The 72,089-nt window shown below is 37.2% G+C and overlaps 6 protein-coding genes across 6 annotated transcripts; 5 read left to right on the forward strand and 1 right to left on the reverse strand.

Moving 5' to 3' along the window:
- Positions 1–10,462: 10,462 nt before the first annotated feature.
- Positions 10,463–17,812, reverse strand: LOC149774711 (uncharacterized). The gene is made up of 3 exons (XM_089944980.1): positions 17,712–17,812; positions 16,669–16,751; positions 10,463–11,954 (listed from the first exon to the last, which is right to left on the reverse strand). Exon 3 carries the CDS (start codon positions 11,546–11,548, stop codon positions 10,463–10,465), a length of 1,086 nt encoding a protein of 361 aa, XP_089801106.1. The 5' UTR covers positions 11,549–11,954; positions 16,669–16,751; positions 17,712–17,812.
- Positions 17,813–18,814: 1,002 nt separating this feature from the next.
- Positions 18,815–23,243, forward strand: LOC149774712 (uncharacterized). Its single transcript, XM_089944981.1, has 4 exons — positions 18,815–19,118; positions 22,042–22,161; positions 22,553–22,657; positions 23,061–23,243. The coding sequence occupies exons 2-4, from the start codon at positions 22,066–22,068 to the stop codon at positions 23,241–23,243; spliced, it is 384 nt and encodes a 127-aa protein (XP_089801107.1). The 5' UTR covers positions 18,815–19,118; positions 22,042–22,065.
- A 53-nt stretch (positions 23,244–23,296) lies between these two features.
- Positions 23,297–26,435, forward strand: LOC149774713 (uncharacterized). Its single transcript, XM_089944792.1, has 3 exons — positions 23,297–24,525; positions 24,922–24,978; positions 26,264–26,435. The coding sequence occupies exons 1-3, from the start codon at positions 24,370–24,372 to the stop codon at positions 26,357–26,359; spliced, it is 309 nt and encodes a 102-aa protein (XP_089800918.1). The 5' UTR covers positions 23,297–24,369; the 3' UTR covers positions 26,360–26,435.
- LOC149774714 (KRAB domain-containing protein 2-like) lies at positions 23,544–23,924 on the forward strand. Its single transcript, XM_089944983.1, has one exon. It carries the CDS (start codon positions 23,544–23,546, stop codon positions 23,922–23,924), a length of 381 nt encoding a protein of 126 aa, XP_089801109.1.
- A 24,480-nt stretch (positions 26,436–50,915) lies between the features above and the next one.
- LOC149774715 (uncharacterized) lies at positions 50,916–53,153 on the forward strand. Its single transcript, XM_089944843.1, has 3 exons — positions 50,916–51,031; positions 51,423–51,527; positions 51,931–53,153. Exons 1-3 carry the CDS (start codon positions 50,936–50,938, stop codon positions 52,147–52,149), a joined length of 420 nt encoding a protein of 139 aa, XP_089800969.1. The 5' UTR covers positions 50,916–50,935; the 3' UTR covers positions 52,150–53,153.
- LOC149774716 (KRAB domain-containing protein 2-like) lies at positions 52,415–52,795 on the forward strand. The gene has a single exon (XM_089944984.1). The coding sequence runs from the start codon at positions 52,415–52,417 to the stop codon at positions 52,793–52,795; it is 381 nt and encodes a 126-aa protein (XP_089801110.1).
- Positions 53,154–72,089: the final 18,936 nt, after the last annotated feature.

A 72,089-nucleotide genomic window follows, 5' to 3' on the forward strand; every position in this document is an offset into this window, starting at 1 on the left:
GTAGTTCACGTCACGGAGATTATATCACTAGGCTTGTTTAATAGGTCAGTGAGGAATTGGGAAGGAAAATAAGCTTATCAAAAGTTTTGCTAGTAACAAATGAACTTAATATTAGTCCGACCCTTACCAAATAAAGTATGGATAAAAGTTGAATAACCCTTGACACTAATGAAAATTGACCGTTAATCTTCAGTCCACCACTTGTGTAATTTAGCCACTTGATTTAGTGTGTTATGAATTAGAAAACAAAAAGAGAGATGTCAAGCTACATGCTTGTTTTTATATTTCCGTGTGTACAAAATCGAAACGAATAAATAACAGTCAGTGGAGTAAGAATTCCAATGACTATGTCTGTCCATTCTGGGAGTTGTTTATTTAATATTTCGATAAGACTTACGGTTGGTGTCCCGTTGTATCTTTGAACACTAATTGATTGGTAGAAGGGTGGATGGCATATTGTTGTGAAAGATATATTTATGTATAATGTTGGTTACAGATCTGCATTTTTATTTTCTTAACTTAAAATTGATGAGCGATAGCCAAGGGGTTTCTAAAAATACGTCAAAGGATAGGAGCATGAGTGGCCTGAGGGTAATAAAGTATAAACTAAAAGACGAAAATATTGAAACATTATTGGACGGTAACAGTGGCAGGGCCTAATTAGGTTTCCTGAACTATTGTCATATTTTCAATTTTAAACTTAACACCCCACCCCCAAACAAAATAAAGCGAAACAACCTCTGTCAAACACTTGTAGTGGTCGATACCGCAACGACATGACGTTCTTAATCTATTTACTTTCTCCCAGAAGCAAATATATTCAAGGTTGTAAATTTATTTTAAAAACCAATATGTTTCGCCTGTCTGACTGAGCCAATAGAAACAGTAAATGTTTTGACAGAAATGGATTTGAACAAAATAACTTTTCATTTAATATAATTCTTCTATCGTCAATATGAAATGCTTTAGAAATTTGACAGGTGGAGAGAGAGAGAGAGAGAGAGAGAGAGAGAGAGAGAGAGAGAGAGAGAATTGAAGCATCGCGAAGCTAACTTTAGCTCACCGGACATGAATTTATATCTAAAAATGTACATAGTAGATAGGTAGGCACGGAGGCAGTGAGACTATATTAAACGATGACATCTGTAACGTATTATTAGTAGCAGTATTAATAGTTTAATTAATTTATCAACGTTTATGCTTTTAGAAATAGCATAGAATATGTTTTATATTACTTTTAATTTTTTTCGCAATAGTTGATATTTCATGTCAAAGGTTAATGCATTATCAACGTAAAACTATTATTTTAATAGTTAAATGCGACAAGTGAAAGTGTTTTATTTTCGTTTAGAATATTTCATCTATTTTTGGTAATGCATGGGAGCAAACAAGCACGGATCCAACTCGGTAGAGCTATGTAATTTCTTATTATACACCATTTATAATAAACTTTTCATGATTCTGGTGCACACCATACAGGGATTAGGGTAAATTACAACGACTCAGACAGTTACCAAAGCATACAGGGATTAGAGTAAATTACAACGACTCTGATAGTTAACTACGGAAGCCGGTTCATGCCACGTTGAAATCAATTTTTTATCTCGTAATTACGACATACTATCTCGTAATTGCGACTTACTATCTGGTAATTACGACTTACTATCTCGCAATTACGAGTTAGCTATCTCGTAATTTCGACTTACTATCTCGTAATTACGACTTACTATCTCGTAATTACGAGTTAGCTATGTCGTAATTACGACTTACTATCTCGTAATTACGACTTAATATCTCGTAATTACGACTAACAGTGTCTTTGACTTGTGGAACCTTTATGTCATTTTGAATGGATCGTACAAGGTTATGCCGCTTTTATTTTCACTTGGGATTGAGTTACTCAGAAACTTTTAGTTTTCTAGCCCAGATACATGGATTATGCATTAGTATGAGAACTCTGAAACGAATACTGCGCACGCCGTGTCTCTTTAGAAGAAGGTTTCATTCTGATGTATTAGAGGTAGCCCAGTTTATCGAAGAGTATATTAGTAATTCCAGTAATGAACAAGGCTACCGTTGGATGCATTTACGATGTCTTCAACACGAAAGAATAGTATCAAGGGATACCGTGGGGATACTTATGCAATTACTCGACCCTGTTGGTATATACTTGCGAATAAGGAGACGTCTTAGGAAACGACAATACTTTGGACAAGGACCGGATTACATTTGGCATGTCGATTCTTACGATAAACTCAAACAATATGGGCTCTGTATAAACGAATGCATTGATGGTTTTTCAAGGCAGGTTATTTGGCTTAATGTTTACATAACAAGCAGCAATCCAAAAGTAATCGCCGGCTATTATGTGGAAGCAGTGCAGATGCATCACGGATGTCCGGCCTTAATGAGAGGTGATCGTGGCACAGAAAACGGCCATGTTGCTCAGATGCAAGATTTTATGACGGGAAAGGAAAGTTTCATTTATGGAAGAAGCACAGCCAATCAACGAATAGAAATGTTTCGGAATTTTCTGCGGAGGCAATGTTGCCAGTTCTGGATTGACACCTTGGGAATGTTGAAGGAAATCGGCCAGTTCACAGGGGATTTCATAGATATCAGCTTGATTCAGTTTTGTTTTATGGGCCTGCTTCAGGTACATTTAAATATAAATTTGTTTTGCCTCAATATTCCTCTGAAAAGTGATTGGAATCTGTCATAAAATAATTTCGTGAGTAGCGGTGTACCGTAATATTTATAATTAATTTATAATTTGTGTTATCATTATTTTCACACAACCATAATTTTGACACTTTTCGAAAAAGCATTATTACTCCTTTTTTGTAAACAGCAGAAAGTGTGCAAGCTACAAGTTGAATCAATTTAGTCCCATCCTTTAGAAAAAAAAGCATATTCTTTTTTAAACAACTGCAGTTTTGTCCCTTTGATGTAATCTTAAAGAAAATGATCTAAAACTTCATTCTTTCTGTCTCGTTAAAACTAATTTTAAAAGAAAAGGAAGTAAAATAATTTTCTTCATGTCTCTTTTCTCCGAGTGGAGGTTTGGAAGGATTATAGATGTCAAATTACAATTTGAAGATCTTGGAGTGTATCACGTTGACAATTCATCATATCATCGTCATCAGTCTCATGACCTAGTGTGGTCGTTGAGGCACTGTGCTGCTGAACATCTGACCAGTTCCCTCCACTTGTCTCGATCATGTGCCAATACCTGTGTCTCCGTAAAACTTTTCCTGGTCCATTCTGTGATGTTGTAGTCCACTTTTTTCTCTGTCTACATCTCCTTCTGCCACCCTGGACGCTGCCCTGCAGGACTGTTGTGGATAGACTGTTGGCTCTAGTGACATGGCCATACCATTTCACTTTCTCTTTTTGACGGTGGTGAGGAGGTCCTCATATTGGCCCACTTCGCGCCTGATGGTGTTACGCACTTCTTCATTTGTGATGTGGTCCATGTAAGAGATGCCAAGGATGGTTCTGTAGCATCTCATTTCAAGTGACTGGATTCTTCGTTGTAATTCTGCTGTCAGGGTCCATGCCTCACATGAGTACAAAAAGACTGAGATGACTAGAGCTCGCAATAGTCTGATTTTATTTTTCAGACAGATATTCTTGTCTCTCCAGATGGATCTTAGCTTTGACATAGCTGCCATTGTTTGTGCTGCTCTTGACAAAATTTCTGCTCTTGATCCCTCTTCAGTGATTATGGAACCAAGATATTTGAACTGGCTCACTGTTTCCAATTTATGTCCTCTGACTTCATTCTTGGCTGAGATTTGTTTGCCACTATTTGTCATCAGTTTTGTCTTCTAAGCGCTTATCTCCATGTCAAATCTGGAAGATGTTTCATCCAGGTTCCTCACTAAGGTGGCTAGCTCGTCTTCACTGCTTGCCAGTCCATCAATGTCGTCTGCAAAGCGGAGGTTGGTGATGTTACGCCCTCCAGTGCTGACTGTCCCACAGTGGTTTTCCAGGGCTTCGCTCATGATGCGCTCCAAGTAGATGTTGAAAAGTGTGGGTGACAGGAGACAGCCTTGACGCACTCCCACTGTTGTCTGGAACCAGTCCCCCACAGCACCTTGGGCAATTACTGCACTGGTAGCCTTGGCGTACAGCTGCTTGATGGTATTGATTAACTTTTGACCCATGTTATACTTCTTCATTGTTGCCCACAATGCCTCATGCCACACTCTGTCAAAAGCCTTTTTGAAATCGACGAACACATGATAGATGTCTTGTTGGTGTTGCGAGTACTTTTCGCACGTTGACAATTAAACAACAAATATTACAATCACAGTGACGCACAAACGGATGAACGGGTTAAAGAGGGAGATGGAGTTGTCCCTTTTATATTGTTTTTTATGTGTGACAATAAATGGTGATGGTTTTATGAATGCACGTATTGGCAGTTGTGAAGAATTTGATTCATATTTATAGGAACGGGTATTGCAAATATGAAGTAAATTAATTACAACGGCTCCTGAAAAATTAATCTAAGCAAATAAATACAATGAATAATTAAAGGTTAAATATGGAGGAAATCTTAAAAATGTAAACATTGTAGAAAGTTATGTAAAACTAAAAATCCGTTTCTCCTGTCAACATTCCTGCGCCCAAAATTCACAAAATTCGCCATAAAATTAATAACAAGGTACAGTTCACAACTACCGAATGCATCCCCCCCCCCCGGTTATTCAGAACCACCGCTAATATCTCTACAAAACAAATTATGCCTTGGGTGTACGTAGCCGAATTTACAAAAAAAATCGCCTGAAATTTCTTCGCAAAAGAAGAAATCCAATCTATTCAGATCGTCTCGGATCTTTTTACTATTGGATTGACTGTATAAGGTTTTACAAATGATACATTTGAAGTGGTAAGTGTGCAAGAGGAGACAGTGTTTATGTACAAATTGAATAACGCATCTTCCTGCCTAATATAAAAAAATATTTAAAAATATGTATGCAAGAGACGTCAAAAAGGTCCATATTTTTGGATAGCCATATTAAAAACAAAGCATACGAATATTACTCACTTGACCTGAGAAGTCAATGGCAGTTCATAGCAAAAGAAGTTTATGCACTCCAACAGCAAATTTATACCTGCATTTTTCGTGTCTTCAAGTCATTTTTGACACCATGTATTTCTCACGGTGCAAAGTAGTTGCCACCCATGCCGATTTTTAGATATTCTCCATGCCTTGAACCCATATTTCTACTCCTGTGGATGGCTAGCTCTTCTTCCTGGCCGACTCTTGGTACTTCACTATCTACATGCTGCAGAGTAACTATGGAAGGTGTACATGCTTCAAATCAATTTCAAGAACAACACCAGCCCCAAATGACTAATTCACAAATATATCCATGTCTTTCATTATTAAACAGTGATAGCTGAAAAAGTCACACCATAGCCTTAAGTTAAGAAATGTCACTGGAGCCATTTTACAAAACTATCCACTGCCACTTAAGCAAGGTAGCTATCGACCTACATTCATGGTGTGATCGGTATGACAGTCCTACAACGTAAGACACATCACCCGAAATTTTTGTTCTTGGGGATGATGGATCTTACGGCCTAACTAACGGCGCTGTGTAGCGTGTTTTTATGTCGACTAACAGTGTTAACGAAAGTCAAATTTTCAGGAGTTTCGCACACAATCAATAACGACGCTTTTCTACAAAATAAAGTTATGTTTTTGCCAGACTTCACTGACCCAGACGTCTTTTCTCTAATAAATTCAAATTCTCACAAAAGAAAGGGACCTGTTTCCAAGTTTCGTTGGCCTACATTTCAGTTGACTGGAAAGCGATGAAAGCCGGGAATGCCGAAATCGGGTTAAGTAGAAATGCTGTTCTTTAGCGAAACGAATAAACATAAATTATGCCTATTGGAACTGTAAGCAACGTTTCGTTTCGTTCAAGAAACATAATCACCACATTAACCTACTTAAACATGCTTCGGCATACCTCGACTACCGTCTCATTGCAACAAATTCAAATATATGTCTGCGGAACATGAAAATGCGTCCATTTGCTAGTGTCACATTCTCATTCCGCTGGGATAAAGACAGCACAGTAAGTATATTAATTACACATAAATTAGTGGAAGTGGCTATATAGGCGGCCAAGTGTATGAGATATTCCTGAAACTTTGACTACTCATTCCGATGTCAACCGACATCGGAACAGGCTATACAAGGCCGTTATTTGGATAGTAAGACATAGCACAAAAACAAACTGTAGGACTAATCCGTAAGATTTACCTCGAACATGCGAACTACCGTCTGTTGCGTATGACGTTATAGTCGAACATTCCGACAAGCCTCTAATATTCCAGTATATAGCTTGCACGGTAATTTTAAAGTAAAAATGATGATGTTTGTTTAGTATACGGTCAGAAAATGGTGACCAGAAACAGAAAAAGCGTATCGTCCTTCTCTTTTGTTTTAATTTATAAAAGAAGAAAGATGTTTTAATTGATGATTATCTATCAGAATGTCAGAAACCAGGAAATATTATAAAGAACATTTTGAATAGGCCCTACTGTTTTCCTTCCGATATAGTCCTGATACAAGCGATCAAATCAATCTAAACGCTGAAAAGGTTTTCGACGAATAATTCAGGCAACCATCCAGGGAAATTGAAAGGCAAGGAGAGAGAGAGAGAGAGAGAGAGAGAGAGAGAGAGAGAGAGAGAGAGAGAGAGAGAGTCCAGACAAGCGGGAAAGTTTAAAATAAATATCAAGCCAGAGAAATTATGATGTTTGAAATAGTCGTTTTTCTTCTTAAAATGGGAATGGGTATTTTCCACTAAAGAAATGCCATTTAACAACCAATTTCTTTGCAGAATGACATCGATAGCATGGTCCAAGTCTGGAATGTGCATCGTATAAGACCAACCAAAAACCAAAATTGCCCAAATGGCCGACCTGTTGTGATGTACAAATTACCAATGATGTATGGAACCCGGAGCTACCTCCAGTCAGTGGACGAAGACAAAATAGAAATCTGTCGAGAAGAATGTGTATTTCGAGATGAATATCCATGTGACAGAGATGTATTTAATATCAGTAATCTCTACATGGAAGAAAAGGGATGGACATCGCCTACAAATATCGACGATGCTTTGCAATTGTATTTTAATGTTACTAAACATGTTACCTGTGGATTTGTGACGATAAAGGCTTTAATACTACTGTGATTCTATGATGAGAAATATTATTTTCCTTCAGCTGAATAACACTGAATGATCTTCAAACGAGACTTCGCTTTATCTCTACTTATCCAAGTGTACTTTGCTCATATACTTCTTTATTCTAATAAAAAAAAATGTCTAAGTTTTCGTTTCTTGTTTCCCTTTTATACAAACAGAGAGAAAAATGACAAAGTGTGTTTAGGACGACAGCTACAAACATTTTAATAGAACGTGAAGTAAAATTTGGTAACGAACGTGATAAATAATATTTTGAAGCTTTCGCAGCAAAAACGTTTTGGAAATTACGTCGAAAACCGCAGCAATTTTTTTCGTTATATAATGGGACACAAAATTCGACTGAGTCGGTGACCCTGTGACTTTAAAAGTTTCCAATTGCAAGATAAATTTCGTTTTCGCACTTTAAGTTTAGAAGAACAGCATTAAACTGAAATATTTTATTGGTATATATATATATATATATATATATAATATATATATATATATATATATATATATATATATATATATATATATATATATATATATATAACCTAAATACGAGTTTTCTGTTTGACATAAAAATAAATAAAAATAAAATATGAAGGTTGACAAAGATGGGTCAATAAAACTTGACCTGCTCCTTTACATCCTTTATTCAAACCTTGACTTTCGACCTAGCATTCATCAAATCAATGGGCTCCTGTCCCTATCCATGGGTAAAAGAAGTTTACGGCTTAAACAAAACACAGCAACAAGAAAAACAACAGTAAACTCAAGCATTGTTGTGGATACACACTGTCTATGAATGGACAGACAGACATGATAATCTATATATGCTCTACACACATTTTGGAAAAGTGGAATTTTTGTATCTTTAACGAACAACCGAGAGGTCTGTGTGCGTGTATTCTCATTTTTCTTTTACATCAAGTGTTTGATAGCACAGCTTTAAGCAATTTTCACATTGTTTAAAACTATCACTTTGAGCATTAGTTTGTCCCGGATTTTGACATGTGCTCAAAAGTGGCTTAACCATGATTTCTGATTCACATTTTCCTGTTAACTTGACAAAGTAGAACACTTTATGCCTCAAGACTTGACAACAGTAGTTTAAAACCATGTCATTTAAACTTATGTTACTGTGAAGTGTCGAAGTTTGAATTGTATTGAACCTTAAAGTTGAATGCATTGAGCATTAAAATGTTATCGCATTTAAGCCAGAAAAATGTTTGTGAGTGGTTTCTTCTTTTCTCCTGCCCCTGTGAAGAGAGGGTAATGTTTTACCGTACTAAGAATTTACGCAGTGTGTGGATAGCTAGTATGCTTCTGAGTAACGAAGTGAGGAAACTTTACGGGTAATTGTTTCCTTTAAGGAGCAGCTTTCTGGGAGAGATACAGGACAATACAACAAGGTCAGAATAAAGGACTAGGAAGTCCAGGATAGGATGAAGCGTAAAGAATAGGAAGTCCAGGAAATAGGAATACGTTGATACACGCACGGTCAAGGGAGGAAGGTTATGAAAATCGGTCGTGGACATTGAGCTGTTTTCACCACTCGTTATTATGATGGAATAAATCCAAATTGGACACTGCTATTAAATTCTGTTGACATCATTTAGATTGAATTGGAATTGCCACATTTAATTTGTTTTGATTAAATTTGTTATTTTTATTTTCTAAGGGGCTCGTACTGCTTTATTTCCTCCCAGTATTCTTGCTCAGTTCTCTGTTGAAATTCTATTCTTTTTTTCACTCCTACCGGGCTATAACATCGAGGGACGTCATCCTCTAGATAACGCCAGCCAAATCCAATTAAACACCCCTCTTACTAAGAGGGCGACGTTACAGTTACAATCACCATCAAAATACACTTTGAACAAAATAACATGTACCCAAGGTATGTCCATGGATACGAATTAAAATAAAATGACAATATGATTTAAATATCTTTTATTCCCTTATTCGTCCTCTCAAAGAAATATTCTCAGTGCATCATCATTGCAACAACTATCACAACTACATGTTATCAAAACTTTTATACTTTCAACCAACATCTCATGTTCTAGATCACTGACAGAATCCATGATTATTGCAGAATCATTTCTTAAACTAGTTCTCAACAGTACATGTGTGAATGATACAAATGCACTGCCAATGTATTTCTTCATGCTCTTGCACATAAATGTCATAATGTCCACGACATGTTGTGTGTACACAAGAGGCTTGAGGGATATAAAGAACTGAGATGAAAATGAACTAGAAACACAAAATTTCAAAACAATCACTAACGCATAAAATATTTGTTACAGAAGACCTGTTTGCAACAAGTATGTATTATTTTTTAACAAAATACATCCAGTCAACAACTGTACTGAATTTGGATAGAACACTATGTATGTAGCATGAGAAAAAAAACCAACACATTAATGAGCTCGACATAAAAACTTCAATTTTAGACCAGTTAAATGGGAAAACTGAACCAAAGTCTGCGAAGCATTCAATATGGATTACAGTGACCTACCTTATGTTATGAGGGTATAATAATCATCAAGATGCATCATCTCAGAATGTTTCATTTTTAAAGGCGTGACAGTATGAATATAGAAGATATAAAGCTATGTGGTCACGAATTGACCTTAAATGCAAAATTCTTAAACTATGCAAGTAACATGTGAAATAAATGACACATTGACCTTCTTTAGTAGTTTGGGTTTGGTATTATCACAAATGCATACTATCATATTGTTGCATGATTCTAACATTAGCTGAATTTTAGAAATAAACTTCCAACAATACCTTTGACCAAAATCTATGAAATGTTACATGTGACACACAGTGTCCTAATTTTGAAAGGTGGATGTAGTGCTTGTCAAGATGGATCCACCCTTACACTCTTCAAGTTACATGACTCAATAAACAATATGGAAAAATGTTGAACTGAATGCAAAATCTTTACAAACAATGTCCATCTATTATTATACATATGTGTAGAAAGTAGCTTCCATAACACCACCCGATGGGGGCATAGGCTATGAAACCTACTCCTAGTGTGTGATAAGACTAGTCAGAATGACAAACATAATATCCTGATCATTGATTGTGACAAAACTTAAACTATGTCCATGATCCAGATGTTGCTTTCTAGGACACTGTCAAATTCAGATCTAAATTCCATAAAAGTATCATAACAATCACCATTTTGAAGGACACAACCGCAAGTATGCCCTATTGGCCTTTTTGAGTATGCCCTATTGGCCTTTTTGAGTATGCCCTATTGGCCTTCTTGATAAGCCAGTCATACTGACAAATTCTACAGCTATACTGGGCACTGTAATGAGGTCAGACCCTGTGCAGAAACGAAGGAAAAGACACAAAGCCTTCAAATCAAGTTCTCTGACGTACCTCTTCAGATATTTTGAAACGTCATTAGTTTGGGCATTCAGAGATTCTGGAATCTGAAGCATCTGTACAACTTTTCTGTTACTCGGAATCAGGGTCGAGTAAAGATCATTGAGATTTTCAGTGCTGATGCAGAGTCCGTTCAGGATATCTCGCCAGCAGTCACATACATACATAGGTATTTGAATCATCTCCTTATGTGCTATTTTCAAAAGGACAGCCTTAAAATTTTCCCCACTGACCTTAGTACGGCATTCATGGGCATCCAGAGCATCCAACAAGTCTTCGAGACCAACTGATGAGAAGTCAGCGAATCCCTTCTCGAAAACATCTCTATCTGGCAGTGAGATAAACTGATAAAAATCCTCTAAAAACTCATTATTGGTAACATCAGTATCTTGAAAGAGACAGTGTTTCATGAATGTCTTTGCAAGTTTTATTGGCCAGTATCCAACATTTTGCCGTCCATATGCAAGCAAACGCCCAATTACCTTCCATTGTTCCATTCCAAAATCATGCCGCAGACTTGGAACCTTCACATCTCTGCCAACGGTGCACTTAAAATAAAACTCCGTCCAAAATTCAGTAAACAAATCCTTCAAAACACCCCCTGTATCTTTTGCTCTTTCTTTCTCTCCATTTGCCAAAATGCGGGTGACGATAAGATGTCTATTTAAAATACTGGGATCTTTAAAGTAATTACACAGTTCTTGAAATTCAAAGGCACCTCTGTGAATGTCTATTTGCAAGGGTTCAGCAGGAATGAGTGGAGGAATATATGGCAGAGTATCATCGATATCACGAGCAATATTTGGTGAACTGGTATTCTTAAAGAAAATCTCAGTTTCTGAATCATCTAGAAAAGAAGATACAGAATGGACAAAATGATCATCTTGAACACTTGTCAAGGGTTCAGTCTCATTCTTTTCTTGCATTCTGAGTCCTTGTGTTTTGTTAAATAAACTCTATGAGTGGTTTATCTACAGGTTCAGCCAGAGTAGGTATTTGCCTCATCTCTTTGATGCTTTTATACTGTGGTGGAGGATTCTTTTGCTTTGATGCAAGATAAAGCCTAAAGATATTCATCCCTTTCCTGTCATACATCTCGCCGAGTTTCTTTGCATTCTGTCTTTTCCTCAGAAAAATCTCTGACTTCAAAATCCAAGTCCTCTATCGATCCATTTGGGAAAGTTCCATTAGGGAAAAATAAGGACTTTGATACCTCAACTTCTTTAATAGTGGACTCTTTACATATGTCTACTCAGCAACCGTGTCACCTATATGGGGCAGATATTTGGTCAGTGTCATGTCATCTGCAACCTCAATAACGTACCTGTCAAGCTGAAAGACAAAATCTCTGTAAGTGAAGATGCAACTCTATGGTTGCAAACTAACAGAAAGAAGCAACAAATAAAAATCAAAGAAACAAATTTATTTCCATAAGTTACCAACAGATAAATCTATTTCAATAAGTTACTAAGTGTAAATTCAAGAGGAACTGATAGTATTGTGAATTAAATATCAAATAATTCTAAAAGTTCTAACACAAGTCCAAAAGTATATAGTGTTCCGAATGAAATCCAATACAGAATATGATGATGTACCAGAATTTCTGAATGGGTTTATGAACTAAGTCTTAATGATATAATCCAGAATGGCTTTCAATGAATTGTTATGTATATTTAATTTATATTGTGTGCTAACATTTCTCCATGATTACATGCTATATATATCATTTGTGTGATTGACCTTGGTCAGGTATTGAGCTTTAGCGTCTTGATATTCTGGATACCACATATTACATAGCTAATATTTATCTATGATTTTAGATTATACATTAGGATCATTATTAATTGGAGGTAAACATTGTTGCATACATTGAGTTTAAGGTTTATTTTCTAAATAGTTTAAATAGAAATGAAGAATGTTCTGGAAGCAAGACATTTATGAATTTGTTGCGAAGTTCATCATGTCATAGCTTTTGCTAATGCTGTTGTTTTCTTCAAAATTGCTTATTCATACCGTGACATCCAAAATGGAATCAGTCTTACTGTTGTGTTCAGTTTTTAATCTGAGAGGATTTATTCATTTAAATTATTCACTGAAATTACAATGTGCTTTTTGATTTTTGGACTAAATCACTGTTTTGGAATTACTGTCAATTCATTCAAGGACAATTTGGATTATATTGTTATGATACATCAGAACTGTTAGCACATTCGATAATGGCATATCAGCACTTTAAAAACGAGTTCATTCAGAACACCACTGGAATTTGTTTGGAATACTCAATACTTTTGGACTTATGGTAAACAATTTCAGGACTATTTGGGAATTAATTCACAAAACTAAGTTCTTTTTAAAAATTTTACTTTTTATTTAATGGAAATAAACTATTTGTTTAATTTTTTAAAAACGTTGATTTTCACTCTTTTCTGTTCTTTAAATTAAGACCAGAGTTGTAACAGAATTTACAATAATCACAATATAGTGTTTTAGCCCAAAGTCAGCGAGCACTTTGTAATTCCAATGAATAATTTAAATAAATGATTCTTCCAAAATTATACTGAACACAAAATGTAATGATTCCACAATGGGAACTTAGAACATGAATGAATAATTTAGTTTACCACAAACTTATATAATTTCACTTGACCTAAGACACAATAACATGACCTGGATGCAGCTCATACGTTCTCTTCCAGAATATTCTAAGTTTGTAAAAAAAGATTAGGCCTTAAATTCAATTTTAAGTAAAAATCGTTTAAAAAATATGACGATAATCAGGTAAGCAAAACCTACTCTTCCCTCAATCAAGGCTGATAATTACTTCTGATTAAAATTACACTGCAAGTTATTCCCTATAATTCCTTAATATATTTTAAAATTTATGAATTCAAAATAATGTAACATAATCAAATTTAAGTGTACAAGTTCCAGTCCAAGAACCCAAGTTATCATCTTATTCACACCAGAAAATGGAACATTTACATACAGACTATTTTTATAATAACTACACATGTATAAGCTACTTGTAAAACAAGAAAAGAAAGAAGTCCTCCATATCATAATACAAAATAAATCAATTTTAATAAACACAGTGTGCATCATAACAGCAGTGTAAAATATACTTGTCTATATGATGATATCAATCCTTTACAAGAGCTGATTTCTCAATTTAGAACCAAAACACAAAAACTTTGAAACACTTGTAATAAGGACTTATCTTCTGACTAGACATTAGATTTGTAAATTTATCCACTGAAGGATTCATCAAAAACATTTCATTATGATATTTCCAGCTTAAAGTAGTATTAGAAAATGAACAGTATATATGAATTTGAAAGATTTTGTAAAAGATATCTCCGTGAATAATGTTGGTGAATGCAGTCAACACCCACTGAGTACACTTTATATGTTCAAATATGTAAAGTACTGGACTAAAATTATAAATACGTATACAAGTAGATATCCTTTCCAACGTTACATTATGTTAAATAATTTAAATGATGTCAGCAAAATCACAGGAGTCAATAAGGTTAAAAATGTCTTATTTTCTCATGGCATGGCTATGCATGGATAGATATTATAAACAGGACAAGTCATTACTGGAAATTCAAAACTGTTTCAAATCAAAAGTGCATTTTTCAGAAGAAATACTTGCATTGTTTTCAATGTTCTAAGCACAGCTTAAGCATTGAAAGAGGAAGACATACTAAAACAGAGTTTGCAAACTATGTCTTTAAAATAAGTAGCAAGTGTGTAGAAGATGAATACCATTTTCGGTGTATATGGACTTCTTAAATTGTTTAATATATTGTTCTGATTTTCATATAGATCTGTTTGGCTTTGATAATATGTTACCAAACTTATCAACCATTTTAATTTGATATTTTGACTCTGAACCTCAGTAAGGTCCATATTCCCACCAAACCTTGACAAGCTCCATGTTCCCATTCAAGCCTAATCCCCATGGTAAAGTTATGCCCCAAACCATGATAAATGCTGAACAGAAACAGGATATATAGCCAACTACAAACCTTTGAAAAGAATGCACAATAAAGTAAATAAATTTAAAAATCCAAAATCATTAAAACTGTTCTATATTGGTTTTGTTCTGTAATATATTTGTACATTGTATATATATACTTTGGAGTGTAAAGCCTGACACTAACCTAGCTTCTCAAAACCCAAAATATAACTTAGGTATGTAAACATAATACTCCTCAAACCTCATAAATGTAACCAATGAATGGAAATGCAAGATAACATAACTTATCACATGTCTAAAAATAACTTATGTATGGAAATGCAAGACTGCATAACTTCTCAAAACTCGTAAATACAACTATAATACAAATATAATCTGAGGAAATGCAAAATAGCTTCACTTCCAGAAACTCATAAGTTAGTATAACCAATGTGTGGAAACAGAAAATAATCTCACTTGTACCAACTTGTAAGTATAGGTCCTTTCCACACTGGTCATTTGCCTACAGCCTATTTGTGTTTGTTCTGTCTTCCATGGAAACTTTTGCTTCAAGTCAGACAACTTTGTGTTGACAACAACAGCATATTTATGTGCAAACATTTCATGCCTGTTACCTTAACATCTAACCTCTTTATTAGTTGAAAATGTTCTCAGTGCGCTGCATGTTTGGATTGTTCCAAGACAATCCATAAAAAGAAAAGATTTTGCTGCACATAAGAAAGCGTTTACTCTTCATCTTAAAAGATTTCTGAAAGAAAGTAAATTGTCCCAAGCAATTTAAAACAGAAAGGACACATTTTGAAGTATAATCAAATTACAATAAAGGTGAAAAAGACACCTACCACCATCAACTGCAAGTTTATTACAGTCTTTTTCTAAGTACTTAAAATCACTGACACTTGATAAAACGTTCATCTTTAGCCCAAAAATGTGTCTCTGATATTACTGTCTCCTTCAGTTTAGCTCCATGAAATATTAAATATACCGTATTAAACTGAATGCTAATCCAACATTTATCCATGTGGGCAAACCCTGAGGTTGCTGAATGTTATCATTATGATCTTTGTTAAATACATATATACATATTTTTTCCAGTAGTGCATTTAAATTAGAAACTGGGACTGATGAACAGATGAAAATATGGGTCAATGCAAAGATGGAAGGACAGACAGGTATAATTTAATGACTTATATTCTGAAAAACACTGGGAATTACATTGCAAAATCCAGTCATAGCCAGCAAAATAATCAGCTCATCTACATATAAGTCAATGACAAATAATCCAACCAAAATTAGTTTGCTGATCGCAAATGGCTTTGCCTGACCTTTGCTTAATCTTCCTCATGAAGTTTTTGACAATGCAAAAAATTATAATTCCTTAAAAGTTGAAAGTTTTGCAAAAAAAGAAGAGAAAATAATTCACATATTGGTAACAGTCCCAAAATCGTATCACATCATTAAATATGCTAGCTGGATTTAATTTGATATAGCCTAAGATTTTCACACAACCTTGCTAAACTTTTAGCTTCTTCGGAAGACAAATGAAAGCACGAACAGACTGGACAAATGAAGATGCCACCATTGCAAGTAGTGATGACAGAACAAAATAAAGAGTAAAGCCTGAAAATCTAAAGAGCTCATCTACATATGGATACAAATTATCAAACTATGTTTTGGGTTTTGGACAATCTTACTGACAAACTCCTCGGGATGGACAGACAGAACTGCAGACAGATATTCAGATGCACAGTCGGATAATCAAATGGACATGACAAAATTAACATGCTCTTGCTGTCATCAGTGGGACATAAAGAAAGAAAATGATTTGTACAAACCTCACTAAATTTGCAAACCCTGGTAAAAATCTATGTGAACACATGGCACCTTGTGAATACAACTGTGTGTATATTGTGACATCTGCGAACATATACACAATCTGCAAAATTGTGTGCATGAGAATGGGGTACATTAGTAGAATCTCTGCATCAAATGTGTTGCTGCTGTGAATTCTTCATATTATTTTTCTTCCCCATCATGTACTATAGGATATTTTAAATGACAAACCTTATCCTCTCCCATTTTCTTCACAGTTTCTTCACTGATGCCCCTGTTGCAAAGAAACTGCCACAGTTCTTCATCCATAATGTCTGGAAGGAATGGCAATATATGTATATGTATTTCTCAAAGCAGATATTTAAAAAGAAATATGCACATTATTGCATAAGCTATTGGGTCATCTAAGATACACAGCTTATATGCAGGGACGTCATTTAAATTTTTCGGGGTGGGGGGAACTTGATGGGTTTGTATATAGGCTACAGCAATTTTACAGCACATGCAAATTTTTTGATGGAATGCCCCCCCCCCCCCCACCTTGATGTCCCTGCTTATATGTGGTCTGACAATTAAGATGATGCATTTACAAAAGTCTGGAGTCAAGACTTAGTAGTTTTACTATACATGAATACTGATATATTCCTACTGATATAGTTCTCGCTAGACACAGTAAAAGCATAACTCTTGCCATGGTTGATGCTGCCTTCTACGCATGTGTCAACAGTTTGAAAAAAGGGCGAACTGTCAATGGATATACAGGTGTTTTGTTTGAACAGGGATTAATATATAAAATGTGAGTGTTCTGAAGGATTTAATGGTACAAGTGCAAAGAATAGGGATTTTACTTACCATCCGCACAAGGGCTCATATCGTTGTTTACAATTGACCTGTCATACATGTACTATATAATAGTTATTAAGAATTGATCTGTCATACATATATTATATAATAGTTATTATATAGTACATGTATGACAGGTCATTTGTAAGCAACAATATGAGCCCCTGTGGTGTAAGCAATGTGTCAAATCAAACTTAGCTGTAGTAACCTCTTGCTAGAACGCAATTTTAAAATTTGACCTTTCCCATTTTTAATTTTTAAATGAAGATCTGATATTGTGTTAATATCACAAGGAAAATCAAGATCACTTTCCCACTATATTATTGTACATAATCTAAAACACGTGTGTGTGTGTGTGTGTGTGTGTGTGTGTCTGTGATAGATGGTGTAAAGGTAATGTCAGTAATAGGACCAGTATGCGGAGAACTCACCCCATGGAGAACTCACCCTGGGAGAACTCACTCTATCGTATCTGGAGAACTCGCCCCAGAGTGGTTGGAAAAGTCACCCCAAAACTTGTCACCCAGATAACCTTTTAATAACAGAATTAAATAATCTTTTATTTGATTCATATTTAGAATTTTATATATACACAATCACAAAAGAGATATTAACTGGTAATTATAGGAAGCAATATCATAGTAATATTTCTAAGAACGAAAGTAAGTCTTAATATAATCTAATGAATGACGACAGTATAGTGATTAAAAAGGATGATAAGTCAAACACTATTATTATTATGAATCAAGATGATTATGTTAAAGAAGTTGAACGTGAATTAAATGATTACAAATACTACAAACATATTATCGAAGACCCATCAATAAAAATTAAATAAAAAATTTCAACATGCATTAATGAGATTGCTAAAAATAATAATTCTGTATATATGAGGAATTTATACTTTCCCTCTTAACATACGTACACCTCAGTTCTACATATTACCCAACACTCATAAAATAAAGTCATCTCAGGATGACTTAGGTTATTAGGTTGGAACCCTTTCATATATAAAACTGCAGGCATCACCTCATGCTTACACCCTCTCTATTTTTCCAAATGAAATGCAATCTAATGGTTTGACGAGCAGAGCAAAAGGGACAGATAACACTTATGTTTCGTTAAGTACAGAAGAGGAGTTGATCAAATGGAAAATGTTCACATTTTATAGATTTTATAAGTTATTAAGTTGAAGAAAAACAACGATACATAAAGCCTTAACAACCATGTGGCGGTATCTCAGAATTACTATACATGATCCATGGGGCGTCGCCTCCAGGCGAAGTGGGGCGACTTGTCCGACCACCATGGGGTGAGTTCTCCCAGGGCGAGTTCTCCGCTATTCATTGGACCGAGTTAGGAATGGGTGGATGACATTTGTTTTCATGTTGACAAATTAAACAATGATGATAATTATTAAAATAAAAACAACATTTTGTATAAGAAAATAAGATGCCTGATTCACAATACTGTAAACAAAACATATACCATACAAACTTACAGCTGTATCTGTTGGGCTCCAACTTGGAATAACGCAACAATTCGGAATCCCGAGTTGTTGCGCTTTTTCTCGAGAAATTGCGTGACCTTGCTAACCGATATAAACAGACACGAGCTGCTGGCTGAGCATCAGTTCCATTAGAGTGTTAAGAATGGAGGATGTTGACAGAGACATTTTTGAATCGTTCTGCACGGAAAAATATGTAAACAACAAGACCACAAATAAATCTGTGACGAAGGTGTTTGTCAATAACGTATTCAGTCTTCTGGATGGGAAAGTTCAAGATGTAGGTTTCTGCAACAATTCGTCAGCGAAATTGGCTAAGTTATAGCATAAAGTAAGTATATTTTCCCATCGCTTTCATCGGTTTAAAGTTAAATTTAAGACAGGTTGTGACATTCACTTGTGCAAATAGATTATATACTGTATTAATGACTATTAAAATGAAGTTTCCTTATTTCCTAAACTCAACAGCTATTGCTGAGCAATGATTTAAAACTTTGAAACTTGTTGTCTTGTTTATATTTGGAATCAACATTTATAAGCCTAACAAATTCATTTTATCTTATGCAAATAAATATTAATAAATATGTTTACATAACATCAATCAATTTATCTAATAATGCATTGTACTTGGCTTGCAGTAAACATACCGTATGAATTATGTTTCTTTTTAAAAAGTAAATTTTTAAGTTAGAAATCAAGTGCAGAGGAATTCTGCGGCAAATCTAACTATTTTTGTAACACAGTTGAAGAGAATAGTAAAGACCCAGCGAAACTGTGGCAAATGTTGAATTGTAATAGTGTATTGACTACTGAAGGTAGCTGTAGCATCCACCGAAGACACGGTCATGATGCAAATAATTTTTTTTATATTTTAATTTCATATTCCCTGTACATTGGTAGCCATCCCAACGACTACCTTACAATTCTTTTTCTACATAAGTCTTGTCTTCTGTAATTTTGATTGAACAAATGACATTTTTTAAAGTCAATCATTGCAAGCCCCCCTTCTTCATAACTTTTATTTATTTTTCATTTTATCTTGTCAACTGATTCTTTCCACAAGTTCTTGTAGATTAAACTATTTAATTTTTATAATGAACCAATCTGGAGGAATTGGTAAATTTATTAATATCTGATTTAATTTGAAAAAAAGAATGTGATTTTATCACAATCTTTTTCCCATAAGGGATAAGAACTATCAACAACCACAGAGTCATTAGTCTATTGATGTCATCTAATTAGTGATCATAATTAATATTTTTTATGTGACTTAAATCTGTAGAGAAGATAATGCTTCATATTGTGAAACTATAAACTACCCAGCATAAATGTTTCTCTATACACAAATGGATGTAGCTGTTTTTCATGCTTCCTATAATAGTCTTGTTTTCTCTCTGTTTACATTAAGGCCTGATATCTTTGCGTGCATTGTATTTGTAAGAGCTTTTTCCGATCCATTCAAAATTAATATTTTTTATGTGACTTAAATCTGTAGAGAAGATAATGCTTCATATTGTGAAACTATAAACTACCCAGCATAAATGTTTCTCTATACACAAATGGATGTAGCTGTTTTTCATGCTTCCTATAATAGTCTTGTTTTCTCTCTGTTTACATTAAGGCCTGATATCTTTGCGTGCATTGTATTTGTAAGAGCTTTTTCCGATCCATTCAAAATTAATGTTTTATCATCTTCATAATGATGCATTAGAAATTCATTTTTATCTGTAATAGTACCATTTATATCTTTATTCTTTTTAATTAAATCAATTTAATATGTTGTCTAATATACAATCTGCTCTCATGAGTAAATTAATCACAGCCTTCAAGTTCATTTAGCACAGATGGAACCATGTTTTAAAGAGTTTTACAGTGTAAGAAATATTGAACATAATCACTTGGCAACTGGAACCTGTAAATGAACACAGAGTAACAAAGTATATGACTAAATTATGCTAATTCAAGTGTCATGAGATTTATCCATCCTACAAGTCACCTCAGCAGTTTCACAGTTTGATACACTGACCTGTATACAGAACAATTACTTGAACAAACCTACAGAATATTTGTATTAATAGAGATTAAGTTTGGTCATGGCTTGATAACCTTCCTTGTCCATTTATTTCACACTATGGATGGAATTGTTTTCACAGTAATACAGAAATTTCCTTGTTACCTGGGCAAGGTGTGCTATAAAACCACACAGACACCCTATTGTGTGTGAACTGCAATTAAATCATACACTCTATGACAATTACGGTGTGGTATAGAAGAGGTACATGAAACCAGCACTATATTGTCAATGTATGTTTAACATCATATAACAATAAATGAAGGAAAACATATATTTTACATAGACTATAAATACACATATGGTCTGAATTGATAAAGCCAGAGTTATATTAGAATAATGCATAATTTAAAGCAGTAGAAATAACCAACAGCTATAAAGATGTATGAGGAATTGTATCATGATTTATGGATAGTGAAGGAAATATGATCAAATACAGAAGTTCACGAAATGTATAAAATATTTATGTATGTATAGGTGTATGTGCATATATATATATATATATATATATATATATATATATATATATATATATATATATATATATATATATATATATATATATATATATATATACATATATATATATATATATATATATATATATATATATATATATATGCCTAATGTATTCACACAGGAGTTGCTAATGGAAATAGTAAAGTTAATTAAAACGAATTTCATTTATATCAGTATAATTAAACTGCCATAATATTTTTGTATACAACAGAAAGTTTAGTTCTGGAAAATCAAGTAAACTTATATGAAAATGGGAGAAAAGAATCGAAGTCATATATAATTATAAGACTGGATCAGTAGAGATGACTTCCTTTTATACCTACACAATCTCATAGAATAATCTATGGGAAGCTGAAAGACCCAAATGCTAAAATTACCGATGCAAATCAGAGATAATTCTAACAACCTTGATAATTGGTAAGGTATGCAGATATGAAAATAGTATACAATATACTGCATTGTAGGTGGCAAAAAATGACAATGATAATAATACACCATTTTTAAAAGTATTTAAAAATAGCAAACAAAACTGTCTCTTTAAGTAGTCTTATTTGTTGATCTATTAATTAAAAAAGAAGACAAAGAAGGTTGAGAACAATAGAATACCAACATAAAAAGATGACAAAACTTGGCAGTCATTACTTGTATTTGCTTATACTAACAGGTTCAGCAGAAGGGTTATGGATCAATGTCCATACCAGGAGAAGATGGGGTCCATACCAGAGTCTTGACTGTACCCAAGCAAATCCGAGACCAAAAGTTCTCGGGAGCAACTTCAGCTCATGTAAGTTAAGGAGAAAAATTTATAACTTTCATTCACTATAATGAGACTCAAAGTAATCAAGTCAGAAATCATTATGACAAGATCTATAGTAATCGAGTTATTATTAACTATGGCAAGAGTGGAAATAATCGGTAATCACTGTAACAAGGCATGTGGTAATTAGGTCAGTAAACATTGTAAAAAGGCCTGTAGTTATCAAGTCAGCAATCACTGTGACTAGGCCCTAAAAGATCTTGTCAATAATCATAATCACCTGGAATATTGTAACAAGGCCTGTAATCAGTGTAATGAGACCTGCTGTAATCAAGTGAGTAATGGCTGTAACAAGGCCTGGAATTTTTATTCCATTTGATGCCTAATTCTTATCAAATATTGCAATTCATATTTTCAGACAAGTGGCCGACTGATTGTAGTACCCATCGAGGACTTTCATCCAACATTAAAGGCACTCCATCAGGCCACTGGCCATGGGAAGGAACGCGTAATGCTACACAAGGTATAATGCAATAAAATGTATTATGTTTTCATCCATCCAACATTAAACGCACTCCATCAGACCATTCTACATGGGAAGGAATGAGTCAAAATACACAAGGTATCAGAAATCCGTGCCTTGACCAGTTGGTTTATCTCGTACGGGCCGGTGACACCAATATGCATTATATATTCAGCCAAATTGAAGACTGGCATAATTATTAATAGTATTATTATTATTATCAATTTAGTTTCTTTATATTTGTTAAATATGATGTCATATTTAAAAAATAAACTGTCTTATAAATATGATGTCATATTTAAAAAATAAACTGTCTTATAATATTTCTATTTCTATACATAACTTTGTTACATATTTTGGAGCTACATTTTCTTGATAAGCTATGTATTTTTTTTATACCCAGGTTGCTGACCAATATGAAGGCCTGCCCAAAAGTGCTGTTCAAAAGTACATCAACATGTGCAGGACATCCAGTAGGAATAAGGCACAAGTTATACAAGCCCCACCCAGAGTTATAATCAGCCAGGGCTTGTTCTCTCGTTGTCAGGTGTGTTCAAAATGGTTAATAACCTTGCTGCATTTGTGAATCTATATATGTGTAACAGTAATATCACTAATTGATAAATGCATTTATCTGTATATATCATGTACAAAGATAGTTCTTTTATCTCCTGTTCCATACCAAAATTATAGGAAATTCATACTTGTCAACATTCTTCCTAATCACTATGGATCATTATTTTTTATTTCATATTGTTGTAAAAAAAAATACAAACAAATGAAATATACATTTGCAATTTGGCAATTTATGAAAACAGCAGAAAAACATAGTTGATAAAAATCATTAATAATTTTACATTAATATTTGCAAGTTGACCTTGTCGACATGACGAGGAAGCCATCAGGTGGTTATAAGTATATACTCCACCTGATGGATCACTTCAGTACGTTCCACTTACTGGCACCACTGGTCCAGAAGACTCAAGCAGAGGTTTATCTCGCTTTGTCCCATATGTTTAGCATCATTGGAATATCAGCCATTCTGCATACAGACAATGGATCAGAGTTTGGAGCTCTTGATAGACTCCTGCAGAAGTGGCCAGGGTCAAGTGATATTGTTCATGGACGTCCCCGTCATCCTCAGTCTCAAGGATTGGTGGAGAGAGGGAATCGGGTACTGGAGGAGAAAATTGCAGCAATGGAGGCCACCCATCATGGTGATGGCCCAGCTCCCTGGCATATGTGGCTTCTTCTCATACAATGTTAGTTTCTGTTTAGGTTAAGTGATTCAGTTGACAGTTTGATTGCATGACATCAATGTCTAATATGTGCTGTATTTATCCACTGATAAGTTTATGCTTCATTTAACTACATCCTCCACATGTTATCAAAGAGCTCATGTTATAGGTACAATGTTGATTGACCATCAACAGCTTCAATTAGTAAAATGGTCATACCGAATAAAGCACATATCATATCCATTTCTGGCACTGATGTAACCAACCAAGTTAAATGTTAACAAGACACCATGAAGCAATGATGTGCACTTAAAACTGGTGTTCAAGACTGTAGCCTTTCTCTGCACATAATGTTGCCAGGTTGTACTTTTTTAAAGCCCATTTCAAAGAAAGTGTTCATATATGGTATTATCTTTCAAATGTCGGTAAACACTTTCAGATCAACCCAACACCATAGTGAGCAGGGTGATACAGATGACACCATATGAGGGTGTATTTGGGAAAAAACCACCATCCCCACCACCACTTGGACAGCCTGACAGAGTGATTGCCCAAGAAGAGGTGGATGTGGAAGAGTCACAAGAGGATAGCCAAGAATGTGACCCATTGCTTGACCACAGCTATGCTGGAGTAACAAAAACTTTATTATTAATATTATTATTATTCCCTTACTTAAAGAGTAATCATTTTTCTTTGTAAAGCCATTCTATCCAACTACTAAGTATTTGCTTGAAATGCTTGGTACAGCATTAATGATTTGGCACCAAAGTTTCACTTTAATTAGGGCGGGCCCAAGGAACTTTTTTCACTCTAGGCAAACTATGCAGAAAAAATATAACTTCCATCACATATATTTTTGGGAAGAAATATTTTTTAAACAAAAAGTATTCATAACATTCATTACTTACTTAAAACCATGAGCAGTATATCATATTCTTAAGCTGTTGGCAACTATAAAATGGCATCCATTAACTCATCTTGGCTGTTGTCAATGAGACATTTATGCTCTGTGTACTTTTTTGACAGACTACAAATGGACCAGAAGCAGAAGAAGAGAATGTCAGCCATGAAGCCCAAGTAGAGGTTAGATGCACGTTGTTGATCGTTAGTAATAGCGTTAACATTCACTGTTTTCAGCTTCTTTCTATCGAATGATATTGGAAAGGAATGTGGATATCATTCACATCTCCCCTGGTGTAATGATAGGTACAGCTAGAGAGTCTTAAGATTCCTGATTATTTAAAAAAACAAACACTGATGTACATGTTATCCTGCTCCTTTTTGAGACCAGTTTCTTATTATAAAGACATCAGATTTCATGAATGATATTAGATATTAATTATTTACGTACTTTTTGACAGACTGCCAGTGCACCAGAAGATGAGAATGAGAATGCCAGCCATGAAGCCCAAGTTGAGGTAAGATGCAGGTTGATCGTTGGTAAAAGCATTAAAAGTCAAACTGCTTACAGCATCTTTCTATCGAACTGTGTTGGAAAGGAATGGAGATATCATTCACACCTCCCCTGGTGTAATAATAGGTACAGCTAGAGAGTCATAAGATTCCTGATTATTTAAGAAACAAACACTGATGTACATGTTATCCTGCTCCTTTTTGAGACCAATTCCTTAGTATAAAGACACCAGATTTCATGAATGATATTAGATATTAATTATTTACGTAATTTTTGACAGCAGTTATTCAAAATTAAATAATCCCAGTTGTCCTGACTTTCTCCTTGTTTATATCACATCAGGAGAAAAATATTCAATTTTGAAATTTGGGCGAGAAGTGTTTTTCATAGAAACTATTTGAAACCTTAGTGGTTTGTATGTGTGTGGTGAAACACTTTCGCAGATAGGAAGAGATAGACCTTTTGGGCATTGTCAATTGATAAGATAACCCAAGTCCTCCGGACCTCACTAAAGGTCAAATGTGAAATGGGCATTGTCAATATTTGTTGTATATCTCCCATCTAGAGCATGTCCACCCATTTTAAAATATGCCAAAAGGTCGAAAAAAAATTCTTAATAGTCTTCCCTTTCGGGGTATTGGCGCAGCATTGCAGCTGCATTATGTTAGTATGTGTAAAGGAAGAAGAAATAAAGGGAGGGGTACAGGTAATCTGATGAAGGTATATCTATAAAATATGTTGTCCATTTGAGTTTTTTTTCCAGACTCTTTTATGGGCCTGTTCACTTCGCGTAGCGCCATGTGACATAGCCCCATAACGTCCTTGTCTGTATTTTCCTAATGGAGGACTCCTATGCTACTTATCCGTTATCATTACCTGACCACACGCTTTCATTGTGGTAACTATAAACTCTGTGATCTTGTATAATGTGTTTTTATTAAAATTTTCTTCAAGGTACTGATACACCTGATGGCAGCTGTTGAAGGAATCTCCTATCTTGAGGCCGAAGTTCTCATCCAAGACAGTTGTCAGCAGAAAATTTGTTCTTGATATGTGTATATCTTGCTTTTTTTTAAAGTTTATACAGCTGTAAATAATATCACAAATAAAATAATTAAAACAATAACCTAGTTGTTGTTTGAGAAAATGAATCCTACCTATTTTGATGTCAGTGATCCTCCGGTACCTCACACATAATACAACTAAATCAATAAAATTTAACCAACCATATATAAAATGGGAAACCCAATGCTTGCTAATAAACTAATAAACATAATGCTCCTCTTTCTTCCCTTCCCTTTTTTCGTTCTTTCTTTTCTTGATAAAATTTAGACGAACACAGGTCATTTCTGATTATTTTTAGAATTTAAAAGTATTATATACACAAGACACTCATAGCATACTGGCCATCCATCCATCTTTCCAGGACAAAATTCCAAAATGTTGCATGCAAGGTATCTCCTACCTTGAAATTAGTCTTTTCAGAACTAAAATTTAAAAAAAAAGTATGGTGGCATGATGCAACAACTTAGAATATACATCCAAGGCTGTGAAATATAAGCCTATGGGGCAACAGTAATAGTCTCTTGAGATGTTTAATATGTTCCAGATTTTAATTTTGTGCTACATCTCCACTTGATACATTTTCTACATTTAAATCCATTTTTCCAGTACTTAATTCGAAAATGTTGCATGCAAGCATCATGCAACAACTTGGAATAACTCCAATAAGTTCAATGGGACAACAATAGCAAGATCCTTAGACCTTTAATATGTTCCAAATATTCAGTTTCTGCAACAGTTCCGTTTAAGACTTTTCCTATATTTACCCTTTCCTATATTTACAATATAATTTTAAAAGATTATTTTTTTAAAAAATGGCATGTATGCATCACACAACATTCACTGAAGTAACCCCCATAACTGTGAAATACAAGCCTATGGGTCAATAGTAATAGATACTTTGGACATTTAATATCTTCCTACTATTAATGTTATGCAACTTCTCCCATCTAGGTATCTCCTACCTTGAAATTAGTCTTTTCAGAACTAAAATTTTAAAAAAAAAGTATGGTGGCATGATGCAACAACTTAGAAAAAATACTCTAGGCTGTGAAATATAACCCTATGGGGAACAGTAATAGTCTCTTGAGATGTTTAATATGTTCCAGATTTTAATTTTGTGCAACGTCTCCACTTGAGACGTGGGGCCCCGAGTGGCCGAGTGGTCTAAAGCGCTCTTCGTTACGGATCACTGCCATCTCACCTCTGTCTGCGTAAGTTCGAGTCTCGGATTCGGCTAATGTGGGTATGTGAGAGAGCTTGCCAGTAGCTTCTCCTGGGTCGGTGGTTCTTTCTGGGGTTTTCCCGAGTTCTTCCTCCACCATTAATACTGGCCGCCATGCATAGCCTATCGTGTGCTGAAAAATTGCGTTAAACCCTACAAAAACAACAACAACATTTGAGACATTTTCTACATTTAAATCCATCTTTCCAGGACAAAATTCCAAAATGTTGCATGCAAGCATCATGCAACAACTTGGAATAACTCCAATAAGTTCAGTGGGAAAATAATAAAAGTCCTTTGAGATGTTTAATATGTTTCAAGACCTTTCCTAGAGTTGCAATAGTATTTAAAAGGATTAATTTGTAAAAAATGGCAGAATACAGAAAGAAACAAAGAATACAAAATACATCTAAATTTAAATATATTATTATTTTATTAAAATATTTTTTCAGACATATATTTTAAGCACAAATATTTTTTGGAAACATATTTAACATATAAAAAAATGCCATGGAAACAAAAATCAGATTAAATAAATATAAAGATTTTAAACAGATATATAAATCATTGAAAACTAATATGAAATAATTAAATAGCAGACTAATGCTTAGAATTTGCGAAAGTAAAGACGCCGATTAATGTGGAATTCCAAGTTGTTGCACGCAATTTCTCGAGAAATGGCTATTACACGTTGAAGCCATCTACCGCGCAATTTCTCGAGAAAGAGCGCAACAATTAGAAATTCCAAGTTGTTGCGCGCAATTTCTCGAGAAATGGCGCATTCCAAGTTTGAGCCCAATTTATCCGCATTAAGTAGAAGGTACAAGAAAATGCAATTTTCAACTATTTGCAAATGGTGCAGTAGCTATCTGTTATAATTTACAGATGGCATAGGCGGTTCTACGTATCCTTTTTAAACTCTGAAAATGGTATTGGGATATAAGATATGTTTAGGTTCGAAAATTGAACTGATGAAGTATTACAGAATTTCAATATTATTTTAAAGCACTTTTGGTACGGTTGTCCTAGTGATTAAAACTATATCAATTATCATGATTTAATCGATAAAGAAATGGATCAGTCATTAAATAAAATTAATTTACTTGCTATGTACATTCCCATGAACTAACAAAAAATTAAAAAATTCTCTTTCTAAAAGTTGACTGTCTCGCTCACACTGACACACACACACACACACACACACACACACACACACACACACACACACACACACACACACACACACACAAACGTATTAGATTATGCATATAAAAGTTAGTCATGACTACTTAGGTGATATTTTTTTAAATTATTGCTCACACATGTTTCCGATATTTTATAACATCATTTAAAAGTGGTGGGAGATAAATTTCAATCGATCGTATATATCCAAAGAAAAACGAATAAGAAATTAGCAAAATACATATATCTGTAAGTAATTCCCAATAAAAATATATTTTGTTCAATGCCCCTGTCTCTTATACCTAATCTGTTTATACATGAGTATAATCAGATTGGCATTTGTAAATATGTGCAAGTGACATTCGTGCATCTATAGTTCCGTGTAAAAAGTTGTATACTGAAATAAACGTTCAAGAGAACCTCTTTCTATCTCTCACGTACCTTATCGGCTAAGGAATTTATGTTGATAATTTTCTCTAAGATATTTACATTTAAAAACTGACGATGTACACAAGACCTTTCCAAATAGATAATTATGATTCATGTTTAACAACAATTTGTACATAGTATGCCAGGACAAATAATACACAAAAATACATTTCGTCAATATAAAATGTAATCACACTGTGATATTTCTGTTTTAATTAAATGACCAATATATGGTTTCATCTGTACGTTTAATTGCATCATAACCAGCCATGCATCTTTTTGTAAAGTTGTATGACGTATATTTATGCAAACAGATATGGAGGCAGATAGATAGTTAAAGAGTTCATTTGATAGACATATACATGGCTTCGTTGATAGACAGACAAAGATGTACCGTGTCACCTACCGCATTTCCTTCCACAGCCCATCTAATTTAAACTCATTCTCGCTCCCAGAATCAAGAGACAAAACTAAGACGTTGAATACCCTATTCCTAGTTGGTGACTGATGCTGTGAATTCCACACGAAAATAAAACCTGCATATTCTCGTACGGTCCACCCTAAATCGCAAGAAATGATGCACATGTTTGGATTAAATTAATACCACTTGGTTTGGGATAAAACGCTTTTGTCTACATGAGTATGACTTACTTGTGACTTTCGATCACGTGAATTATTATCTTTCCAGTCGACGTTAAGTCGTAATTACAAGATAGCTAAGGCGTAATTACGAGATGCTAAGTCGTAATTACAATATAGTAAGTCGTAATTACGAGATCGCTAACTCATAATTACGAGAGAGTAAGTCGTAATTACGAGATAGTAAGGTGTAATTACGAGATAGCTTACTCGTAATTACGAGATAGCAAGTCGTAATTACGAGATAGCTAACTCGTAATTACGAGATAGTATGTCGTAATTACGAGATAAAAAATTGATTTCAACGTGGCACTAACCGGTTTCCGTAGTTAACACATACACGGATTAGAGTAAATTACAACGACATGGACAGTTAACACATCATACAGGGATTAGGGTAAATTACAAGGACTCTGACAGTTAACACATCATACAGGGATTAGGGTAAATTACAACGACAGGGACAGTTAACATATCATAAAGGTATAAGGATAAATTACAACGACTCTGAAAGATACCACATCATACAGAGATTAGATTAAATTACAACGACTCTGACAGTCAACACATCATACAGAGATTAGGGTAAATTACAACGACATGGACAGTTAACATCACAAAAGGATTAGGGTAAATTACAAAGACACGGACAGTTAACACATCATACAGGGATTTGGGTAAATTACAACGACACGGAGAGTTAACATAGAGGGAATATGGTAAATTACAACGAGTCTGACATTTAACACATCATACACGAATTAGGGTAAATTACAACGACTCTGACAGTCAACACATCATACTCGGATTAGGGTAAATTAAAACGACTCTGACAGTTGACACATCATACACGGATTAGGATAAATTACAATGACTCTGACAGTTAGCACATTATACAGGGATTTGGGTAAATTACAACGCCTCGGACAATTAAAACATCATACAGGGATTTGGATAAATTACAACGACTCTGACAGTTAACACGTCACACAGGGATTATGGTAAATTACAATGACTGTGACAGTTAACACATCATACAGGGATTAGGGTAAATTACAACGACAGGGACAGTTAACATATCATAAAGGTATAAGGATAAATTACAACGACTCTGAAAGATACCACATCATACAGAGATTAGATTAAATTACAACGACTCTGACAGTCAACACATCATACAGAGATTAGGGTAAATTACAACGACATGGACAGTTAACATCATAAAAGGATTAGGGTAAATTACAAAGACACGGACAGTTAACACATCATACACGGATTAGGGTAAATTACAACGACACGGACAGTTAACATCATACAGGGATTAATGTAAATTGCAATGACTGACAGTTGACACGTCATACTAGGTTTAGCGTAAATTACAACGACTCTGACAGTCAACACATCATACAAGGATTAGGGTAAATTACAACGACTCTGACATTTGACACATCATACAGGGATTAGGGTAAGTTACAACGACTCTGACAGATAACAGATCATATAAAAAAACGTTTAAAAGACCTATGTTTCATATATAGGTGTCGCTATAAAATCCTTCTATTTATATAAAGCATAGTGGTTACCTTGTGCCCGGCAATATGTCTATTCCTAATACTAGTTGATTTCAAAATAGACATTCATGAGTTTCCTAGAAAGGATCAGTTTGGTTTAAAGCTTGAGTGATGTTGTTAACAATGATAACCACAATCAATCAGCATAATATAAACCTAATTTGCAATTCGAAAACACCACACAACCTACAGTTAATTCTTGATTGCTGATAAAAATGTAGGACTGTGTTCCTATCAGAAAATAATTGTACGCATAAGAAATAAATTTCAAAATACAATAAAACTCATATAATCTGTGTTATGTGATTAATACGTACTGCGATTAGGGCAACGTATGGTACAAATGTGATCTCAAATGAGTAATGATTTAATAGTGAATTTATGAAACTAGTTCAATAATTACGAGATTTTGCGAGCCTTGGCGAACAAAAGCTGGACATTATTCAACGAGTTTCATAAACTTTATACTAAATCATTACCCATTTCAAATTCTTTTATGACAGTTTATATTTCAGTAGAAATTATTTAGATAGAACGAAGAACGAAACATTTTTCATTCATTCTGACAGACGTTGCACCTTTCATTTGTTGTACTTAAAAATAGTCCCAAACAAAGTTGAACTAGTATTAGCGTTTTAAAATATAATATACTTATCTTACAATCTATTCGTCATAGAGCAAGCGTGCTTCCGGCTAGAAAGAACATTTTACACAGACGAAATCATTTTTCACCACAGAATGTCAAATGCGCGTGATGTCACATTGTTTGATAAAGTACCGGTTAGAATGCAGTAGACGGTCCAAGTTTACGCAGCCTAACATATCACCCGTATTTGTACTTGTTTTGTTATTGTTTTTGTCTCGTGGTTTTAGCCATTTATAATGTTGTCACAAGATAACCGGGTGGAATTTCGGATTTACAACAGAACACTTTTGCTGGTGATACAAATACAATGAATAATAACGACCGACTTGAATGAGCAATTAAGTATAAATAATATGTGCGTGTATATGATTAAAATATTGGATCAATTAACATACAACGCACGGACTTAATAATGAAAGTACATATAAATGACCTTGCACAGTACAATGACAATGGGTGAACCATTCACAGTGATTGCACAACAGCATGTAATGAAATGTAGTATTTTACTCATATAGTATAATGTATTCTCTCAAATAGTGAAATTATGTAAACAAAAGGGACTGATGTACAAGCTATCGGTAGAGCCCCAAAAACACACTGAGTTTTACAAACCCGAAACATTAACCCACGGCTAAAAGATTACATGTATCCGTCACCAGCACATTCGGCTAACAGTCACACTGGCCTATCAAGCCGTCAATATTGCAGGTTGGTCAGTCAAGCAGTCAGCACCCACCAATCTCGGTCAGCAACGCCCGATCACCTGCTACTCGACCAGCAGCATGTACATGTATTTAATAAATAAAAGGATTTATACAATTTCGTGACAAATGTCATAATATATTATACATGGCATAACATACCCCTGTATGGGGAAATTAGCCATATTGAAGCAGACGAGAACGTTTTTACACAATTCCTTTTCGCGAGTAGCCTCGAAACATGGCGGTCAAATATGTTCATTGAAAACAAAATATTCTATTAGGCAGGTTTATACAAGTTAGCTCACGATTGCAGCCAATTAATAAAGAGAATACTCTGCAAAATATCATGGGCTTATTTGGACCAATCAAAATCACATAAAGTGATATTTTAACGTTTGGTAATATCAAAAATATAAAACTGCAAATGCTAGAGGAAAAATATACTTACAATAATTCCAAAAAGAAATGAAGTCAGTAAAAATTGTTTGCAACGGTTCTGATTCAAGACACTTAACTATTTACATTTGGATGTGTATTTGTTAGTGCTAGCAGTATAGTTGATGGTTGATGTATTCGGTTTAAATTCTAGTAGATTTAGCTTCTGTCTGCATAATTAGGGCACAATAAACGATGTCACTAGACTAACTACACAGACAATAAGTATCACTTGCATGATATGCTAAAAATTAATGTACAGATCTTACACTTTATAATAACGGGGTGAACCTCTTTCTGTTATTCTACTAGTCCTATTTATAATTGTAATGATACGTGTATTAGCAATATTAATAAAATATTATACATTGTTGCAATATTATATTAATGAAAATAACTTTTTTGTTCTCTCATAAATTAATAGATTCTTGTCAATTATATCACGCATCGTGATAATAACAAGTTAGTAGTACCCATGATTTCGTTAGTGAAAGCTTAAGCGTGTAGTATTATTATTCATATTTAACAATGTTTTCAACTTTTACCTCATATTTGTGACAATCTGTTAGCATCGTTCACCATTCCATCTAACGATGTCAACAGTCAGTAGAAAGTGATTCAGTAATGAAGTCCTTAGCGTGACGACCAAAGGTTAAGGTTAGCATTCTTTATTTTGTTTGTGTATGTGGTTGAAAAGTTCAAAACATTGTCAAATATGTATTCATGATTTCTTGTTGTCCTTATATATTCTAATTTGTTTCCTTTGTTTCACAACCGAAATTTAATTTTCCAATGCAAGGATCTAAATGATATTATCGATATTTAAACTTTTTCAACTCCCTTTCTTAATTCTTATTTTAGATATGAGATATATAGCAATATACCAGCCACCTGGTATTGTATAACAATGCCAGATTACCATGCATAAGTGGTTTATATAAATCCTCTCTCTCTCTCTCTCTCTACACACACACACACGCACACACACACACACACACACACACATACGTGTATACATATACTTCTGAGGACCTTGACATATGACTACTTTTCGAGGACCATAAGAAGGAATGAAAGTATATGTGAGAAATTTGAAAGTAAGCTTAACTGTAAGCCGGGCAGTATCTGTGTCACTTCATTTTTGCCGTATGCTTCTTGAAACATTATGGGGACTACTCTTACTTTGCTATCATTCTGAGGACGTCATTGTGAGAACTAATTGCACACAATCAAAGTCTACCGTCAACCTGAGAACTTGATTTTTTTTATTGCGCCTGTCCTGCAAAAACATAGGAAGATATTTATTTCAAAGCTTAGGATCTAATTTATCTGCAATTAAAATTATATACAGACAGATTCACGAGCTTAAATGTTCAAATCTTATTAAAATATAAGTTTAAGTTATTTTGCCAAAAACAAATCCCCAGGCACTGTTTAGCAACTTTGTAACCTTTCTTATTGACACACTAAAAAATTACCATCCAGTTGGTAAATGTGAAATAGCATTATAGCGAAAAAAATGCATCAAGTCTAGATAGGGCAAAATAAAGACTTAAGAATATAAAACATATATAAATTGTCAATTCATCTATTAAAATAAAATATGTTAGTAGTGAAAGGGGTGAGATTAGCGACAATGGGAATTAGCATTTAAAACACCCCCTGGGTAAGATTAGCGACAATGGAAATTTAACATTAACCACCCTGGGTAAGATTAGCGACAATGAAAATTTAACATGGGCAAAAAACCCTGGGTAAGATTAGCGACAATGGAATTTAACATTGGAGAAAGGAAAAAAAAGGAAATATTGATTTTAGCGACAAAGGCATTCGAACAATGGAAAAAAATATCGATTCTAGGGACAAAGGCAATTGAACATGGGGAATAGAGTTTGGGTCTGTCTAGGGACAAGGGGAATTGAACATGGGAATAGAGTTTGGGTTTGTCTAGGGACAAAGGGGAATTGAACATGATAGAAAAAAAAACTACTTTAGGGACAAGGGGAATTGAACATGGGATTTTAAAAAAAAAAAAAATAAAAAAAGGGGTAGGCAATCGAAAGGCTATCTCTTTTCGAGAAATGTGGGTGGCCCTGAAAAGGGCCTTTGGGTTTATGTTAATATTAATATTAACATAGATGGCATCTGTCACATCTTCTTCTTCTTCTTCTTAAACTCCTTCTAACTGCCGGTCCATACACAAGTACCCTCTTGAGACAAAATTCAGTCAGTCCGCATCCAATCCGAAGAGAGCAGTCTGTGACGTCATGTGGTCTATATAGATTCGCTAGCGCCTGTGTGCTGTCAATCTATGCGACAGTGATTCAACATGACGGAAACTCAGAAAACGATCCATTGGGGTGCACCAGCAGTGGAGACCGCCCAAGGGAACCCGGACTTACTTTCAGAAGAGGTACATTGGGATTTTGTGGATTTTCCTACCTCGCAAGAATTTGTTCCGGAACCTTCGTCTCATTCTTCATTACCGCAAGTGGAGAATTTTAGACAGAGACAGAAAGAAGAATTGGAGAAATTTATGCAACGACAAAAGGAAGCGGAACAAGCTTTTCTCCTACAGCAACAGCAACAGCAAGAAGAAGAGGTAAGAAAAAAACAACAGCAAGAAGAAGTAGCAGCAAAGAAACAAGAGGGTGAAAATCAAACGGCTACTGTACTGTTGGACATTTTAGCGGAGTTAAGAAGTCTGAAACAAATGTATCAGACTTCTTTATCACGACCGAAGAGAATACGACCTTCCCGAGCTAAACACGCCAACCCTGTGATTAAGCCTATCGTACCACCCTTAGTGATTTCAACCCAATCATCATCATCACAAGTAGGCCTCGGCCGTGGCAAAGGCTTAAGGCAGTTAAAGTTGATTGCTTAAACTCACCCCTACACCAAAAAAGGCCCTTTTCAGGGCCACCCACTTCTCTCGAAAAGAGATAGCCTTTCAATTTGCCAATAACTCAAAAATCAACAAAAAAACCCATTTTACCCTTATAGTACATGTCTGTGTATGAGTGCGTGAGTGTACCTTCTTATTTTAAAATCAAAACTCAAAGACACTTACCTTATATAATTAATGTATTCTTTACTCCATAGTTACAATCCAATTCACAATTCACAACAGAACACTTTATAAATTACATTCACTTCTTCTGTTTCTTTTTTTACTCTCTCTTTTGTTTCAATTTCTTCACCGTCACAGTCTTTTCCTCCTCTTCCTCCTCACTTTCTTCCCTTCTTCTTTTCTTCTCCTGTTTCTTTTTCTTCACCTGGCTGCTTTCTTCCTCTGAAGAATCTCTCTCTTCTTCTGAAGAATCCTTCTTTTCTTCCGACTCCTCTTGTTTCTTTTTTGGGCAATCTGGAGACCAATATCCTTTTTCTTGACAATAATAACAGGTATCTTGACTTTTGTCTTTTCTAGCCCCTGTTTTTGTTCTTTTTTGACGGTCTGGACACTCTGAAGACCAATGCCCTTTCTTCTGACAGATATAGCAAGTATCTTGACTTTTATCTCGAAAGGAAGGAGAGTAGTCCGTCGGCTGGTCTGAAGAGAATTTTCTAATGACCCCTCGCAAAGCTCTGATGAAACGTTCCGTCTGGGTAGTCTCTTCCATCGTTGTGCTCGGTTTGAGAGTGAAATGAATAGTGAAAGGACAAGACAAGCACCCTTTTTATATACGCTGGTTTGCCATGACTATAAATTAGTCTATGGTGTTTAAACTTGAGTCATTTGACGTTTTGCACTCAAGATGAAACGATCCTATTCATTCGAGAAGAAAGAAGAAGAAGAAAATAAGAGGCACAAACGTGATCTATCGCCTCGTACCAGAGCTGAAGTCTTGGCACAAATTCATGCCAGTGATTTTGAAGAGGACATGAGTGAACCAGAATCCGAACCCTCTAAACAAACTTCACCACCCTTAATCAACCTTGAAAAGTACTATTCCATTCGAGAGACGGAAAAGCGCTCCTCTAGAAAATTTAGAACCACGGCTTACACCTACACAGTGAAGTTTAAAGATTTCAAGTCCGACGTACCATTGGAGAAAGCAGAAGGGTTTATCACCGAGATGTGGGATTCTTTGCTCACCGCACTCAAGCGACAATGTCAACCCAAAGAAGACGATCGCTTGACACTATCCATAGATCACGACAGCTTGAAATCCCCTGTTTGGATCGAGTTTAGCAGACCCGCAGAACTAACCCCTTCCAAAGTCATCTACAAGATTCAACACGTACAACAATCTAATGACCAGTTTGACATCACCGATGGTAAAGCCACACTGAAAATGGCCCACGTCTCTCCTCCGCAAGGGACCGGACAACGCAATAAGGTGGAAAGACCAATGCCACCTGTTTTCTGTACCAAGCCGACGAAGAGAAATGAGAAGAAATTAAATACTTGGACGTGTGTTCGCTGTATCCTTACGTGTGCAAATATTGTCACTTTCCTGCAGGGCACCCACAATTGTTCACGGAACACATCGACCTGAAAAACATTCGACAATACGAAGGCTTGATCAAGTGTAAAGTTTTGCATCCCACGAACCTATACCATCCCGTCTTACCTCACCATTGTCAAGGCAAACTGATGTTTCCATTGTGCCGTACTTGTGCCGAAACGTGCAACCAAGACCAACCTTGTGAGCACACCTAGGAAGAACGGGCCTTGACGGGAACCTGGGTCAGCGTAGAATTGTTCAAAGCTCTGGACATGGGATACCAACTGTTAGAAGTATACGAAATTTGCCACTTTCCCAAGACACAACAATACCACAAGGGTGACCCCAGTCAGAAAGGCATTTTCGCCGACTACGTGGATGCCTTTTTGAAACTGAAGCAAGAAGCCAGCGGCTATCCTTCCTGGTGTCACACTTCCGAAGACGAAAAGATATTCAAAGAGAAATACTATGAACAAGAAGACATCTCTTTAGACCACATCGAGAAAAACGAAGGCAGGCGGTCGTTTGCCAAAGTGATGTTAAATTGCTTGTGGGGTAAAATGGCTCAACGACCGTGTTTACCCAAGACGGAATATTTGACAGAACCTTCCCGCTACTTTCAGATGATTCACGATAAAACCAAATACATGAAACACGTAGACGTCGTTCGCGAGGATTTGATCTTGGTCAATTACGAAGAAGTTCTGGACTTTGTACAAGACGACCCCTTTGGAAATGTCATCATTGCGGCTTACGTGACAGCTCCTGCTCGCTTAAAATTGTACGAAGCTTTAGAACTGTTAGGGGAACGTGTCCTGTACTTTGACACGGACAGTTGTATTTACATCCATCACCCGAGTCACCAGCACCCTGACATCGAAGGAGACCGTTTAGGAGCCTGGACAGACGAACATACCGACGACAAGATTCTAAGTTTCGTCAGTGGTGGTCCCAAAAATTACGGCTACGAATACCGGGACCCACAAGGAGAATTGCACACAACGTGTAAAGTGAAAGGATTGACTCTGAATTATCGTACCAGTCGTGTGGTCAACTTTGGGGTATTGAAAGAAGCCTTGCAATCGGGAGAGGATGCAAACTTTAAAGTGACCAGCTATCAACCGAACAAAATTGTACGTTTACCCACTCACCACATCGTTAGTCGACCCTTGGAAAAAGTCTATCAAATCGTGTACCAGAAGCGAGTGCGACTTCCCAATCATTTCACCTTACCGTATGGACACGTCGGTATTGGTCTGTATATAAAAAGGAACCCTAGGCAAGATCGATAGTTCATTGTGACTACCAAGACCGAGCGAACAAGATGAATACTTTCAGAGAAACACAAAACAAGTTTAGACAGGCACAATTCAAGTGTGGGGCTTCTGAAGTGGAATGCGATTGTGAGCCTTGCGACTTTTCAACCTGTGTTAGTTACAGTGCCAGAAGAACCCGTCACCCAGGACGGGACTGTCGTGGACAGGCCTGAAACACCCTTTCGGGAGGACACTTGTGTGACCTTATCCCCTACTATAGAACTGGTTAGAACATTGCCCAAAACATGTTGTACAGACACTTGTGTTTATTCCACGTTAATGGTTATGATGTGCCTTTTATACTTATACTTAAGCCTTTGGCTTTTATGTATTTTTGTCTTTCGTATTCATGTTTGAAACATTCAATAAACGTGTTCTGAAAAAAAGTATATAAACTCTTGTCTTGTTTGTTTTCGTGTCACAAGTGACATTTCTCACACTATGGCTACCTCTGCTGTCTCTGCTCCCTCTTCCTCTAGTGTCAAAGTCATCGACGAACACTTAGATCGTGCCAGTTGGGAGGCTTTGTATCTTCGCCATCCCTTTAACATGCTCATTGCTGGACCTAGCGGTTCAGGCAAAACCGAATTCGTCAAACGTTTGATCGAACATAAACATCATTTGATCGATCGGCCGCCTCAACGGATCGTGTGGTGTTACAAAGAGTGGCAATCGGCGTACAGCCTCTTGCGAGAAAGTCAAGGCGATTCCATCGTGTTTGTGGAAGGCATTCCTAAAGAAGACGACGGCATCGTCTCTGACTCCCGTCTAACCCATTTGGTCATTTTTGACGACATGTTAGGAGAAGACGAAGAAGAAATTAAACTGTGGTTCACGCGCAAAGGGCATCACCGTAATGCCAGTGTCGTTTACATCACCCAAAATTTGTTTCAACAAAGTAAAGCCCATCGCACCATCAGTCTCAATGCGCATTACGTGGTCTTGTTTAAAAGCCCTCGAGATAAATCGCAAGTGCAAGTCTTAGCCAAACAGTTAGGAACGCCTTGGCTGACTCAGGCGTACGACGATGCCACTCAAACGCCACACGCCTATTTACTCGTCGATTTGAAACCTACGACCCCCGAGGATTTGCGATTTCGTACCCACTTGTTTCACCACTGGTGCCAAGACGGAGGGCCTGTCCTGTACACGTCTCCGTCCTCGACTTAATTTCATTCCACAAAAAATCTATAAAAACCTCAGACCCTTTTTCGTCTGTCTCAGACAACGTCAACATGACGTCCCTTCAGTCGCATCTTCCCATCAAATTGATTCGTGCCTTGTATGGCATCAGTCGAGAAATAAATCCACAAATACGAGCTCGTGTCTTAGAAGCTAGTCTCAAAGAAGTCTTACGATGGTTCACGGTGACGGCACGTCAATTACTCCAAGGAATCATTCAGATTCCTCATCAAACCAAACGCTTTTTCGATCGAAACAAAGTCGCTTTGGTCCAACTGGCCGATCCCCGCATCGACACTCAAACCAAAAAACAAATCATTTTGAAACCTGGAGGGAGCGGTACTCTAGGAGGGGTCATCATTCGCTCACTCTTAGGATGGGATCCTAATGCCCCCAAACTTCTCCCCAAGAAAAAAATCCAACGAAGCCCCAAGAAGAAAAAGACCAGGTCCCCAAGAAGAACTTCTCCAGTGGCGGGACCCTCCTCTTACAAGACACCACCCCAGAAAAAGAAAAGAAGCCCCTAGAAAAAGAAACAGAGAAAAAGTCCCCAGAAAAAGAAAAGTCCACAGAAGAAAACTAGTCGCAAGAGAGGCACTTCGGCCAGGACGCAACCTTACACTCGCAAACCACGACCTGCCACGGCAGTGACTGCGTCTCCGGCATCCTCACGTTCATCCACTTCTCCGTTGATGACACCAAGAACTGAAGAATACTTGGAGACGTTGATCACACCAAGAACTTCTCCGTTGATGACCCCAAAAATTACTTCCCCAGTGGCAGGACCATCCAATTTAGTGGCAGTGGCTGCTGCTCACAAAGTACCTTCTCCCAAAATCAAAGTTCAAGAGAGATCGGGCATGTTACAAAGTTTACTGGATTTGTCCAAGCAAGAACTGGCTCGATTTAGTCCGTTACGTACCCCTGCACGACGTGTCATGCCTGTCCTCAAATTGATACGACGTAAAGACAATCAGTGGCGACGCGTTCCAGTATAAAAAAGGTGTGTGACCAAGTAGGGTATCAGTGTTTTTTTGGTGCTCCTGAAGACTCAAAGATGTCACCCTCCAGAAAACCCCAAGGAAAGAAAAGGAAAGGACTACCACCACGTTTAGTCAAACATGGGGACATGTTATCTGTCCTGTCCAAAGCTTCTCCACCTCTACGAAAAAAACTCATTCAATCGGCCTCCAAAGAGGTCATCGATACCGTGTGCGAATGTTGTTTGAACGTCTTGAAAAGCACGATCCCTTTGTCCAAACACCAGAAACAATGCTTAAGCAAACATCGTCACGTTCGTCGCCAAATGGTTCAAAAGAAAATTCCGATTCGTCAAAAAAAGAAGATGTTGGTCCAACGTGGAGGCATTTTACCTTTCTTATTAGGCCCCTTACTGAAAGGAGTCTTGGGAACCATGTTGGGAGGACTGGTGGGAGCAAGATAAAAAGGCCCTCGGAAGTCCCAAGATTTCAGAATCGACCCCTGACAACCCCATAGAAGGACGAAAACTAGCTTTAGTGCCTTACAAACGATGGATGGAATACCATCGGTGGCAAGAACAACGCACCCCGCATTTAGCTCCCAATCCCCATTTGAGCGAGATGTCCCAGTTACAACACGAATTGCAGTCCTTGATGGATCGCCAAGATTTGTCCGAAACAGAAAAATCGCAAAAGTACGGTCAACTCTTGCAACGACTGCAACTCTTTCACCAGAAAGCTTTAGACGAAACAGCTCTACCAACTCTGAAAGATTTTAAGACCTTGATGAAAAGTCCAGCACCATCACCAGTACCAGTACCAGTACCAGTACCACCACTACCAGTGACCAAGACAGAAAAAGTAGAAGAAGAAGAAGAAGAAGGGTTTCAAACTCCACCAGAAAAAGTACGCAAGTTAACAACACCACCTACCTCCAGAATTGGATGGATTAAAAAGATGATGGCCACCCCTTCTTCATCACAAGAGAAAAAGAAAGTGAAGACAGAAGTGAAGACAGAAGTGAAACAAGAACCGATATCCCCCGCTCAGACATCCTCCTCCTCAACACCTATTGCCGGTCGCACACGCAAAGCATTGCAATCCAAGAAAATACCCCAAGAGAAAAAGAGTAGCATCCTCCAAGAGTGGGTGTCTTATTAACACACCAACCAACACAAAAAATGGAAAAAGTCTTAGCTAGCATTTACTACGATCCCTCGCATCCTGCAGGTTACGCAGGAGTTCAAAAATTGTATCGTGCTGCCAAAACGCGACTGAAAAGTCTCCGTTTACCTCAAGTGCAACGATGGTTACAAGAACAAGCTACCTACACTTTACACAAACCCATTCGACGCAAGTTTGCCAGAAGTCGCACCCGAGTGGAAGGCATCGATCATCAATGGCAAGCCGACTTAGCCGATGTCTCTCATTTGGCCAGCTATAATCGTGGGTACAAATATTTGTTTGGTGTCATCGACGTCTTTTCCAAATTTGCCTGGGTCGTGCCCTTGACTTCCAAATCGAGCAGCGAGTTAGTGCGAGCCCTGCAACGAGTGTTGAAACAAAGTGGCCGTCACCCTCTTCGATGGCAAACGGACAAAAGCACCGAATTTCTGAACCAAGCTTTCCAAAAAGAATTAAAGAAACGTGACATTCATTTTTTTACCACCGAGAATCCCGAAACCAAAGCATCGAAGCATTGGACGTGCCCCGCAAGACGTGACTCCCGAGAACGAAGTGTTGGTGTTTGAGCGCCTGTTTGGTACGTCCCCGACGAGGGCTGTCCCCAAGAAAAGTGGAGAGTTGGCCGTAGGAGATTGGGTGCGCATTGGCAAAACCAAACGCACTTTCGACAAAGGTTACTTACCTAACTGGACCACCGAATTGTTTCGTGTCATTGGACGAGTGCATGGCCGTCATCCTGCCGTCTATAAATTGGAAGACATGAACGGAGAAGTGCTCAAAGGAACGTTTTGTTTGCCCGACTTACAACGTGTCACCAAAAAAGAAGACGACGTGTACGACATCGAAAGCATTCTCGAACGCAGAACCCGTAAAGTGGGCAAACGACGTGTCAAAGAAGTCAAAGTACGTTGGAAAGGATATCCACCCAGTTTTGATTCTTGGATCGACGCTTCGCAAGTCATCGACTATAAAAAGAAGTGACCATCATGCCCTTTCACACAGACGCAGCTACGTCGACCACTCCTTCACCTAGTTCTTCTGTGCAAGATTTATAAAAACAACCCTTGTGGGTGTGGTGCGGAGAACGTGTGTCTAAAACGCAAATCGTCTTTTTCTGCCAAATCTTCGTGGTGTATTGTGTCATCGGGGCAGCCATTGCCAATTTGAGTTTGCAACAAGGAGATAAACAATTGTGGACCATTTTATTGAGCAGTTGCATCGGTTACCTGCTTCCCAATCCCTCCCTGAAATTCTCTTCCAACGGGAACCACGGGAACCTTGTGTCCAGTACCAGTGCCAGTCACCAACCCAACCACAACCAGAACCCCATTTTGAGTGGAGACACGCCTCTGACGTCCAGTAACCCCTTGGACAGCCACAGAACTCTGGAATTATGAGTCACCAAAACCAATTTTACTTAACCTTACCCAGTGACAGTTCCATGGAGGTGTTTCCCGACAACACGTTGTGCTGTTTCACGGCCAAATTACCTCAGGCCATCCCCTTAGATCACGAAGCCCATTGGGAAGTGGCTTTGGTAGAAATGATTCACCCAACACAAATCAAAAACATCACTGAAACTCAAAACACTTTTGACGTCGAAATTCTGGACCCAACAGTGCAGCAAACCATGACGACCACTTCTCAACATAAATCACTTCCCAAGACCCCAATACTCAACAGTGACACTTCTCCTCCTTTTTACGTTTATCACTTTAAAATTAACTCAGCCCATTATTTTAGTGGTCAAGATATGGTGGAGGCCATCGCTGACAAATTCTATACAGCATTTGACAAAGTTCTGAGCAAACTAAATAAACGTGTCACCATGGAGTACCACAAGCTGTCTCACCGTCTACTCATCAGATTTGAAAGTGAGGAAAAAAGTATACGTATTAAATTTTGCCCTGAACTGTATGACATTTTCGGTGGAATCCTCAATATGGTCACGGATAAGCAGACCAAAAAGATTCACATAGCAGACATTGACAACAACGGGCATTTTGTGAGGTATTTTCGTTTCCCGGTAGAACTGAACCAGGGACTGAATTTGATCTTCGTGTACTCCGATGTGGTGGAGTACAACGTGGTGGGACACACCTCCGTGCCGTTACTGCGTGTCATTCCTTTCAAAGTAAATTCTGCCACGGCCACTGACGAGGAAGGTGGAAACACTTATCACGTCCACCGCGAATTTGTTCATCCTCACTATTTGCCTGTCAGCAAGTCGTATTTGGACACGGTCAACATTGCTATAAAAGGAGATTTGGGACAAAATATTCCATTCACCAAAGGAAAAGTCACGGTGAAACTCCATTTTCGAAAACGGTTCTCTCACGACTCGTAAGTCATGTATCCAGTGTACCGAGGGGTTGCTCGACAGCGAGGACACGGTTTAGGAGACATGTTAAAATCGGCCTTTCGTTCGGTGGCCCCAGTGTTGAAACCGATGGTGACACGCGGATTGCACGCCTTGAAAGATGCGACACTGACGCAAGGCAAAGAATTTCTCCAAAATGTCATCATCGACAAACAAAACCCTAGAGAAGCCTTCATGAGGGCAGGCAAAAATGTCTTGCTGCAAACGGGCAAAGACATTTTAGGCCAACGAGAAACACCTATAAATGCCCTGCACGCTACCGAGTCAGGCATTCAGCAAGGACAAGGCAGAAAGAGACGACGAAGAAAACACCCTTTCACTAGACTTCAAGCGAGAAAGGCCAAGAAAAGAAGAACCGTTCGAGACTTAGACGTTTTCGATTATTGAGAAAAGAGACAAAAAAAATGATGCACCGAGAATCTTGCGCTTGTTCCAAGACGGAACTGGATCTGTTTGCCATGCCCCCCACGATGATGACCATGCAAGAATCCCAGTGGGTGGAATTTCACCCCGTCTCCTCACTGACCGATTCCGCTCCCATCGAGTTTGAAATCAAAGGACAGCCCGAAGATTACATCGATCTGAATAGCAGTTACTTGTACCTGAAAGTCAAAATTCTAGATAAGACTGGAGGTGCTATAGACGATGAAGCAGTAGCTCCCGTCAACAATTTCATGCATTCCTTGTTCAGTGGAGTGGACTTGTACTTGAATAACAAACTGGTCAGTAGCAGCATGGATATTTACCCTTATCGTGCCTACCTGGAAAATCTCTTGACGTAGATGCCAAGAACACTCATCTCAATGCCTGTGTGGTATGGGAAGCTGACGAACCTACCAAGTTTGAAATATTGGAAACTGATGAAAAGAAAGACAACAATGATGGATTTGTAGAACGAAGAAAGAGAATCACGGGAGCCGACACAAGTTTAGAACTGATGGATCGTTTGCATTTGGACATGTGGTTGCAAGAAAAGTATTTGCTGAACGGGGTGGATGTCCGCCTGAGACTGAATCGTAGCAGTACCGCTTTCCATTTGATGGCTGATAGTGACGGTTACAAAACCAAAATCCTAGAAGCCAGACTCTACGTACGCCGTGTGGAAGTGTTACCTAAAGTGGGAAACGACATCAGTCAGACGTTCTGACTGCCAAGTATCCCATACGACGCGTGGAAGTGAAAACCTTCACCATTCCCAAGGGACAGCGATCCATGATCGAAGATCATCTGTTCCAAGGACAGTTACCCCAACGTTTGATCGTTGGTATCGTCATGAATACAGCCTTCAACGGAGCTGCCGAAAAAAATCCTTTCTACTTTCAACACTTTGGCGTGTCCAAAATCGAAGTCCGTCGCGATGGCAAGACCTTGTGTACCCGACCTTTCGAACCTGACTTTAAAAAGAAGAATTACTTGAGATCGTACTTGTCCCTGTACGAAGCCACCGGACAGTTAGGAACCAATACCAGTCACGGTATTACGTACGAGGATTATGCAGGAGGCTACGCTTTGTGGGCTTTCGATTTCACTCCAGACCAAGGCAGCGACGAGGGACATTTCCACCCTATAAAATCCGGCCAGATTCGTGTGGAAATTCAGTTTAAAGACCGAGACCCTGATGAAACGGTGAACGTCATCCTGTATGCAGAATTCGATAATACCATAGAAATCAACAGTTTGAGAGAAGTCATCCTAGATTACTAGAAACCATGGAAGACTGTTATCCCTCTTTACCTAGTGGAGAAACTTTTAGTGTTGCATTGTTGTTAAAAAATGTTAGAGTTGTTGTTTAGTGTTAAGTGATTTTTGAATAAAAAATGTTGTGTTTTGAAAAAATTGTTTGATTTTATATTGTTGGATTATTGTTAAAAAATGTTAGAGTTGTTGTTTAGTGTTAAGTGATTTTTGAATAAAAAATGTTGTGTTTTGAAAAAAATGCCTTTGTCTTTTGTTTAGCTATAAGAATGTTGGATTGATGCTCTTTCATTTCTTACTATCCCTCTCATGACACTCACTAAACGTTGCGACTCAAAAACCGTGTGGGGGATGTTTTCCTTCACGTCCGCGCTTTGACTTTAAGAACCGGGTTATTTCCAGTCTAACCATCCATTGTCGACTCATCCTCCTAAGAAGATGTGCTCCAAACTAGCTAAACTCAACGAAGCCTACGTGAATTTGCATAGGGTCAGACACAGTCTGATACCGAAGCCAGAAGAAATAGAGAATGTGAGAATGTTAAAAATCACTGAAGACCTGATAGAAGAGCTCTTCAGAGAAGAAATGAACAGGGAAAAATAAGAATGGACAGAGAAGTACAGACTTCAGAGACAGCAGCAACAACAACAACAAGAGCAGCAGCAGCAATCTGAAGCTGACAGAGGCTTTGTCGATTGTCGTATCGACACCAAAGAGTTCTTCTTCTCTTTCCGAAGAAGCAGACCTATCGCCAGAAAGTCTATCCTCAGAGGACATCGCATTCTTAGAAACTAAAAAGAATGCCATAGCAAAACAAAAAAAAAAAAAAACAGCCCTTTTCAGGGCTACCCAATACTCTAGAAAAGAAATAACAATCGATTTGCCAATGTGTGTAGGTAGAGTAGTGTGAAAATAAACACTAACTCTTTTTTAAAAAAATGTGAGGGTATGTGTTTGTGTGCTTGTGTTTGTAAGTGGTTAAGTAAGTTGGTATGGATAGCAGATTAAAATGATGTCTTTTCTTTTTGGTGTTTGAGGTGTAAATTTGGGGTTAGATTGGATTGCTTTGCGTATGTGGATAGTCTATTGAAGTGATTTATAAAAAATTTTAAAACAGTGATGGGTAGCATAAAAAAGTGAGTGAGTGTTTCTTTTAGGTCCGCGCGTTGTTGATTTTTTTTTGGTTATGATCTAGGTAAGATGAATTTTATGTTTTTAGGGGGATGTTTTCCTTCACGTCCGCGCTTTCAGTATAAATTGAAACTCGTTCGGCAGTCCAGCTACCCTTGTTGATTGATCAACACCAAAAATGAACACGAGACTGGAGAAACTGTTGGAACTTCATGTGCATCTGGAATATGCCAGGCGCATATTAAATGAACTGGCCGCGGAAGCGATTGTGGAGGAGGGAAGGATAAGAGAGGAGGAGGAAAGAAGAAACAAAGAAGAGGAGGAGAGAAGATATAAAGAAGAAGAGGAAAGAAGATACAAAGAGGAGGAGAGAAGATACAAAGAAGAGGAGGAGGAGGAAAAGGAGAGAAGAAGAAGAAATTTCAGAATCCCAGAGAGCGAAAATTGGGATTCTGAAGCGACATATCCTGCCTCTGCTCTCTCCCCCAAAAAGGTAAAAAGTAATTGGGGGACAAGATGTGTATGCGGCGCCAGGCCTGGAAGGTGCCACCATTAACCAGGTGTCCATGAAGTTCCAAACAAAAAAAAACAGCCCTTTTCACGGCTACCCAATACTCTAGAAAAGAAATAACCATCAATTTGCCAATGTGTAGGTAGAGTAATGTGAATATAAACACTAACTCTTTTTTAAGATAGTGTGAGGGTATCTGTTTGTGTGTTGGTGCTTGTAAGAGCTAAGGTATGTTTGTGGGAATAGTAGATTATGGGTTTCTTTATTGTTTCTTAGCGTAGGTGAAGAGTATAGTTAGGGTTCTGTAAGCGCTCACGTACGATTGTGTGGATAGTAGATTATGGATTTTGTTTATTGTTTCTTAGCGTATGTGTTTGTGTGTTTGTGTTTGTGTGTTTGTGTTTGTACCCGCTCACGTACGATTGTGTGAATAGTAGATTATGGATTTTGTTTTACTGTTTCTTAGCGTATGTGGAGAGTATAGTTTGGGTTTTTATTATATGAAATGAGAAAGTATAGTTTGGGTTTTATTATATGAAATGAAAAAGTAGGGGATGTTTTCCTTCACGTCCGCGCGTTGTTTGGTCATGATCTAGGTAAGATCAATTTTACGTTTTAGGGGGATGTTTTCCTTCACGTACGCGCTTTAAGTATAAGAACCCACAGTATTCGTCGTTCAAACCATTCTGCAAAGAATAAAAAAAGAAGATGGCTTCTAACCAAATGGACAAAATACAAACATTACAAGACGTTTTAGACAACTTAGGAATGATGGAGCAGATGTTGATAAGACTGGTTGAAGACCATTATTCCTATAGTCCTCATCGTGTAAAGATGGAAATGAATAACTTAAAAAAGGTAAAGGACAAGATTAGTGGTGTCATGAAAGAGATAAAGGAGGAGAAGGAGGATGAAGAGGAAAGAATAAGAATAAGCAAATGGAACGAAAAGATTGAAAAAGAAGAAGAAAATGAGAAGAGGAAGAAAGAAGAGGAGGAAGAGAAGAAGAAAGAAGAGCAGGAGAAAAAGAAAGAGAAGAAGAGAAAGAGTGTTGGAGATAAAATAAGAACTTGGTGGAGAAAAAGAAGAAATTAGAAGCAGAAGAAGAAGAAAACCCAAAGGCCCTTTTCAAGGCCAGCCATATTTCTCGAAAAGAGATAGCCTTTCCATTGCCTACCCCTTTTTAAAAAAATTTAAAAAAAAAAAAATCCCATATTCAATTCCCCTTGTCCCTAAACAAGCCCAAACTCTATTCCCCATGTTAAATTCCCCTTGTACGTAGAGTGACCCACGATTTTTCGCCATGTTAAATTTCCCTTGTACGTAAAGTAACCCACGATTTATTCCCATGTTAATTCCCATTGTACGTAATCTGACCCACGATTTTTCGATATGTTAAATTCCCATTGTACGTAGAGTGTCCCAGGGTGGTTTGTAATGCTAATTCCCATTGTACGTAGGGTATCCCCATTTACTACTGTTGTCTAATATACAATCTGCTCTCATGAGTAAATTAATCACAGCCTTCAAGTTCATTTAGCACAGATGGAACCATGTTTAAAAGAGTTTTACAGTGTAAGAAATATTGAACATAATCACTTGGCAACTGGAACCTGTAAATGAACACAGAGTAACAAAGTATATGACTAAATTATGCTAATTCAAGTGTCATGAGATTTATCCATCCTACAAGTCACCTCAGCAGTTTCACAGTTTGATACACTGACCTGTATACAGAACAATTACTTGAACAAACCTACAGAATATTTGTATTAATAGAGATTAAGTTTGGTCATGGCTTGATAACCTTCCTTGTCCATTTATTTCACACTATGGATGGAATTGTTTTCACAGTAATACAGAAATTTCCTTGTTACCTGGGCAAGGTGTGCTATAAAACCACACAGACACCCTATTGTGTGTGAATTGCAATTAAATCATACACTCTATGACAATTACGGTGTGGTATAGAAGAGGTACATGAAACCAGCAATATATTGTCAATGTATGTTTAACATCATATAACAATAAATGAAGGAAAACATATATTTTACATAGACTATAAATACACATATGGCCTGAATTGATAAAGCCAGAGTTATATTAGAATAATGCATAATTTAAAGCAGCTATAAAGATGTATGAGGAATTGTATCATGATTTATGGATAGTGAAGGAAATAGGATCAAATACAGAAGTTCAAGAAATGTATAAAATATTTATGTATGTATAGGTGTATGTGCATATATATATATATATATATATATATATATATATATATATATATATATATATATATATATATATATGCCTAATGTATTCACACAGGAGTTGCTAATGGAAATAGTAAAGTTAATTAAAACGAATTTCATTTATATCAGTATAATTAAACTGCCATAATATTTTTGTATACAACAGAAAGTTTAGTTCTGGAAAATCAAGTAAACTTATATGAAAATGGGAGAAAAGAATCGAAGTCATATAGAATTATAAGACTGGATCAGTAGAGATGACTTCCTTTTATACCTACACAATCTCATAGACAGAATAATCTATGGGAAGCTGAAAGACCCAAATGCTAAAATTACCGATGCAAATCAGAGATAATTCTAACAACCTTGATAATTGGTAAGGTATGCAGATATGAAAATAGTATACAATATACTGCATTGTAGGTGGCAAAAAATGACAATGATAATAATACACCATTTTTAAAAGTATTTAAAAATAGCAAACAAAACTGTCTCTTTAAGTAGTCTTATTTGTTGATCTATTAATTAAAGAAGAAGACAAAGAAGGTTGAGAACAATAGAATACCAACATAAAAAGATGACAAAACTTGGCAGTCATTACTTGTATTTGCTTATACTAACAGGTTCAGCAGAAGGGTTATGGATCAATGTCCATACCAGGAGAAGATGGGGTCCATACCAGAGTCTTGACTGTACCCAAGCAAATCCGAGACCAAAAGTTCTCGGGAGCAACTTCAGCTCATGTAAGTTAAGGAGAAAAATTTATAACTTTCATTCACTATAATGAGACTCAAAGTAATCAAGTCAGAAATCATTATGACAAGATCTATAGTAATCGAGTTATTATTAACTATGGCAAGAGTGGAAATAATCAGTAATCACTGTAACAAGGCATGTGGTAATTAGGTCAGTAAACATTGTAAAAAGGCCTGTAGTTATCAAGTCAGCAATCACAGTGACTAGGCCCTAAAAGATCTTGTCAATAATCATAATCACCTGGAATATTGTAACAAGGCCTGTAATCAGTGTAATGAGACCTGCTGTAATCAAGTGAGTAATGGCTGTAACAAGGCCTGGAATTTTTATTCCATTTGATGCCTAATTCTTATCAAATATTGCAATTCATATTTTCAGACAAGTGGCCGACTGATTGTAGTACCCATCGAGGACTTTCATCCAACATTAAAGGCACTCCATCAGGCCACTGGCCATGGGAAGGAACGCGTAATGCTACACAAGGTATAATGCAATAAAATGTATTATGTTTTCATCCATCCAACATTAAACGCACTCCATCAGACCATTCTACATGGGAAGGAATGAGTAAAAATACACAAGGTATCAGAAATCCGTGCCTTGACCAGTTGGTTTATCTCGTACGGGCCGGTGACACCAATATGCATTACATATTCAGCCAAATTGAAGACTGGCATAATTATTAATAGTATTATTATTATTATCAATTTAGTTTCTTTATATTTGTTAAATATGATGTCATATTTAAAAAATAAACTGTCTTATAAATATGATGTCATATTTAAAAAATAAACTGTCTTATAATATTTCTATTTCTATACATAACTTTGTTACATATTTTGGAGCTACATTTTCTTGATAAGCTATGTATTTTTTTTATACCCAGGTTGCTGATCAATATGAAGGCCTGCCCAAAAGTGCTGTTCAAAAGTACATCAACATGTGCAGGACATCCAGTAGGAATAAGGCACAAGTTATACAAGCCCCACCCAGAGTTATAATCAGCCAGGGCTTGTTCTCTCGTTGTCAGGTGTGTTCAACAATGGTTAATAACCTTGCTGCATTTGTGAATCTATATATGTGTAACAGTAATATCACTAATTGATAAATGCATTTATCTGTATATATCATGTACAAAGATAGTTCTTTTATCTCCTGTTCCATACCAAAATTATAGGAAATTCATACTTGTCAACATTCTTCCTAATCACTATGGATCATTATTTTTTATTTCATATTGTTGTAAAAAAAAATACAAACAAATGAAATATACATTTGCAATTTGGCAATTTATGAAAACAGCAGAAAAACATAGTTGATAAAAATCATTAATAATTTTACATTAATATTTGCAAGTTGACCTTGTCGACATGACGAGGAAGCCATCAGGTGGTTATAAGTATATACTCCACCTGATGGATCACTTCAGTACGTTCCACTTACTGGCACCACTGGTCCAGAAGACTCAAGCAGAGGTTTATCTCGCTTTGTCCCATATGTTTAGCATCATTGGAATATCAGCCATTCTGCATACAGACAATGGATCAGAGTTTGGAGCTCTTGATAGACTCCTGCAGAAGTGGCCAGGGTCAAGTGATATTGTTCATGGACGTCCCCGTCATCCTCAGTCTCAAGGATTGGTGGAGAGAGGGAATCGGGTACTGGAGGAGAAAATTGCAGCAATGGAGGCCACCCATCATGGTGATGGCCCAGCTCCCTGGCATATGTGGCTTCTTCTCATACAATGTTAGTTTCTGTTTAGGTTAAGTGATTCAGTTGACAGTTTGATTGCATGACATCAATGTCTAATATGTGCTGTATTTATCCACTGATAAGTTTATGCTTCATTTAACTACATCCTCCACATGTTATCAAAGAGCTCATGTTATAGGTACAATGTTGATTGACCATCAACAGCTTCAATTAGTAAAATGGTCATACCGAATAAAGCACATATCATATCCATTTCTGGCACTGATGTAACCAACCAAGTTAAATGTTAACAAGACACCATGAAGCAATGATGTGCACTTAAAACTGGTGTTCAAGACTGTAGCCTTTCTCTGCACATAATGTTGCCAGGTTGTACTTTTTTAAAGCCCATTTCAAAGAAAAGTGTTCATATATGATACTATCTTTCAAATGTCGGTAAACACTTTCAGATCAACCCAACACCATAGTGAGCAGGTTGATACAGATGACACCATATGAGTGTGTATTTGGGAAAAAACCACCATCCCCACCACCACTTGGACAGCCTGCCAGAGTGATTGCCCAAGAAGAGGTGGATGTGGAAGAGTCACAAGAAGATAGCCAAGAGTGTGACCCATTGCTTGACCACAGCTATGCTGGAGTAAGGAAAACGTTATTATTATTATTATTATTATTATTATTATTCCCTGACTTAAAGATTAATCATTTTTCTTTGTAAATCCATTTTCTCCAACTACTAAGTATTTGCTTGAAATGCTTGGTACAGCATTAATGATTTGGCACCAAAGTTTCACTTTAATTAGGGCGGGCCCAAGGAACTTTTTTTACTCTAGGCAAACTATGCAGAAAAAATATAACTTCGATCACATATATTTTTGGGAAGAAAGATTTTTTAAACAAAAAGTATTCATAACATTCATTACTTACTTAAAACCATGAGCAGTATATAATATTCTTAAGCTGTTGGCAACTATAAAATGGCATCCATTAACTCATCTTGGCTGTTGTCAATGAGACATTTATGCTCTGTGTACTTTTTTGACAGACTACAAATGGACCAGAAGCAGAAGAAGAGAATGTCAGCCATGAAGCCCAAGTAGAGGTTAGATGCACGTTGTTGATCGTTAGTAATAGCGTTAACATTCACTGTTTTCAGCTTCTTTCTATCGAATGATATTGGAAAGGAATGTGGATATCATTCACATCTCCCCTGGTGTAATGATAGGTACAGCTAGAGAGTCTTAAGATTCCTGATTATTTAAAAAAAACAAACACTGATGTACATGTTATCCTGCTCCTTTTTGAGACCAGTTTCTTATTATAAAGACACCAGATTTCATGAATGATATTAGATATTAATTATTTACGTACTTTTTGACAGACTGCCAGTGCACCAGAAGATGAGAATGAGAATGCCAGCCATGAAGCCCAAGTTGAGGTAAGATGCAGGTTGATCGTTGGTAAAAGCATTAAAAGTCAAACTGCTTACAGCATCTTTCTATCGAACTGTGTTGGAAAGGAATGGAGATATCATTCACACCTCCCCTGGTGTAATGATAGGTACAGCTAGAGAGTCATAAGATTCCTGATTATTTAAGAAACAAACACTGATGTACATGTTATCCTGCTCCTTTTTGAGACCAATTTCTTGGTATAAAGACACCAGATTTCATAAATGATATTAGATATTAATTATTTACGTAATTTTTGACAGCAGTTATTCCAAATTAAATAATCCCAGTTGTCCTGACTTTCTCCTTGTTTATATCACATCAGGAGAAAAATATTCAATTTTGAAATTTGGGCGAGAAGTGTTTTTCATAGAAACTATTTGAAACCTTAGTGGTTTGTATGTGTGTGCTGAAACACTTTCGCAGATAGGAAGAGATAGACCTTTTGGGCATTGTCAATTGATAAGATAACCCAAGTCTTCCGGACCTCACTAAAGGTCAAATGTGAAATGGGCATTGTCAATATTTGTTGTATATCTCCCATCTAGAGCATGTCCACCCATTTTAAAATATGCCAAAAGGTCGAAAAAAATTTTTAATAGTCTTCCCTTTCGGGGTATTGGCGCAGCATTGCAGCTGCATTATGTTAGTATGTGTAAAGGAAGAAGAAATAAAGGGAGGGGTACAGGTAATCTGATGAAGGTATATCTATAAAATATGTTGTCCATTTGAATTTTTTTTCCAGACTCTTTTATGGGCATGTTCACTTCGCGTAGCGCCATGTGACATAACCCCATAACGTCCTTGTCTGTATTTTCCTAATGGAGGACTCCTATGCTACTTATCTATTATTATTACCTGACCACACGCTTTCATTGTGGTAACTATAAACTCTGTGATCTTGTATAATGTGTTTTTATTAAAATTTTCTTCAAGGTACTGATACACGTGATGGCAGCTGTTGAAGGAATCTCCTACCTTGAGGCTGAAGTTCTCATCCAAGACAGCAGAAAATTTGTTCTTGATATGTGAATATCTTGCTTTTTTTTAAAAGTTTATACAGCTGTAAATAATATCACAAATAAAATAATTAAAACAATAACATAGTTGTTGTTTGAGAAAATGAATCCTACCTATTTTGATGTCAATGATCCTCCGGTACCTCACACATAATACAACTAAATCAATAAAATGTAACCAACCATATATAAAATGGGAAACCCAATGCTTGCTAATAAACTAATAAACATAATGCTCCTCTTTCTTCCCTTCCCTTTTTTCGTTCTTTCTTTTCTTGATAAAATTTAGACGAACACAGGTCATTTCTGATTATTTTTAGAATTTAAAAGTATTATATACACAAGACACTCATAGCATACTGGTCATCCATCCATCTTTCCAGGACAAAATTCCAAAATGTTGCATGCAAGGTATCTCCTACCTTGAAATTAGTCTTTTCAGAACTAAAATTTAAAAAAAGTATGGTGGCATGATGCAACAACTTAGAATAAACATCCAAGGCTGTGAAATATAAGCCTATGGGGCAACAGCAATAGTCTCTTGAGATGTTTAATATGTTCCAGATTTTAATTTTGTGCTACATCTCCACTTGATACATTTTCTACATTTAAATCCATTTTTCCAGTACTTAATTCGAAAATGTTGCATGCAAGCATCATGCAACAACTTGGAATAACTCCAATAAGTTCAATGGGACAACAATAGCAAGATCCTTAGACCTTTAATATGTTCCAAATATTCAGTTTCTGCAACAATTCCGTTTAAGACTTTTCCTATATTTACCCTTTCCTATATTTACAATATAATTTTAAAAGATTATTTTTTTAAAAAATGGCATGTATGCATCACACAACATTCACTGAAGTAACCCCCATAACTGTGAAATACAAGCCTATGGGTCAATAGTAATAGATACTTTGGACATTTAATATCTTCCTACTATTAATGTTATGCAACTTCTCCCATCTAGGTATCTCCTACCTTGAAATTAGTCTTTTCAGAAATAAAATTTTTATAAAAAAGTATGGTGGCATGATGCAACAACTTAGAAAAAATACTCTAGGCTGTGAAATATAACCCTATGGGGCAACAGCAATAGTCTCTTGAGATGTTTAATATGTTCCAGATTTTAATTTTGTGCAACGTCTCCACTTGAGACGTGGGGCCCCGAGTGGCCGAGTGGTCTAAAGCGCTCTTCGTTACGGATCACTGCCATCTCACCTCTGTCTGCGTAAGTTCGAGTCTCGGATTCGGCTAATGTGGGTATGTGAGAGAGCTTGCCAGTAGCTTCTCCTGGGTCGGTGGTTCTTTCTGGGGTTTTCCCGAGTTCTTCCTCCACCATTAATACTGGCCGCCATGCATAGCCTATCGTGTGCTGAAAAATGGGTTAAACCCTACAAAAACAACAACAACATTTGAGACATTTTCTACATTTAAATCCATCTTTCCAGGACAAAATTCCAAAATGATGCATGCAAGCATCATGCAACAACTTGGAATAACTCCAATAAGTTCAGTGGGACAATAATAATAGTCCCTTGAGATGTTTAATATGTTTCAAGACCTTTCCTAGAGTTACAATAGTATTTAAAAGGATTAATTTGTAAAAAATGGCAGAATACAGAAAGAAACAAAGAATACAAAATACATCTAAATTTAAATATATTATTATTTTATTAAAATATTTTTTCAGACATATATTTTAAGCACAAATATTTTTTGGAAACATATTTAACATATAAAAAAATGCCATGGAAACAAAAATCAGATTAAATAAATATAAAGATTTTAAACAGATATATAAATCATTGAAAACTAATATGAAATAATTAAATAGCAGACTAATGCTTAGAATTTGCGAAAGTAAAGATGCCGATTAATGTGGAATTCCAAGTTGTTGCACGCAATTTCTCGAGAAATGGCTATTACACGTTGAAGCCATCTACCGAGCAATTTCTCGAGAAAGAGCGCAACAATTAGAAATTCCAAGTTGTTGCGCGCAATTTCTCGAGAAATGGCGCATTCCAAGTTTGAGCCCAATTTATCCGCATTAAGTAGAAGGTACAAGAAAATGCAATTTTCAACTATTTGCAAATGGTGCAGTAGCTATCTGTTATAATTTACAGATGGCATAGGCAGTTCTACGTACCCTTTTTAAACTCTGAAAATGGTATTGGGATATAAGATATGTTTAGGTTCGAAAATTGAACTGATGAAGTATTACAGAATTTCAATATTATTTTAAAGCACTTTTGGTACGGTTGTCCTAGTGATTAAAACTATATCAATTATCATGATTTAATCGATAAAGAAATGGATCAGTCATTAAATAAAATTAATTTACTTGCTATGTACATTCCCATGAACTAACAAAAAATTAAAAAATTCTCTTTCTAAAAGTTGACTGTCTCGCTCACACTGACACACACACACACACAGACACACACACACACACACACACACACACACAAACGTATTAGATTATGCATATAAAAGTTAGTCATGACTACTTGGGTGACATTTTTTTAAATTATTGCTCACACATGTTTCCGATATTTTATAACATCATTTAAAAGTGGTGGGAGATAAATTTCAATCGATCGTATATATCCAAAGAAAAACGAATAAGAAAGTAGCAAAATACATATATCTGTAAGTAATTCCCAATAAAAATATATTTTGTTCAATGCCCCTGTCTCTTATACCTAATCTATTTATACATGAGTATAATCAGATTGGCATTTGTAAATATGTGCAAGTGACATTCGTGCATCTATAGTTCCGTGTAAAAAGTTGTATACTGAAATAAACGTTCAATAGAACCTCTCTCTCTCTCTCTCACGTACCTTATCGGCTAAGGAATTTATGTTGATAATTTTCTCTAAGATATTTACATTTAAAAACTGACGATGTACACAAGACCTTTCCAAATAGATAATTATGATTCATGTTTAACAACAATTTGTACATAGTATGCCAGGACAAATAATACACAAAAATACATTTCGTCAATATAAAATGTAATCACACTGTGATATTTCTGTTTTAATTAAATGACCAATATATGGTTTCATCTGTACGTTTAATTGCATCATAACCAGCCATGCATCTTTTTGTAAAGTTGTATGACGTATATTTATGCAAACAGATATGGAGGCAGATAGATAGTAAAATAGTTCATTTGATAGACATATACATGGCTTCGTTGATAGACAGACAAAGATGTACCGTGTCACCTACCGCATTTCCTTCCACAGCCCATCTAATTTAAACTCATTCTCGCTCCCAGAATCAAGAGACAAAACTAAGACATTGAATACCCTATTCCTAGTTGGTGACTGATGCTGTGAATTCCACACGAAATTAAAACCTGCATATTCTCGTACGGTCCATCCTAAATCGCAAGAAATGATGCACATGTTTGGATTAAATTAATACCACTTGGTTTGGGATCAAACGCTTTTGTCTACATGAGTATGACTTACTTGTGACTTTCGATCACGTGAATTATTATCTTTCCAGTCGACGTTAAGTCGTAATTACAAGATAGCTAAGGCGTAATTACGAGATGCTAAGTCGTAATTACAATATAGTAAGTCGTAATTACGAGATCGCTAACTCATAATTACGAGAGAGTAAGTCGTAATTACGAGATAGTAAGGTGTAATTACGAGATAGCTTACTCGTAATTACGAGATAGCAAGTCGTAATTACGAGATAGCTAACTCGTAATTACGAGATAGTATGTCGTAATTACGAGATAAAAAATTGATTTCAACGTGGCACTAACCAGTTTCCGTAGTTAACACATCATACACGGATTAGAGTAAATTGCAACGACATGGACAGTTAACACATCATACAGGGATTAGGGTAAATTACAACGACTCTGACAGTTAACACATCATACAAGGATTAGCGTAAATTACAACGACACGGAGAGTTAACGTACAGGGAATATGGTAAATTACAACGAGTCTGACATTTAACACATCATACACGAATTAGGGTAAATTACAACGAATCTGACAGTCAACACATCATACTGGGATTAGGGTAAATTAAAACGACTCTGACAGTTAACACATCATACACGGATTAGGATAAATTGCAATGACTCTGACAGTTAGCACATTATACAGGGATTTGGGTAAATTACAACGCCTCGGACAATTAAAACATCATACAGGGATTTGGATAAATTACAACGACTCTGACAGTTAACACGTCACACAGGGATTATGGTAAATTACAATGACTGTGACTGTTAACACATCATACAGGGATTAGGGTAAATTGCAACGACAGGGACAGTTAACATATCATAAAGGGATAAGGATAAATTACAACGACTCTGAAAGTTAACACATCATACAGAGATTAGATTAAATTACAACGACTCTGACAGTCAACACATCATACAGAGATTAGGGTAAATTACAACGACATGGACAGTTAACATCATAAAGGGATTAGGGTAAATTACAAAGACACGGACAGTTAACACATCATACAGGGATTAGGGTAAATTACAAGGACTCTGACAGTTAACACATCATACACGGATTAGGGTAAATTGCAACGACACGGACAGGGTAAATTACAACGACACGGACAGTTAACATCATACAGGGATTAATGTAAATTGCAATGACTGACAGTTGACACGTCATACAAGGTTTAGCGTAAATTACAACGACTCTGACAGTCAACACATCATACAAGGATTAGGGTAAATTACAACGACTCTGACATTTGACACATCATACAGGGATTAGGGTAAGTTACAACGACTCTGACAGATAACAGATCATATAAAAAAAACGTTTAAAAGACCTATGTTTCATATATAGGTGTCGCTATAAAATCCTTCTATTCATATAAGGCATGATGGTTACCTTGTGCCCGGCAATATGTCTATTCCTAATACTAGTTGATTTCAAAATAGACATTCATGAGTTTCCTAGAAAGGATCAGTTTGGTTTAAAGCTTGAGTGATGTTGTTAACAATGATAACCACAATCAATCAGCATAATATAAACCTAATTTACAATTCGAAAACACCACACTACCTACAGTTAATTCTTGATTGCTGATAAAAAATGTAGGACTGTGTTCCTGTCAGAAAATAATTGTACGCATAAGAAATAAATTTCAAAATACAATAAAACTCATATAATCTGTGTTATGTGATTAATACGTGCTGCGATTAGGGCAACGTATGGTACAAATGTGATTTCAAATGAGTAATGATTTAATAGTGAATTTATGAAACTTGTTCAATAATTACGAGATTTTGCGAGCCTTGGCGAACAAAAGCTGGACATTATTCAACGAGTTTCATAAACTTTATACTAAATCATTACCCATTTCAAATTCTTTTATGACAGTTTATATTTCAGTAGAAATTATTTAGATAGAACGAAGAACGAAACATTTTTTATTCATTCTCACAGACGTTGCACCTTTCATTTGTTGTACTTAAAAATAGTCCGAAACAAAGTTGAACTAGTATTAGCGTTTTAAAATACAATATACTTATCTTACAATCTATACGTCATAGAGCAAGCGTGCTTCCGGCTAGAAAGAACATTTTACACAGACGAAATCATTTTTCACCACAGAATGTCAAATGCGCGTGATGTCACATTGTTTGATAAAGTACCGGTTAGAATGCAGTAGACGGTCCAAGTTTACGCAGCCTAACATATCACCCGTATTTGTACTTGTTTTGTTATTGTTTTTGTCTTGTGGTTTTAGCCATTTATAATGTTGTCACAAGATAACCGGGTGGAATTTCGGATTTACAAACGAACACTTTTGCTGGTGATACAAATACAATGAATAATAACGAACGACTTGAATGAGCAATTAAGTATAAATAATATGTGCGTGTATATGATTAAAATATTGGAACAATTAACATACAACGCACGGACTTAATAACGAAAGTACATATAAATGACCTTGCACAGTACAATGACAATGGGTGAATCATTCACAGTGATTGCACAACAGCATGTAATGAAATGTAGTATTTTACTCATATAGTATAATGTATTCTCTCAAATAGTGAAATTATGTAAACAAAAGGGACCTATGTACAAGTTATCGGTAGAGCCCCAAAAATACACTGAGTTTTACAAACCCGAAACATTAACCCACGGCTAAAAGATTACATGTATCCGTCACCAGCACATTCGGCTAACAGTCACACTGGCCTATCAAGCCGTCAATATTGCAGGTTGGTCAGTCAAGCAGTCAGCACCCACCAATCTCGGTCAGCAACGCCCGATCCCCTGCTACTCGACCAGCAGCATGTACATGTATTTAATAAATAAAAGGATTTATACAATTTCGTGACAAATGTCATAATATATTATACATGACATAACATACCCCTGTATGGGGAAATTAGCCATATTGAAGCAGACGAGAACGTTTTTACACAATTCCTTTTCGCGAGTAGCCTCGAAACATGGCGGTCAAATATGTTCATTGAAAACAAAATATTCTATTAGGCGGGTTTATACAAGTTAGCTCACGATTGCAGCCAATTAATAAAGAGAATACTGCGTAAAATATCATGGGCTTATTTGGACCAATCAAAATCACATAAAGTGATATTTTAACGTTTGGTAATATCAAAAATATAAAACTGCAAATGCTAGAGGAAAAATATACTTACAATAATTCCAAAAAGAAATGAAGTCAGTAAAAATTGTTTGCAACGGTTCTGATTCAAGACACTTAACTATTTACATTTGGATGTGTATTTGTTAGTGCTAGCATATAGTTGATGGTTGATGTATTCGGTTTAAATTCTAGTAGATTTAGCTTCTGTCTGCATAATTAGGGCACAATAAACGATGTCACTAGACTAACTACACAGACAATAAGTATCACTTGCATGATATGCTAAAAATTAATGTACAGATCTTACACTTTATAATAACGGGGTGAACCTCTTTCTGTTATTCTGCTAGTCCTATTTATAATTGTAATGATACGTGTATTAGCAATATTAATAAAATATTATACATTGTTGCAATATTATATTAATGAAAATAACTTTTTTGTTCTCTCATAAATTAGTAGATTCTTGTCAATTATATCACGCATCGTGATAATAACAAGTTAGTAGTACCCATGATTTCGTTAGTGAAAGCTTAAGCGTGTAGTATTATTATTCATATTTAACAATGTTTTCAACTTTTACCTCATATTTGTGACAATCTGTTAGCATCGTTCACCATTCCATCTAACGATGTCAACAGTCAGTAGAAAGTGATTCAGTAATGAAGTCCTTAGCGTGACTACCAAAGGTTAAGGTTAGCTTTCTTTATTTTGTTTGTGTATGTGGTTGAAAAGTTCAAAACATTGTCAAATATGTATTCATGATTTCTTGTTGTCCTTATATATTCTAATTTGTTTCCTTTGTTTCACAACCGAAATTTAATTTTCCAATGCAAGGATCTAAATGATATTATCGATATTTAAACTTTTTCAACTCCCTTTCTTAATTCTTATTTTAGATATGAGATATATAGCAATATACCAGCCACCTGGTATTGTATAACAATGCCAGATTACCATGCATAAGTGGTTTATATAAATCCTCTCTCTCTCTCTCTCTCTCTACACACACACACACGCACACACACACACACACACACACACATACGTGTATACATATACTTCTGAGGACCTTGACATATGACTACTTTTCGAGGACCATAAGAAGGAATGAAAGTATATGTGAGAAATTTGAAAGTAAGCTTAACTGTAAGCCGGGCAGTATCTGTGTCACTTCATTTTTGCCGTATGCTTCTTGAAACATTATGGGGACTACTCTTACTTTGCTATCATTCTGAGGACGTCATTGTGAGAACTAATTGCACACAATCAAAGTCTACCGTCAACCTGAGAACTTGATTTTTTTTATTGCGCCTGTCCTGCAAAAACATAGGAAGATATTTATTTCAAAGCTTAGGATCTAATTTATCTGCAATTAAAATTATATACAGACAGATTCACGAGCTTAAATGTTCAAATCTTATTAAAATATAAGTTTAAGTTATTTTGCCAAAAACAAATCCCCAGGCACTGTTTAGCAACTTTGTAACCTTTCTTATTGACACACTAAAAAATTACCATCCAGTTGGTAAATGTGAAATAGCATTATAGCGAAAAAAATGCATCAAGTCTAGATAGGGCAAAATAAAGACTTAAGAATATAAAACATATATAAATTGTCAATTCATCTATTAAAATAAAATATGTTAGTAGTGAAAGGGGTGAGATTAGCGACAATGGGAATTAGCATTTAAAACACCCCCTGGGTAAGATTAGCGACAATGGAAATTTAACATTAACCACCCTGGGTAAGATTAGCGACAATGAAAATTTAACATGGGCAAAAAACCCTGGGTAAGATTAGCGACAATGGAATTTAACATTGGAGAAAGGAAAAAAAAGGAAATATTGATTTTAGCGACAAAGGCATTCGAACAATGGAAAAAAATATCGATTCTAGGGACAAAGGCAATTGAACATGGGGAATAGAGTTTGGGTCTGTCTAGGGACAAGGGGAATTGAACATGGGAATAGAGTTTGGGTTTGTCTAGGGACAAAGGGGAATTGAACATGATAGAAAAAAAAACTACTTTAGGGACAAGGGGAATTGAACATGGGATTTTAAAAAAAAAAAATAAAAAAAGGGGTAGGCAATCGAAAGGCTATCTCTTTTCGAGAAATGTGGGTGGCCCTGAAAAGGGCCTTTGGGTTTATGTTAATATTAATATTAACATAGATGGCATCTGTCACATCTTCTTCTTCTTCTTCTTAAACTCCTTCTAACTGCCGGTCCATACACAAGTACCCTCTTGAGACAAAATTCAGTCAGTCCGCATCCAATCCGAAGAGAGCAGTCTGTGACGTCATGTGGTCTATATAGATTCGCTAGCGCCTGTGTGCTGTCAATCTATGCGACAGTGATTCAACATGACGGAAACTCAGAAAACGATCCATTGGGGTGCACCAGCAGTGGAGACCGCCCAAGGGAACCCGGACTTACTTTCAGAAGAGGTACATTGGGATTTTGTGGATTTTCCTACCTCGCAAGAATTTGTTCCGGAACCTTCGTCTCATTCTTCATTACCGCAAGTGGAGAATTTTAGACAGAGACAGAAAGAAGAATTGGAGAAATTTATGCAACGACAAAAGGAAGCGGAACAAGCTTTTCTCCTACAGCAACAGCAACAGCAAGAAGAAGAGGTAAGAAAAAAAACAACAGCAAGAAGAAGTAGCAGCAAAGAAACAAGAGGGTGAAAATCAAACGGCTACTGTACTGTTGGACATTTTAGCGGAGTTAAGAAGTCTGAAACAAATGTATCAGACTTCTTTATCACGACCGAAGAGAATACGACCTTCCCGAGCTAAACACGCCAACCCTGTGATTAAGCCTATCGTACCACCCTTAGTGATTTCAACCCAATCATCATCATCACAAGTAGGCCTCGGCCGTGGCAAAGGCTTAAGGCAGTTAAAGTTGATTGCTTAAACTCACCCCTACACCAAAAAAGGCCCTTTTCAGGGCCACCCACTTCTCTCGAAAAGAGATAGCCTTTCAATTTGCCAATAACTCAAAAATCAACAAAAAACCCATTTTACCCTTATAGTACATGTCTGTGTATGAGTGCGTGAGTGTACCTTCTTATTTTAAAATCAAAACTCAAAGACACTTACCTTATATAATTAATGTATTCTTTACTCCATAGTTACAATCCAATTCACAATTCACAACAGAACACTTTATAAATTACATTCACTTCTTCTGTTTCTTTTTTTACTCTCTCTTTTGTTTCAATTTCTTCACCGTCACAGTCTTTTCCTCCTCTTCCTCCTCACTTTCTTCCCTTCTTCTTTTCTTCTCCTGTTTCTTTTTCTTCACCTGGCTGCTTTCTTCCTCTGAAGAATCTCTCTCTTCTTCTGAAGAATCCTTCTTTTCTTCCGACTCCTCTTGTTTCTTTTTTGGGCAATCTGGAGACCAATATCCTTTTTCTTGACAATAATAACAGGTATCTTGACTTTTGTCTTTTCTAGCCCCTGTTTTTGTTCTTTTTTGACGGTCTGGACACTCTGAAGACCAATGCCCTTTCTTCTGACAGATATAGCAAGTATCTTGACTTTTATCTCGAAAGGAAGGAGAGTAGTCCGTCGGCTGGTCTGAAGAGAATTTTCTAATGACCCCTCGCAAAGCTCTGATGAAACGTTCCGTCTGGGTAGTCTCTTCCATCGTTGTGCTCGGTTTGAGAGTGAAATGAATAGTGAAAGGACAAGACAAGCACCCTTTTTATATACGCTGGTTTGCCATGACTATAAATTAGTCTATGGTGTTTAAACTTGAGTCATTTGACGTTTTGCACTCAAGATGAAACGATCCTATTCATTCGAGAAGAAAGAAGAAGAAGAAAATAAGAGGCACAAACGTGATCTATCGCCTCGTACCAGAGCTGAAGTCTTGGCACAAATTCATGCCAGTGATTTTGAAGAGGACATGAGTGAACCAGAATCCGAACCCTCTAAACAAACTTCACCACCCTTAATCAACCTTGAAAAGTACTATTCCATTCGAGAGACGGAAAAGCGCTCCTCTAGAAAATTTAGAACCACGGCTTACACCTACACAGTGAAGTTTAAAGATTTCAAGTCCGACGTACCATTGGAGAAAGCAGAAGGGTTTATCACCGAGATGTGGGATTCTTTGCTCACCGCACTCAAGCGACAATGTCAACCCAAAGAAGACGATCGCTTGACACTATCCATAGATCACGACAGCTTGAAATCCCCTGTTTGGATCGAGTTTAGCAGACCCGCAGAACTAACCCCTTCCAAAGTCATCTACAAGATTCAACACGTACAACAATCTAATGACCAGTTTGACATCACCGATGGTAAAGCCACACTGAAAATGGCCCACGTCTCTCCTCCGCAAGGGACCGGACAACGCAATAAGGTGGAAAGACCAATGCCACCTGTTTTCTGTACCAAGCCGACGAAGAGAAATGAGAAGAAATTAAATACTTGGACGTGTGTTCGCTGTATCCTTACGTGTGCAAATATTGTCACTTTCCTGCAGGGCACCCACAATTGTTCACGGAACACATCGACCTGAAAAACATTCGACAATACGAAGGCTTGATCAAGTGTAAAGTTTTGCATCCCACGAACCTATACCATCCCGTCTTACCTCACCATTGTCAAGGCAAACTGATGTTTCCATTGTGCCGTACTTGTGCCGAAACGTGCAACCAAGACCAACCTTGTGAGCACACCTAGGAAGAACGGGCCTTGACGGGAACCTGGGTCAGCGTAGAATTGTTCAAAGCTCTGGACATGGGATACCAACTGTTAGAAGTATACGAAATTTGCCACTTTCCCAAGACACAACAATACCACAAGGGTGACCCCAGTCAGAAAGGCATTTTCGCCGACTACGTGGATGCCTTTTTGAAACTGAAGCAAGAAGCCAGCGGCTATCCTTCCTGGTGTCACACTTCCGAAGACGAAAAGACATTCAAAGAGAAATACTATGAACAAGAAGACATCTCTTTAGACCACATCGAGAAAAACGAAGGCAGGCGGTCGTTTGCCAAAGTGATGTTAAATTGCTTGTGGGGTAAAATGGCTCAACGACCGTGTTTACCCAAGATGGAATATTTGACAGAACCTTCCCGCTACTTTCAGATGATTCACGATAAAACCAAATACATGAAACACGTAGACGTCGTTCGCGAGGATTTGATCTTGGTCAATTACGAAGAAGTTCTGGACTTTGTACAAGACGACCCCTTTGGAAATGTCATCATTGCGGCTTACGTGACAGCTCCTGCTCGCTTAAAATTGTACGAAGCTTTAGAACTGTTAGGGGAACGTGTCCTGTACTTTGACACGGACAGTTGTATTTACATCCATCACCCGAGTCACCAGCACCCTGACATCGAAGGAGACCGTTTAGGAGCCTGGACAGACGAACATACCGACGACAAGATTCTAAGTTTCGTCAGTGGTGGTCCCAAAAATTACGGCTACGAATACCGTGACCCACAAGGAGAATTGCACACAACGTGTAAAGTGAAAGGATTGACTCTGAATTATCGTACCAGTCGTGTGGTCAACTTTGGGGTATTGAAAGAAGCCTTGCAATCGGGAGAGGATGCAAACTTTAAAGTGACCAGCTATCAACCGAACAAAATTGTACGTTTACCCACTCACCACATCGTTAGTCGACCCTTGGAAAAAGTCTATCAAATCGTGTACCAGAAGCGAGTGCGACTTCCCAATCATTTCACCTTACCGTATGGACACGTCGGTATTGGTCTGTATATAAAAAGGAACCCTAGGCAAGATCGATAGTTCATTGTGACTACCAAGACCGAGCGAACAAGATGAATACTTTCAGAGAAACACAAAACAAGTTTAGACAGGCACAATTCAAGTGTGGGGCTTCTGAAGTGGAATGCGATTGTGAGCCTTGCGACTTTTCAACCTGTGTTAGTTACAGTGCCAGAAGAACCCGTCACCCAGGACGGGACTGTCGTGGACAGGCCTGAAACACCCTTTCGGGAGGACACTTGTGTGACCTTATCCCCTACTATAGAACTGGTTAGAACATTGCCCAAAACATGTTGTACAGACACTTGTGTTTATTCCACGTTAATGGTTATGATGTGCCTTTTATACTTATACTTAAGCCTTTGGCTTTTATGTATTTTTGTCTTTCGTATTCATGTTTGAAACATTCAATAAACGTGTTCTGAAAAAAAGTATATAAACTCTTGTCTTGTTTGTTTTCGTGTCACAAGTGACATTTCTCACACTATGGCTACCTCTGCTGTCTCTGCTCCCTCTTCCTCTAGTGTCAAAGTCATCGACGAACACTTAGATCGTGCCAGTTGGGAGGCTTTGTATCTTCGCCATCCCTTTAACATGCTCATTGCTGGACCTAGCGGTTCAGGCAAAACCGAATTCGTCAAACGTTTGATCGAACATAAACATCATTTGATCGATCGGCCGCCTCAACGGATCGTGTGGTGTTACAAAGAGTGGCAATCGGCGTACAGCCTCTTGCGAGAAAGTCAAGGCGATTCCATCGTGTTTGTGGAAGGCATTCCTAAAGAAGACGACGGCATCGTCTCTGACTCCCGTCTAACCCATTTGGTCATTTTTGACGACATGTTAGGAGAAGACGAAGAAGAAATTAAACTGTGGTTCACGCGCAAAGGGCATCACCGTAATGCCAGTGTCGTTTACATCACCCAAAATTTGTTTCAACAAAGTAAAGCCCATCGCACCATCAGTCTCAATGCGCATTACGTGGTCTTGTTTAAAAGCCCTCGAGATAAATCGCAAGTGCAAGTCTTAGCCAAACAGTTAGGAACGCCTTGGCTGACTCAGGCGTACGACGATGCCACTCAAACGCCACACGCCTATTTACTCGTCGATTTGAAACCTACGACCCCCGAGGATTTGCGATTTCGTACCCACTTGTTTCACCACTGGTGCCAAGACGGAGGGCCTGTCCTGTACACGTCTCCGTCCTCGACTTAATTTCATTCCACAAAAAATCTATAAAAACCTCAGACCCTTTTTCGTCTGTCTCAGACAACGTCAACATGACGTCCCTTCAGTCGCATCTTCCCGTCAAATTGATTCGTGCCTTGTATGGCATCAGTCGAGAAATAAATCCACAAATACGAGCTCGTGTCTTAGAAGCTAGTCTCAAAGAAGTCTTACGATGGTTCACGGTGACGGCACGTCAATTACTCCAAGGAATCATTCAGATTCCTCATCAAACCAAACGCTTTTTCGATCGAAACAAAGTCGCTTTGGTCCAACTGGCCGATCCCCGCATCGACACTCAAACCAAAAAACAAATCATTTTGAAACCTGGAGGGAGCGGTACTCTAGGAGGGGTCATCATTCGCTCACTCTTAGGATGGGATCCTAATGCCCCCAAACTTCTCCCCAAGAAAAAAATCCAACGAAGCCCCAAGAAGAAAAAGACCAGGTCCCCAAGAAGAACTTCTCCAGTGGCGGGACCCTCCTCTTACAAGACACCACCCCAGAAAAAGAAAAGAAGCCCCTAGAAAAAGAAACAGAGAAAAAGTCCCCAGAAAAAGAAAAGTCCACAGAAGAAAACTAGTCGCAAGAGAGGCACTTCGGCCAGGACGCAACCTTACACTCGCAAACCACGACCTGCCACGGCAGTGACTGCGTCTCCGGCATCCTCACGTTCATCCACTTCTCCGTTGATGACACCAAGAACTGAAGAATACTTGGAGACGTTGATCACACCAAGAACTTCTCCGTTGATGACCCCAAAAATTACTTCCCCAGTGGCAGGACCATCCAATTTAGTGGCAGTGGCTGCTGCTCACAAAGTACCTTCTCCCAAAATCAAAGTTCAAGAGAGATCGGGCATGTTACAAAGTTTACTGGATTTGTCCAAGCAAGAACTGGCTCGATTTAGTCCGTTACGTACCCCTGCACGACGTGTCATGCCTGTCCTCAAATTGATACGACGTAAAGACAATCAGTGGCGACGCGTTCCAGTATAAAAAAGGTGTGTGACCAAGTAGGGTATCAGTGTTTTTTTGGTGCTCCTGAAGACTCAAAGATGTCACCCTCCAGAAAACCCCAAGGAAAGAAAAGGAAAGGACTACCACCACGTTTAGTCAAACATGGGGACATGTTATCTGTCCTGTCCAAAGCTTCTCCACCTCTACGAAAAAAACTCATTCAATCGGCCTCCAAAGAGGTCATCGATACCGTGTGCGAATGTTGTTTGAACGTCTTGAAAAGCACGATCCCTTTGTCCAAACACCAGAAACAATGCTTAAGCAAACATCGTCACGTTCGTCGCCAAATGGTTCAAAAGAAAATTCCGATTCGTCAAAAAAAGAAGATGTTGGTCCAACGTGGAGGCATTTTACCTTTCTTATTAGGCCCCTTACTGAAAGGAGTCTTGGGAACCATGTTGGGAGGACTGGTGGGAGCAAGATAAAAAGGCCCTCGGAAGTCCCAAGATTTCAGAATCGACCCCTGACAACCCCATAGAAGGACGAAAACTAGCTTTAGTGCCTTACAAACGATGGATGGAATACCATCGGTGGCAAGAACAACGCACCCCGCATTTAGCTCCCAATCCCCATTTGAGCGAGATGTCCCAGTTACAACACGAATTGCAGTCCTTGATGGATCGCCAAGATTTGTCCGAAACAGAAAAATCGCAAAAGTACGGTCAACTCTTGCAACGACTGCAACTCTTTCACCAGAAAGCTTTAGACGAAACAGCTCTACCAACTCTGAAAGATTTTAAGACCTTGATGAAAAGTCCAGCACCATCACCAGTACCAGTACCAGTACCAGTACCACCACTACCAGTGACCAAGACAGAAAAAGTAGAAGAAGAAGAAGAAGAAGGGTTTCAAACTCCACCAGAAAAAGTACGCAAGTTAACAACACCACCTACCTCCAGAATTGGATGGATTAAAAAGATGATGGCCACCCCTTCTTCATCACAAGAGAAAAAGAAAGTGAAGACAGAAGTGAAGACAGAAGTGAAACAAGAACCGATATCCCCCGCTCAGACATCCTCCTCCTCAACACCTATTGCCGGTCGCACACGCAAAGCATTGCAATCCAAGAAAATACCCCAAGAGAAAAAGAGTAGCATCCTCCAAGAGTGGGTGTCTTATTAACACACCAACCAACACAAAAAATGGAAAAAGTCTTAGCTAGCATTTACTACGATCCCTCGCATCCTGCAGGTTACGCAGGAGTTCAAAAATTGTATCGTACTGCCAAAACGCGACTGAAAAGTCTCCGTTTACCTCAAGTGCAACGATGGTTACAAGAACAAGCTACCTACACTTTACACAAACCCATTCGACGCAAGTTTGCCAGAAGTCGCACCCGAGTGGAAGGCATCGATCATCAATGGCAAGCCGACTTAGCCGATGTCTCTCATTTGGCCAGCTATAATCGTGGGTACAAATATTTGTTTTGTGTCATCGACGTCTTTTCCAAATTTGCCTGGGTCGTGCCCTTGACTTCCAAATCGAGCAGCGAGTTAGTGCGAGCCCTGCAACGAGTGTTGAAACAAAGTGGCCGTCACCCTCTTCGATGGCAAACGGACAAAAGCACCGAATTTCTGAACCAAGCTTTCCAAAAAGAATTAAAGAAACGTGACATTCATTTTTTTACCACCGAGAATCCCGAAACCAAAGCATCGAAGCATTGGACGTGCCCCGCAAGACGTGACTCCCGAGAACGAAGTGTTGGTGTTTGAGCGCCTGTTTGGTACGTCCCCGACGAGGGCTGTCCCCAAGAAAAGTGGAGAGTTGGCCGTAGGAGATTGGGTGCGCATTGGCAAAACCAAACGCACTTTCGACAAAGGTTACTTACCTAACTGGACCACCGAATTGTTTCGTGTCATTGGACGAGTGCATGGCCGTCATCCTGCCGTCTATAAATTGGAAGACATGAACGGAGAAGTGCTCAAAGGAACGTTTTGTTTGCCCGACTTACAACGTGTCACCAAAAAAGAAGACGACGTGTACGACATCGAAAGCATTCTCGAACGCAGAACCCGTAAAGTGGGCAAACGACGTGTCAAAGAAGTCAAAGTACGTTGGAAAGGATATCCACCCAGTTTTGATTCTTGGATCGACGCTTCGCAAGTCATCGACTATAAAAAGAAGTGACCATCATGCCCTTTCACACAGACGCAGCTACGTCGACCACTCCTTCACCTAGTTCTTCTGTGCAAGATTTATAAAAACAACCCTTGTGGGTG

Source organism: Sinohyriopsis cumingii, unplaced genomic scaffold (assembly GCF_028554795.1).
Source record: "Sinohyriopsis cumingii isolate HCF-2022 unplaced genomic scaffold, ASM2855479v2 utg000160l, whole genome shotgun sequence".
Classification (NCBI taxonomy): Eukaryota; Metazoa; Mollusca; class Bivalvia; order Unionida; family Unionidae; genus Sinohyriopsis; species Sinohyriopsis cumingii.

Excerpts from the sequence above, each read along its gene's own strand:
- LOC149774711 (XM_089944980.1), bottom strand. The coding sequence starts at position 11,548 with ATGCAAGAAAAGAATGAGACTGAACCCTTGACAAGTGTTCAAGATGAT.
- LOC149774712 (XM_089944981.1), top strand. The coding sequence starts at position 22,066 with ATGTCCATACCAGGAGAAGATGGGGTCCATACCAGAGTCTTGACTGTA. Across the intron at positions 22,162-22,552 it reads CGGGAGCAACTTCAGCTCAT|ACAAGTGGCCGACTGATTGT; the intron begins GTAAGTTAAGGA and ends TCATATTTTCAG. Across the intron at positions 22,658-23,060 it reads AACGCGTAATGCTACACAAG|GTTGCTGACCAATATGAAGG; the intron begins GTATAATGCAAT and ends TTTTATACCCAG.
- LOC149774714 (XM_089944983.1), top strand. The coding sequence starts at position 23,544 with ATGACGAGGAAGCCATCAGGTGGTTATAAGTATATACTCCACCTGATG.
- LOC149774713 (XM_089944792.1), top strand. The coding sequence starts at position 24,370 with ATGACACCATATGAGGGTGTATTTGGGAAAAAACCACCATCCCCACCA. Across the intron at positions 24,526-24,921 it reads TTGACCACAGCTATGCTGGA|ACTACAAATGGACCAGAAGC; the intron begins GTAACAAAAACT and ends CTTTTTTGACAG. Across the intron at positions 24,979-26,263 it reads GCCATGAAGCCCAAGTAGAG|GTACTGATACACCTGATGGC; the intron begins GTTAGATGCACG and ends ATTTTCTTCAAG.
- LOC149774715 (XM_089944843.1), top strand. The coding sequence starts at position 50,936 with ATGTCCATACCAGGAGAAGATGGGGTCCATACCAGAGTCTTGACTGTA. Across the intron at positions 51,032-51,422 it reads CGGGAGCAACTTCAGCTCAT|ACAAGTGGCCGACTGATTGT; the intron begins GTAAGTTAAGGA and ends TCATATTTTCAG. Across the intron at positions 51,528-51,930 it reads AACGCGTAATGCTACACAAG|GTTGCTGATCAATATGAAGG; the intron begins GTATAATGCAAT and ends TTTTATACCCAG.
- LOC149774716 (XM_089944984.1), top strand. The coding sequence starts at position 52,415 with ATGACGAGGAAGCCATCAGGTGGTTATAAGTATATACTCCACCTGATG.